General features: G+C 48.6%; 3 protein-coding genes across 4 annotated transcripts; all 3 read left to right on the top strand.

The window, feature by feature from the left end:
* The first annotated feature begins 9,728 nt into the window (after nt 1-9,728).
* On the top strand, nt 9,729-14,308 carry LOC136517049 (uncharacterized protein At4g15970-like). The gene is made up of 3 exons (XM_066510562.1): nt 9,729-10,167; nt 12,462-12,836; nt 13,487-14,308. Exons 1-3 carry the CDS (start codon nt 9,901-9,903, stop codon nt 13,970-13,972), a joined length of 1,128 nt encoding a protein of 375 aa, XP_066366659.1. The 5' UTR covers nt 9,729-9,900; the 3' UTR covers nt 13,973-14,308.
* A 4,653-nt stretch (nt 14,309-18,961) lies between these two features.
* Nucleotides 18,962-21,309, top strand: LOC136517423 (uncharacterized protein At1g28695-like). Of its 2 annotated transcripts, none has more exons than XM_066510979.1 (2): nt 18,962-19,566; nt 20,069-21,309. In XM_066510979.1, the coding sequence occupies exons 1-2, from the start codon at nt 19,171-19,173 to the stop codon at nt 20,948-20,950; spliced, it is 1,278 nt and encodes a 425-aa protein (XP_066367076.1). In that variant the 5' UTR covers nt 18,962-19,170; the 3' UTR covers nt 20,951-21,309. The 2 variants fall into 2 exon arrangements, with proteins under 2 accessions (XP_066367076.1, XP_066367075.1); XM_066510978.1 differs by having other exon boundaries at nt 20,066-21,309.
* Nucleotides 21,310-43,279: 21,970 nt separating this feature from the next.
* On the top strand, nt 43,280-45,419 carry LOC136517865 (protein DETOXIFICATION 40-like). The gene is made up of 3 exons (XM_066511522.1): nt 43,280-44,718; nt 44,893-44,982; nt 45,087-45,419. The coding sequence occupies exons 1-3, from the start codon at nt 43,348-43,350 to the stop codon at nt 45,150-45,152; spliced, it is 1,527 nt and encodes a 508-aa protein (XP_066367619.1). The 5' UTR covers nt 43,280-43,347; the 3' UTR covers nt 45,153-45,419.
* Nucleotides 45,420-60,948: the final 15,529 nt, after the last annotated feature.

Here is a 60,948-nt window from a genome sequence, read left to right as displayed (position 1 = left end):
TTGCCATTATCACCAAATGTGATACTATCATAACCATCATTGCCATTGGTGTTCATTGAGTTGAACATCCTTGCATCACAGGTCATATGTTGAGTGCACCCACTATCAAGAACCCAATGCCTTCCTCCGGCTTTGTAATTTACCTACAAAAGAAAATCAATTCCTTTTAGGTACCCAAACTTGCTTGGGTCCTTGAAGGTTAGTCACTAAGCTCTTTGGTACCCAAATGGCTTTCTTCTTTGAGCCCGTCCATGGTTTACCAATGAACTTAGCCTTCACACCATTTGTACCCTTAGTAAGTATATAGCATGAATCAAACTTTATGAAGGATACATTAGCTTGTGATTTTTTGTTCATGCATTTTTGCTCTACATGACCAACTTGCTTGCAACTAGTGCAAAACCGACCATTGTTCTTCACAAAACTAGTCTTGTAAGGACTGAGGAGCAAAGGCCGCCTTGCCTTTCTTGGGGGTGTAGCCCAATCCCTCTTTGTAGAGAGAAGCTCTTTGGCTACCCAAGCACATAAGCAAGCGGTCCTCACCACCATAAGCCTTAGCTAAGGTGTGAGTGAGCTTGTTGACCTTCTTCTTGAGGTTCTCATTCTCAACCACTAGTGAGGCATCACGAGTGAGACCATCACTACTAGATGAGGTAAAAATGGAAGTGCTACAAGAAGAGTTAGTGGGAGGAACAATGATAGGCATAGATAGTGATTCATCAATTATATCACAAGTTAAACATATATTGCAAGTTTCCACATGCTTGTTTTTATTTTGCTCATCAAGCAAAGAGGAATGAGCCTTTTCAAGCTTTTTGTGAGTTTTGCCAAGCTTCTCATGGGCTTCCTCTAGCCTCTCATGAGTTGCTTTGAGCTCATCAAGGGCTTGCTTAAGGGCTTTTACCTCCTTATTCAAGCTCTTGCATTCTCTTCTCTTAATGTCAAAATGTTCTTTAGCATATTCTAGCATGTTAAATAATTCATCTTTGGTAGGCTCATCATCATCACTATCATTATCATTTTCATTTTCATGTTCATTTTCATCATCATGTTCTTCATCACTTTCATCATCATAAGATTGTACCTTAGTGGCCTTAGCCATGAAGCATGATGAAGATTCGAAGAGAGAAGGCTTCTCATTGATAGCAATGCTAGCAAGAACCTTCTTCTTGGTGGTCTTGACATTATCACTATCATCATCATCATCACTTGATGAAGCATCGCTATCCCAAGTGACTACATATGAACCACCCTTCTTCTTCTTGAAGATCTTGTCCTTCTTTTCTTTCTTTTCCTTCTTGTCCTTCTTCTTGTTCTTCTTGTTGTCATCATCATTGTCGCTATTGTATGGATATTGAGCAACAAGATGATATTTGCTTCCACACTTGAAGCACCTTCTTGACTCTTCTTTGTTCTTGAATGAAGACTTTTTCCTCCTAGCACGGTAGCCCTTCTTCACCATGAACTTGCCAAATCTCTTGACAAAGAGAGCCATCTTCTCATTATCATCATCATCCCATGAATCATCATCTTCACTTGATATTTCTTGCTTGGCTTTGCCTTTGGATGATGTGGCCTTGAATGCCACGCTCTTCTTTTTGTCATCCTTCTTCTCCCTCTTTTCTTCCTTCTCATCTTCATCTCTATATATATCATCGGTCATTATATCCCCCAATACTTGGTTTGGTGTCATGGTGTCCAAACCGCTTCTCACTAGAATGGTGACCAATGTACCAAATCTTGAAGGCAAACATCTCAAGAACTTATGTGAGAAGTCCTTATCCTTCACCTCTTCACCAAGTGCTTTAAGATCATTGACAAGCACTTGAAGCCCGTGGAACATCTCCGGCACACTCTCATCCTCCTTCATCTTGAAGCTTGCAAACTTCTCTTTGAGGATGTATGCCTTTGCACCCTTCACGGCTTGAGTGCCCTCAAATGATTCTTCCAACTTCTTCTAAGCCTCATGAGCCATCTCAATATTCTTTATTTGCTCAAATGTTCTCTCATCAATTGCATCATGAATAGCACTTAGAGCAATGTCATTGTTTTGGAGAAGCACTTCTTCGGCCGCGGTGGGATTCTCCAGATCACCAATCTCAATTTTAGTTTCCACTACCTTCCACACCTTTCTATTGATTGACTTGATGTGTGTGGTCATCTTTGACTTCCAATAAGGATAATTTGTGCCATCAAATTAGGGTGGCTTCTTGGTGTTGTTGATTTGAGCCATTTTTACACCGAAGGTTGTTAAGCCTCAAATCACGGTGACCTCGGCTCTGATACCACTTGAAAGGTCCTAATGGCTAGAGGGGGGTGAATAGCCTAATAAAAATTTCTACAACAACACTTAACAAAATGGTTAGACAATTATGAGGCGAAGCAAGTGTTGCGCTAGCCTACTCAAAATGCAAGCCACCTACCACAATTCTAGTTTAGATAATATCTATTCACACAATAGCTATGACACTACCCTATGTTAGTGTGCTCTCAAAGGCTAACTAAAGAGCCACACCACCCAAGCAAGCAAGCTCTCACAACTAGCTACACTAAAGAGCTTGACAACTAGTTTGCGGTAATATAAAGAGAGTGATCAAGAAGGTTATACCGCCGTGTAGATGAAGAAACCAATCAATCACAAGGATGAATAACAATGAAGACCAATCACCTCGGAATCAATGATGAACACAATGATTTTTACCGAGGTTCACTTGCTTGCCGACAAGCTAGTCCTCGTTGTGGTGATTCACTCACTTGGAGGTTCACGCGCTAATTGGCTTCACACGCCAAACCCTCAATAGGGTGCCGCACAACCAACACAAGATGAGGATCACACAAGCCACGAGCAATCCACTAGAGTACCTTTTTGCTCTCCGTCGGGGAAAGGTCAAGAACCCCTCATAATCACCACGATCAGAGCCGGAGACAATCACCAACCTCCGCTCGACGATCCTCGTTGCTCCAAGCCGTCTAGGTGGCGGCAACCACCAAGAGTAACAAGCGAATCCCGTAGCGAAACACGAACACCAAGTGCCTCTAGATGCAATCACTCAAGCAATACACTTGGATTCTCTCCCAATCTCACAAAGATGATGAATCAATGATGGAGATGAGTGGGAGGGCTTTGGCTAAGCTCACAAGGTTGCTATGTCAATGTCAATGGCCAAGAGAGAGAGCTTGAGCCGGCTATGGGGCTTAAATAGAAGCCCCCACAAAATAGAGCCGTTGTACCCCTTCACTAGGCACAACGCGGGGTGACCGGATGCTCCGGTCATATTGACCAAACGCTGGACCTCAGCGTCTGGTCGCCCGACGACAGCCACGTGTCCCGATCTCAACGGTCACTAGAGTTGACTGGACGTTGCGCTATAACTGATCGGACACTGAGCCACCAGTGTCCGGTCGTTTCTAGTAAGGTTCTAGAAACACATTTTGCCCACCGGACGCGTCCGGTCATGCACGACCGGACCTTGCCAGCGTCTGGTCAAAGACCCTAGCCTCTGTGTGCTAGCATCTCCGCACCCTGCCTCCAGTATCTGGTCGTTTGACCGACGCCAGCGTCTCCGCTGTTACAACTGACCGGACGAGCCGGTTCCTCTGGGACCGGCGTCCGGTCACCTTGTGACCAGCGAGACTAACTCCTTTTCACCTCTAACTTCTTCACCCTTGCTCAAATGTGCCAACCACCAAGTGTATCACCTTGTGCACATGTGTTAGCATATTTTCGCAAACATTCTCAAGGGTGTTAGCATTTCACTAGATCCTAAATACATATGCAATGAGTTAGAGCATCTAGTGGCACTTTGATAACCGCATTTTGATACGAGTTTCACCCCTCTTAATAGTACGGCTATTAAGCCTAAATGTGATCACACTCTCTAAGTGTCTTGATCACCAAGACAAAATAGCTCCTATGGTTTATACCTTTGCCTTGAGCTTTTTATTTTTCTCTTTCTTCTTTCCAAGTCTAAGCATTTGATCATCATCATGGCATCATCATCATCATGCTATGATCTTCATTTGCTTCACCACTTGGAATGTGCTACCTATCTCATGATCACTTGATAAACTAGGTTAGCACTTATGGTTTCATCAATTCCCCAAAACCAAACTAGAGCTTTCAATAGGTACGTGGCTTTTAGGAACTCCTCGGTCCCCTCTGGAAAACCATCTTGTTCTAAAATCTAACGCACTTGGTCCATCTCCATTTCCTCTCGGCTGAGATGTTGATCACCTGATGCCATCTCTTTTCACGGTGTCTGAGATGTCTCTCACGCAGTCCTCCAAGCTGGCACTCTTCTTTTTCTGTGGGCTATCCACCATCTGGTCCCTGGTGCGCCTTTTGGACGATTGACCAACACTGGATCTAGCTACGAAGTCCTGTGACATAGCGGCTGGAGTGGCTTCGGTCATCTGTGGCGGTGTCCTCTCACGGTGCCCACCGGCACTGAGCATTGTGCCCCTATATCTAGTTTGGTGCCTATACAGAGTGGTCAGTTCGTCAAGGAAATCTGGTGGAGCTCCGGGATCCACACCTTCCTTAGTATTGTCCTGCAGGTGAACAAGTTAGTATTCGAACAGTACATGTCAATGCACGAGTAGACCCAAAGAATAGATGAAAGGAGTTACCTCTTCCTCTTCCTGGAACAAGCTGGGATCAGCTGTGACACCTCCAGATAGGGGGTCACGTCCGAGTCCTATATGGGTGGTACGGTCGCGCCAGGCGAAGTAGTGTCGCCGCATGGCCGATAGCTTGTTCTGTAGCTTCTTATTGGCCAACTGAAGGCCAGTTTCTGTGGTGAATCCGCGGTACACATTTCTCCATCCCAGATTAGTTAAGCCCTTTTGGTTGAAGTTCATTTTGTTCTTCTCAGCAATGCAAAGGTCCAGGAAAATTTTCGTCTCCTCGGGGCCCCAATGGGCTCGGTCGCTGGACGTCTGTCCATGATGCCTCGACATCTATACCCAGGTGTAGTAACTATGGTGTTGTACTTATGCTAGATGTATGTGGGGATACAGTAAAGAAATGGTCATGATGCACGGGACATACATGCAAGATAAGTAAGGAATAAACATGAGTACACTTGCCTTCTCAAGCAACTTTGCGTGTTTGGAATGCTGGTAGTAATGCCTGGCTTCAAGTGGCGAGCACGACGAAGAGGACGACTGTGCCAGTGTGGACATCGTTGCCCAGGAGGCGTTGAAAACTTGTTGAAACCGTTGAGAGGGGATCCGTGGAGGCCGAAGGCGATGACGACGAGCTGCAAGGCAGAGCCGTTGGCGCCGACGGAGAACACCCGGATCTGCCCACGAGGCGGTCAGAACCGAATAGGGGAAGGAAGGCGGGCTCGGATCCGGCGACGGAGTGGGGCCGTAGTGCGTAGCTGACAACAGCGGCTGGCGGCGTGGTGACAACAATGGGGAATGAAGTTCAGCGAGGGGAGGATGCCGGCGTTGGATCCGGCGACGGAGTGGGGCGGGGGTGTGCCGCTGACGGTCGCGGCGGATGGCGTCGTGAGGAGAAGACGGGGCGAGAGACCCAAACCCTAGGTGCGGTGCGATGGGGAATGATGGCATCGCGAGGGGAGGATGCCGGCGTTGGATCCGTCGGCGGAGTGGGGCGGGGGTGCGCTGCTGACGGCCACCGTGGCTGGCGTCGCGAGAAGAAGCAGGGGTGAGAGACCCAAACCCTAGGCGCAGCACGATGGGGAAAGGAATGAGGGAGGGCGCGCGGACGACGGCTGCGCTTGTAGGTCAGCCGAATGGCCGATGGTGGGCGTCCGAACGGCTGGGCTGATCAGCCCAGCTGGAATCAGCCAGCCAGCCAAAAGTAGCCCAGCCGAACATGTTGTTGGTTTCTGCCGTCCGAAAACGGCTGGACCAGCAGAGGCACCACGTGGGGGAAAATAATAATTGGGTGAGGGACATAGAGTAAGCGCTAGCAACACAAAAAAAAATCAGCAAGGCCGTAGGACCCACAAATCTCCCTCCGGTCCTCATTCTTGAAGGCTCTAATTCTATTCTCTACTGTCAGCCACTCTCTTCCTCTTATCGTATCCTTGCGCCCTCCCACGGGTGTCGCTCCTCGCTTTCCCGGTGAGTGGATCCTCGTGTCTCCGGACTCTTCTCCGCAAGTCGCCCGACCTCACATCGCTCCCCCGCACAAGTAAATCCTCGCGCCTTCAACATTTTGCCCATGAGTCGCCTGACATCTTCCTCGCACGAGGCGAGTCGCAAGGCACATAGCTCAGTCGATAGAACGAGGATAAGATATAAATAGAGAATGACAATGGATTCCTTGTGTCAGTGTTTGTTAGAATGGATTTGAGGGCTCTATAAAGTCAGGTCTAAAAAATGAGGGAACCCTCAAATCAAAAGTATGGGGACCTGATGATTCGAAGGCTCTTGTTGGAAGAGAGAGTCCTGATCCTTCCAAGTTCATGCAATAGCCACATGTGTGGAAAGAATGCTTGTACAGCCTGTAGACACGTGTCATGAATCTGAGATAGATCCTCATGGTGCCTCCGTCAGGTAGGTCTGCACTTAACTCCTCCACCCCCACCCCCACCCCACCCCAGGCAGGTCCACCGTCCACGGCGGTGGACCACAATGGCACGGCGGCGGCTGCCGGCCGGGCTGCGCCTAATAAGGTTCGGCAGAATTATTAGGAGTCGGCTTAGTTATATCCAGCCAAAAATTATGGACCAAAAAATGCATCCCCGGTCCGCGCGAATGGCATTGGTATGCATTGTTAGGCACAGCGTAGCTGTCGGGAACCGTATCACGATTAGGCTGATGATGTTTCGTCAGCTAGCTCTGGAGTCTGGAGTCTGGAGTCTGGACACTGTGGTTGCCCAACATGTGTAGTGTGTTGTGCAAGGGTTGATTTTCATTTGGGAACGAAGAAGATGATGATAATGACCTGGCTCTGAATTTGTGTGCAACATAGCTATCGGTATTCAGTAGCATCAGGGTAGCAGCAAATGAAACAGGTCTTGGTGTGTTCAGCCGGGATGAAAACGGTACTGATATTTTCCGACCGTATTCGAAACCGAATCCGTTTAGAGGGGTTGAGATCTGTCCGTATCCGAGTCCGGATACCCAACATCCGATACCGTATCCGTATCCGAATACTCAAATCGCATATTTTATGATGTCGATATCCAATCGTATCCTATCCGACATAGTTGACACTATCCGTATTCGAATCCGAATCCGAACAGAAATATGAAAACAAATGTAATATCGGTGATATCCGTCCGTATCCGATCCGTTTTCATCCCTAGTGTTAAGTAGCAGCAGGGGTACCTAGCAGCAAGTTCAACTGCTGCATGCTTTGGGCGCTAGCTAGTACCAGACTACCAGTGGTAGTAAGCGACCGAATTGGTGGGCAGGCTGGCCCGGACTGGATGTGTTTGTTGTTCGTGACATGGGAGGAGATCGATTGTGGTATTCAGCCGCGAAAGTTGCTCCTTCCCTTCGTGATCATGACTTTGCCTTTTGTTTTCAGTCAGATGTCTTTCACGGGGACGGAGGTAGTGCCATCGATCAGAAAACACATGAAGAGAAAGAGAGATGGAAACAAAAGGGGGAGATAGCAAGGGGCGTGTTTGGGACTGCTCCGCTTTACGTTTTTTAGTCAAACGATTTTAGCTCTACGCACTTTGTTTGAGAAAAAATGATAGAGTTACGAGAGCACTAAAGAGATACTTCACAAACTCCGGTTTTCCGTGAAGCTATTTCACGGTGAAATTCGTGGAGCAATCCCAAACACGCAATAGGTATTCAATCAATCTTAAAAGAAAAAAAATGCGGGTGGACACACCGCTAAAGATAGAGGAGGCCCGTGTGTCAGTGTGTGGAGTGAAAGGAGAGAGATGCAAGACTTTGACTGGTTGGAGTTGGACATGCATGTCATGTGCAGTAAAAGTCCGTGCACCGACGAATCGCCATACCACCGTCAGACTGATGCCTAGAAGGAAGAAAGGCTGGTCTGGTCGCGGCGGCCTGTGACGTGATCCCGGAATTGGCGGTAGGACAGTACACGAAGACGCGGCGAAGGGATCACCTTTTTTAAGAAATCTTTTTTTGCAGGTCGTCTCGTTTTCTTTACGCTACTGCTGCTCGGCTAGGTAGAAATCGTTTGGTCTCCATCGACACATATGCAGCATGCCTGCCTCTGCTTGAGCTGGTGCTGGGCTGCTAGGCGGTTGGTTCGGTTACCCGCACTCGCACGCAAGCGGCGACCGGCGAGGCCAGGCGCCCAGGCCCGGGCGGCCCCCCTTTCGTCGCCGCTCGGCAAGCGGCGGAGGAGGCGGACAAGTACAGGCACGGCAGTGCGGCGCCGCCGGGATTTGCGTGGCTGGTTCATGCCCGCGGTCGACACGGCTTGTACTCCGTACAAGGCAAGCCACCGGGAGCGGAGCCAGACAGTGTTCATTCTGTCCCGTGACAACAATTTTGTGTGTTTCTTTGTAAGATAGAGTTCATATAATAGGTGCGTGAAGGGAAAAAAAAAACATACTAGAAAGAAACCGAGTACAACCTATCTCTAGTAAAGTTCAAGGTTCAATAGCATTATACAAGCCAAGTCTACAATATGAGGGCAACAAATGATTATTAGTGCATAGTGCACGGAGCTTCTCCATCAGCTACCCGATACGCCTCTCCTAATAAAGTGATAATATAGGTGTCCTAATACCAATTTTCGAATATTGAGAGAAATGCCTCAGCAGATCAGCGATAACCTCTCCTAATACATAAATGTCACGTCATAGTTTATTTATTTCTCTATTTTCTTCCTCGTCGTTTTCTCTCCATGGCAGCATCAGGATCGTCTCCAATTCTACATCGCGCGCAAGTTCAACGCTCGCCCCTTCTCTTCTTCGCTTCAAATCCGGAGTCGCTGCTATGGCCGCCGCCCGCAAGCTCCTCCTCCTGGCCACATTCGTGGAGTTCGCCTCTGCCGCCAAAGTCGCCGACGGGCGAGGTGGTGGCGTCCTCGTCACTAGCCACGCGCGCACGGCTAGGCCTCCTGGTGGCGATCGTAGAGGGGTCCGCCTCTGCCTTCGGAGGCGCCGACGGCCGAGGTGGAGGCGTCCTCGTCACCCGCCACGATGTGGGGTCCATAGTATTAGAAAAGATTCAACTCTTGGGAGACTGCTAGAGCAAGAAAAAAACTCATCTCCCCCTAAGCTGATGGATTTATAGGAGATAATAAGGGGTGATACTGGAGATGACATTCTCTCGAGTGTCATCAGTGTGTGAAGGAGTTCTCGACATCTTCTCGTCGTCCACATTGTGCTAGCTGCAGCCTGAAGCTCAACCGACGTGGGCGTCCACTGAAAACATCTAATAGCATTGTACGTACTATACGCATCAGCCATCGCCCATCAGAGAAGAGGGTTGGCGGCAGTCGGTAGAGCGAGACTAAGCTAGTGCAGCACGCCTACACAGACAGAGAAGGGCGCGCGACGCGGACGCGGACGCGGACGGTCACCCCCCACCTCGGCCACGAGTCCAATCCAACAAACCAACCCCGGCGGGGCCGTGGTTGGGGCGGGATCATCAAATGATACGGTGATGATGATGGCGTGGCCCCCTCGCCGGCACCGGGACGCGACATTTCTTTCCGTTTCGTTTCGTTTCGTTTGACTACCCGTTCCGCACTTGGCCTGGCCCCACCTCGCACGTTAAAAGGGCCTCGGCATCCCACCCCGTGTCCGGTGTCCCGCTCCCGTCCCTTGCGCGTTCCGTTCCTCGTTCCTCCGCACCCGCACCCGCACCCGCACCGCGCCCCGGCAACGGGCAGCAGCAACAAACCCAGAGGAACCAGAACTGAACCCGCCGCACCACCAAGTAGGCAAGGGATCGATCGGCATCCCCCTCCGTCCGTCCCTGATGAAGGGCGGCGACATGAGCAGCGTCAGCCCGCTGGTGTCCTTCGTGCTGGGCGCCGCCATGGCCACCGTCTGCGTCCTCTTCTTCATGTCCGCCACGCCCGCGCGCCGCCTCGTCGACATCTCCGCCTTCACCTCCTCCGCCGCCCCCGACAACTCCACCGCCGACCTGCAGGGGCTCGCCTCCCCCGACGCCGACGCGGTGGCCGACTCGGCGGCCGCCCTTGCCGCCACCGCCACCCCGGCGCCGGCTCCCGCGCCCGTTCAGGTACTTACGCACCGCAGGCACGCGCGTGCGCCGCCTTCCGTCTTCCCTTCCGTTCGCTTTCCCGAAACTTCGTCCGCTGCTTCAGTTTCGATTCCACGGTGATCAATCCTGGTTGCGTGCGGTTTTGTTTTACTATACTAAAGCAGTTGCGCTTGATCATCGGAGCGAGCGCTTCCTCCAAACACCAATCATTTCTGACGATTTTTTTTTGGGGATTGGGGGAGGAGGGGTTTGGAGCCGTAGTTTAATTTCCTTCAATGTCATCATCAGTAGGTAGTTTCAGCGATCGGCTCACCATTGGTCAGAGAAATGCAGTTCAGTCTGATACGTGTACTTCCCTGCTCCTCTTCTCCCTCATCACTTGGGTCCGTTCGGTTACGACGTTCCCTGTCCTTCCTGACCGGGAATGGTTCCGGCCATGTAGAAAATAACGAAGAAACAGCGAGGCCAGGAATCGATTCCGTATAAACCGAACGAGGCCTTATGATTCCGACACAACACAAACAACAGGAACAGTACGAGCTCGTGAATGGAGTTGGTGCCCTGCTAGTTGTACTGCTAGTTAATTTCTTTTTATTTTAAAAAAAAGAGGCATAACATGGATGAAGCAGAACAAGACCGGAGTCAGTCCAGGGGGGGATGCAAATGCAACGTATCACCAACAACTGACGAACGAAGGATGGAATAGAAAAACCGAACACAAAAAATAGACAGGACGGGAGAATCCCCTTTGAACAAGTTACGTCGGCGGACGGCGACCGGGTAACAAAAGCGTTACTAGTTTATCAATCGCCCAAAGCCTAAACTCCAAAAGCCACAGAACCAGCCGGCCGCCCTACACACCAGCTCACGTCTCGATGCTAATCCCCTCCTGCTTTCCTTGTTTTGTTTTGTTGATGACACAAACACTTTCCCGTCTCCCCGTGAACGGATCCGGTGACTAAAATCGGAGAGGTGTCACGTGAGAGTATGAGGCGTTTGATACTAATAAAAAAAATAAATTACATAATCTGTCACTACTTCACCTGATGAATTTATTTAGTCTAATTAATTCATTGTTAGCATATGTTGACGGTAGCGCTACGTTGTCAAATCAAAGACTAATTAGCCTTAAAAGATTCGTCTCATAAAGTAGTGGTAGCCGTGCAATTAGTTTCGTAATTAGTTTATATTTAATACCCGTGTGTCAAGGACAGCGAACTACTCCCGCTACGGTGAGTACCTTCCCGAATCCGCGATTAAAAACCACCTCATCATTTGTTGCCGCATGTTACCAGGTGACAGGAAAAGGATACTGCTAGCGAATGACTCATCGCATGACTTTGTTGCTAATCCCGAGAGCACTCGCCGCACCTGTCTGGCTGGCTGTGCATCCGCTAGCTGTCTGTCGGCATACTACGCTTACTGCTCGTCGTCGTCAAACCTCCACCAGATCACCCCCGCCACCACCCACTGCTTCCCTCAACTGAATCCCTGCCACGTCCACACGTGTCCGCCGCGGCGGTGCACGCGGCCTCGGGAACCGCCCCGTGATCGACGGCCCATGATTGGCGCTCACCCACGCCACTCCGCCCTGCCCTGCCCATCCTTGACGCCACGAGCCTAGGACACGATCATTCACACGGCGGCTATTCACGCGCACGCGTTCGGGTACCAGCACTAGTGCACCGCGTTTCCGAGCGACGTGCACGACCTATTTTTGTACATGCGATGATCATGGCGCACATGTATATGTACAGCAAGAATAATGCTTCTCTTCACTTCCTTAAGTTGATGATATACTATACGAGTATGCCGGTGGGACCGCTAGCATTCAGAAATGGCACTGATTGATTGGTTGCCGTTGTATGTATAAATAATAATAATGTACGTACCCACCTTCACCGTATATTGTACACAAATGCTACCGGATCGGATGCAGCGGATGCAACTGTTCACCAAATGGCTGCTGGCACCGCGCCGCCCGTCGGCTGTTAACGAACAAGCAGCGCGGCCCCGTGCGCCCAACCACCATTGCTGCAGCCCCGTTTTGGTCACCTGGCTTTATTCACCTGCCACTGCCAGCCAGATCACACGCGTGACGGCGATGCAGCAGCGCACAGCGCAGTCGCACCATCCAATTTTGGAACCGACTCGACTCCATTAGTAGTACATCATGCATAATAGTCACAGAATTAATCAATTAATTAATTAATCATCAAACAAGATTGACTGATTTTGGCGCCTAATAAAGCAACGACCCAGCATTCTATTCCTGACCAGCTGATTGATTAAGCAAAACAATGCATTTGCAGGCACCGTCGCCGTGGGGCGACCTGGAGGAGGTGCTGGCGCGGGCGGCGACCAAGGACCGGACGGTGATCATGACGCAGATCAACGCGGCGTGGACGCGCCCGGGCTCCCTGCTCGACCTCTTCTTCGAGAGCTTCCGCACCGGGGAAGGGGGCGTGGCGCGCCTCCTGGACCACCTCGTCATCGTCACCATGGACCCCGCCGCCTACGAGGGCTGCAAGGCCGTCCACCGCCACTGCTACTTCCTCCGCACCTCCAACGGCGTCGACTACCGATCCGAGAAGATGTTCATGAGCAAGGACTACCTCGAGATGATGTGGGGGCGCAACCGCTTCCAGCAGACGGTGCTCGAGCTCGGCTACAACTTCCTCTTCACGGTCAGTACTACGGTTCACTTCTTCAGAATATTCGTTGTTTGCAAATAATGGATCTTCAATTACGCACGCGTTACACGGGCAAACGACGTGAGTTCGTTACCGGGTTCTACTCATCGGAGGTGGTTGAACAATCCAGTAGTCCTGGGTGCAGTGCCTGGTTGTTAAGCTGCGATGAGCGCTGCGCTGCCCTCCGACGGCCGGCCGGGAAATGTCCACGGCAGCTACCGCTGCTCAACTTGGACTTTGAAAATGTCTTGTACTGTACGCAGCTAGCGTGATCGCTGTCGATGATAGACCGATTTGCCTGGCTGCCCTCGGGCCTCGGCAGGCATCATGGTCATGTGAGTTGGAACTTTCGGTTTGTCACGTTGGGCCGACGGTTACTTGAGTGGCCACAAAGTTCCAGGCTTCGAAGTAGGTATGATGCCGCGCGCCGTGGCAGACGCAAACGGTGCCGTAAAGCCCGTAACTTCCTTCTGGACGGCGACCGGTGGCGCCGCCCGGACCCGCCGTGACCGCGAGCTCAGGCTCGCCCGGACAAGGAGATATCGTTAAAGATAGTAGCTTTATTACGGATGATTCGATGAAGAAGAAAATAGTACAAGTAATCATATATGGCTATAATATGGTTGCGTTGTTGCTGGGTGCAGGACGTGGACGTGATGTGGTTCCGTGACCCGTTCCGGCACATCTCGATGGCGGCGGACATCGCCATCTCCAGCGACATGTACATCGGCGACCCCTACAGCCTGCGCAACTTCCCCAACGGGGGTTTCCTCTTCGTGCGGTCGTCGGCCAAGACCATCGACTTCTACCGGGCGTGGCAGCAGGGCCGGTGGCGCTTCTTCGGGAAGCACGAGCAGGACGTGTTCAACCTCATCAAGCACGAGATGGCGCCCAAGCTGGACCTCGCCATCCAGTTCCTCGACACCGCCTACATCAGCGGCTTCTGCCAGCTCAGCAAGGACCTCAACAAGATCTGCACCCTCCATGCGAACTGCTGCGTCGGCCTCGGCGCCAAGCTCCACGACCTGCGCGGGGTGCTCGACGTCTGGAGGAACTACACTGCCGGCACACCCGACGAGCGCCGCGCAGGCAAGTTCCAGTGGAAGCTCCCGGGCATCTGCATCCACTGAGGATCTTCATCGAGGAGAGCACCCGGCGAACGGCGAGTCCGGCAGCGGCATCATCCATCACCTGCTGCAGGGTGGCGGTGGCTGCCTCCCCGTGCCCCGTGCCCGGCCGGTTTCATCGCTCGATCTTGTCCATCCTTTCTCTGGCTCTTGGTTCTTGGCGTGAAATCTCAGGAGGTTGCGTTGAGGGGTAGGTTCCATTCTTTTGATTCGTCATCATCAAAGGTTATACTAGTAGGTAGCTAGAATTCAGGAAAAATCGTTAAGTTATACTGCTCCGTGTGTATGTATGCCCACAGCACAGCTTATATAATATGTATCTAATATCGTTGATCTGCACCTGTAAATCAAGATGGATGAATGCCACAGGCAGCGCCCATTTATCGCCAACAGACTCATTCTCACGCGTTGCCTCTTCGATTCAGAGCAAATTTTCAGATGTTGAACTAGCCTTGCTGCTACTACACTGCGTGATCAGGATGCAGCTCATATTCAGAGCAAATTTTAACATTCTCTGGGCTGGGCAACATGAGATCAGGATGCAGCCAGGTGCTTGGCTAGTTAACAGTAGCACTGCAACAGAGCTCGAGAGCCGTTGCGAATTCGCATGGGCCACAACTGCACCTGGTACATATGGGCTGGGTCGGCGGCAGCTACTGGCAAAGCTATATATATAGGCTGTGTGTGCTTCCTTTTTTGCCCCGCTTAATAAAGGCCCAGGTTTTGGGTGCTGGGCCCCTTTAGAAAGTTATTAGATGATGACAAAGTGGCCCTGCAAGGAATGTGCCAGAACCAAATACTCGCATCTCATACGTGTGCTGGGTTTGTAAATTGTAATGTTGGGAGTTTTTTTTTTTTTTGGTTTCTTCCAAACAGTAAAGATTAGAGAGAAGTTCTACGCGTTCAGCGACCCTCATCAAATCAAAAGAAATAAAAGAAGATCGGAGTGTTACAAAAATAACGACACATATATAGGAAAAAAATAAAAAGACATTTGTCCATTTATATTAGTAATAAAGAAGAATAAAACTTTTTATAATCTCGAAAGAGGCCAAATAAAAATAAAAACCTGTTAGTACATGGTGTCATGGTGTATGTATATGGTACCAACCAGTCATCCCTAATATATTGGTGTATGTATATGGTACCAACCAGTCATCCCTAATATATTGGTGTATGTATATGGTGTCGCTCTCATAGGAAATGGGATTGAAAAGTAATCAAGGACAGTAGGCTTACCAACGATCACCTAACCCAAATTATTGCGACGTTAGCATCCATCCAGCAATAATCCTAGTGGCATTTTCATGGAACAGTAGTGTAGAGTATACGTGGATTGGATCCGGTGGGAGTGGATCGGAGAAGCCCTAAGGACCATGGCACTATGGCAGGCTTAGCTCAGCTTCACCTCCAATCCAGAGTAGGAGTGGAGTAGGAGTACCGACCCCCACCTTAATTAGCTGCAGTAGTGCTAGCAGCTGCCTCACTGTTACCTGGAGTTCATGATTGGATCCATGTTCCTTGTACTGTATCACATCACTCTGTGTGTACACTCTGGCTCTCACAGGTCCCTAATGTCTGGAACTGGAAGAAATAAAGCAGTACGTACAGCGTCTGAATTCCGGTGATATCAATCAAAATTCCAGTAGTTGCTGTGTTCCGTTCCACACAGACGCACGCAACGCAGCTCCAGGCCCGGGGGACGGGGAGATCGCTAGGACGAGAGCCAAGAGTCTGCAGCCGTCGCTGTTGCAAGCCAGCACCAGGGTGGTTCCCCTGTTTGGCGGTAAGCAACGAGGTGATGACGTGATGTGATTAATTAGTGTGCGATAGAGAGCAGAGCATGCAATGCAAGAGCGACTGGCGACCTAATTAACCAAGCCAGGTCATCCGCCCTTATGTTGTTAGCACCGCATCGCATCATGGCCCCTAGCTATAGATAATGGATTGCTTGCTTGCATTGGTAAGCAGAGCACTGGTGTGCAGTGCTGTCAGTAAACTAAACCTCGGAAAAAACGATTCACTTTGGCCGGCCATGCGTCCTGGTGCGTGAATGGCGGGCAAGACAGTGACAGTGAGTGAGATGGACTAATAAAACTGATCTGATAGAACCAAGACTGGAGAGTAGAGAAGCTTCACCTCCTCCCCGTCCTCAGCTGTGACTTTCGCTTCGCTAGCGGTGCTTCTTCCACGGTGACCTAACATGCTGTTAGGCTACCAATAACGACCCGCGCAGATGACGATGGATCGAATCAGCGCACGAGGCGTGTGAGAGTGCTCAATATGATGGGCCGGAGCAGCTGAAAGTACAGCGAGATTATTCTCAGAACACCAGCTGTGCACCTGTACTTGGCGGATCTGAACATGAATGAGCAATTGGTGGATGGACTGATGGAGCAGCTAATTAAGCTACTGGTACTGTGTTGTGCTGTGCTGCATTGATCACTCGGGATGGAGTATAATTTGCATATGGAGATTATTAAATGTTTCGACAGCTATAGCCCACCAGTTGTTTCTGACCGATTTCAGTCCCGTTCCTTGCTACTCATCACTAGCAGTCTGCCTGTAGATAGCACATATGATTTGTCAGTCACTAGCAGTCCCCCGCCGTGCGAGAGAATTCCTGAAACGAACGAAGGGAGCTCAAATGCATCACTGGTAGTGACGACAGAGTTCGGTCGCCAAATTAGACCGTGCGCGGAGATGGAAGAATTCGAATGCAGATGCGATGGAAGGAATTCCACACGCGCGCTGGCCGGTTTTCCATGTCATCCGTTGGAATATAATGGACCCAGACCAGACGGCGCGCGCCGGTGAACGATCGGGACGACGACGACGACGACTCTCGTAGCACAGGACAGCCAGGTGCACAGGATCGGAGGAATGGCAACACAGTGGTCACCCTGACCCTCACGGCGAATGAAACTGACGAGTCGTCGTTCATGTCTAGCGGGATCGGACGTTGTAGCACTTGGCCCTTGCTCACCGCCACGCGCGCCTTGTCTAGTTCGTTAACCAACCAGTGACGCTGACGCGAGCAGCGTGCAAAGAATAAAGACCTAGAGAAAAATATATATATAAAAGTTATGAACCAAATATACAAATTAACTTGATGTGAGCCAAGTAAGTTGGGCAAAAAAAATCAGCCTAAATTGCTACCAAAATAAAAATAATATCAGACATATGTCCCTCTAGATTTACATGAGCACAAAAAATTAGTGAAAGAAATACATAGGTAAAATTTGAAAAGATTTTTGGGATGGCACAAACTCACCTCTCAAACTCAACTCCTTCAAAAGTTCAGAGGGCAAAACCCTCCTCTCTTTCTCTCTCTCTCTCTTTTTTTTTTTTGCAATTTCTCACCTCCAATGGAACTCAACAATGGCATGAACAGCTATAGTCGCGTGACTAGCTACAGTCATGAGGCCGAAGAAGGGTATTTGCAGGGAGTTATTTTTAGGGGCGGTTGACTAAGAGCACCGCCCCTGTTAACATATTTCAGACGCGACTCTCTTAAGAGAACCCCATCCCTGAAACTCTGTCTCTTCTAGAAACGGTTCGGTAACGGTGTATATCCAAAAACCCTATTTTAGGTGCGGTTGTCTTAAGGAAACCACTCCTAGAAATTGATACCTTTCTAGAGTCAGTTTTTTAAGCGGAACCGTCCATGAAAACTTATTTCCAGCAACAATTCTTTAGTCACAGTGCCTCCTTCCAAGGTTGCAGACGGTTTCCTAAGCCGACCGCTTTTATTAGAAATGGGGCAAAAAAAAAATCATCTCTGTACTGGTGCGGGCAGTGATAGACTACTCACACTCATCACTCAATGCATGATATGCTCACACAAAGCATGACGTGCTCGAGTTCCAATCACTGTATGTGCCTGCCAGGTTTCAAACCGACAACAACCATACATGATGAAATACATACATACGTGAGTATACAAACACATGGCAACCGAATAAACGATTGTGTTATATAATACAAAAGAAAGCAAAAAAGACTAAAAACACTGAATATTATATAGAAAAATGAGACAAAAATAATAATTAGCCTTAGATCTCTAACCTTCACATGATCGATCTAATTCGTAGGCCAGGAAAAATAATCACTATATAATAATAAAAACCAAGGAGAAAGAGAAGATAGCAGAAAAAGACTAATCGTAATAATACAAATTCATTATTAAATATCGATTTAGATTTTAGAGGGAGCAGATAAGCGAAACCCACGCACATTGGTTCTAGACCTTCCGGATGCGTCCAAACTAAATGAGGTCCAGGACGGAAGTGGTTCCCCACTAGTCAGTGACTCAACTCTAGTGGAGTCAACTGCATGAAGAGAAGCCTAATCGGTTTATGACATGTTTTTTTTTTTTGCTCTTGTGTTTTTGCCCCTACTTGGATGTGCAATTATGATTTTGCCCTCATTTTTTTAACTTTGTGATTTTGCCCTTCACTACGAGCAAGTCAATGCGATTTTTCCCCTAGTCAACGGTCAAAACAGGGGCAAATTCACAAAGACCAGGGGTAAAATCGCGTTGACTTGCTAGTAGTGAAGGTAAAATCATAAAGTTAGAAAAACGATAACAAAATCATAATTGCACTTCAAAATAAGGGACAAGAACACCAAAAACCCTTTTTTTTTGGTTCATTCAAAACTTTCCAGAGACCAAACGTATCTTGTGGGCGTGTTTGGATCGTGCCCTGGCACGTAGCTCGGATCGATCCCAGCATGCACCAGGTGACCGAAGGAACGAAATTGGACGCACCAGGTGACCGTATGTATCATGTATTGCATGCATGGTAGTATACGAGTTCTTCACTAGCTAGTGCCTGCTGCCGCCACATACGGCCATACGACGTCTGCAACAACAAAAATACGGCACGCATGCATAGCTGCAACATGGAGTATATCTACGACCTATATCTGTATTTCTTCCCTTGTATTTAAGGGGATCCGGCGCTGTGCGGCCACATCGATCGGCACATCTCTAGCTAGCTTCACTAATCACTAATCACAGCTACTTCTGGTAGCTAGATCAGTGGGCTGCGGAGTGCGGTGCAGCACACCAAAACGGGCTACCCATCCATCCTCCTCTGCCACCACAGCGCGCGTGCACAGACCGGCCGGCTGCACCGCTCGCTCGCTCGCTCGTTATTAAGCGGCGGCGCGGCGAGCGCTCGTGCGTCCGTCCGTCCATGGCGAAGCAGCAGCAGCAGGTCTCCGCCGGCGTGGAGGCCACGGGCCGGCAGGCGGCGTCGTTCCTGCTCGGCTGCGTGGCCGCGCTCACCGTCGTGCTGCTCCTGCAGCGCCGCCCCGAGGAGCTCACCAGGGCGCCGATGGTGCAATTCTTCGGAGGGACAGCGACACGGACATCATCATCATCGTCACCAGCGGCAGCGTCGTCGTCGTCGTCGTCGTCCTCCTCCTCCTCCTCTTCCTCTTCACCACCAGCGGCAGGTGAACATGCAGCCCATCGTCAGACGACGACTAACGCCGCCACGAAGCCGCCGCCTCCTGCTGCTACCACTACCGCCGCCGCCGGTGATCCACGCCTTCCGCCGCCCAATTCCACCACCAATCACGGAAAAGAGGTTGGTCATACATGTATTATACTAGCTACTAATGAATTTAGAATCTTCTGCTGCATGCATGCGGTTCATCATCAGGTTCTGCATGCTGACTGACATGCTGTTCGTCCAATTCTGCCACGCAATTTTTCTCTTCTGTTCGATTTGATCATCGATGGATTTGCCGTGCGGTCATCTACCGTTGGCAGCGGCCGAATAGGCACAGCGTCCGGGCCTCGGGAACAGCGCACGACGACGACGTGGCAGACTGGCAGCTACCTGAATACCTGATCGACCCGATCAATTGCATCTTACTCCAGCGTTGCAACTTTAGGCGCCTTTTTCTTGCTGCTTTTGCTGCGATCTGAATCAAGTCTACTGCTACTCCAAATCACTATTTTTTTTAAAGAAAAAACAAATCCACAACAAAGCACGTTTCACTCTCTTTTTTATTTCTTTTTTGTAGAAAAACGAATCAACACAATTCACTACTCATGAGCTAAGAACTGAATAATAACGTCAGCAGGGCGCGGCCAGCGGCGAGGCGGAGGAAGAGGAAGAGGAGTTCCGCGGGCTTGCCGCGGCGGTGTCGCGGGCGGCGACGGCGGACGACCGGACGGTGATCGTGACGTGCGTGAACCAGGCGTGGGCGGCGCCCGGGTCGCTGCTGGACCTGTTCCTGGAGAGCTTCCGCGTGGGCGACGGCACGGCGCCCCTGCTGCGCCACGTGCTCATCGTGGCCATGGACCCGGCCGCCATGGCGCGGTGCCGCGTCCTCCACCGTCACTGCTACCACTACGCGCCGTTGCCCGGCGTCGACTTCGCCTCCGCCAAGTTCTTCCTCTCCAAGGACTACCTGGAGCTGGTGTGGAGCAAGCTCAGGCTCCAGCGCCGCGTGCTCCAGCTCGGCTACGCCTTCCTCTTCACGGACGTGGACGTGCTGTGGTTCCGGAACCCGCTGAAGCACGTGACGGCGTACGCGGACATGAGCGTCTCCAGCGACGTCTTCTTCGGTGACGCTGACAACCTCAACAACTTCCCCAACACGGGCCTCTTCCACGTCAAGCCCAACAACAGGACGATCGCCATGACGGCGGCGTGGCACGAGGCGAGGCAGAGGTTCCCGGGGAAGAACGAGCAGCCGGTGTTCAACGCCATCAAGAAGGGGCTCGTCGCCGACCTCGGCCTGCGCCTGCAGTACATCGACCCGGCCTTCGTCGCCGGCTTCTGCAGCTACGGTAAGGATCTCGGCAAGGTGTGCACCATGCACGCCAACTGCTGCGTCGGCCTGCGTAACAAGCTCGCGGACCTCAGGACCGTGCTCGACGACTGGAAGAACTACACCGCCATGCCGCACTGGGCCAGGCACCAGGCCAAGTGGACCGTCCCGGGAGCATGCATCCATTGACGACGACGACGACGATATATGGATCCATGTTCGTGCTCGTGCATCGCAGGACAGGCCGATCGACTCGTCCTCAGTATCTCAGTACTCATGAGTTACGCTTACACGTACGACGGGATTTGCTTACTTTGTTGGTGCCGTGGATTGAATCTTTTTTTCTTCTTTCTGTTATCTCGAATTTTTAGGTTACAAATATATATACCAACGACAGAAGAGTAATAATATATATAGTGCCACATAATATATATATGTAGTGTCCTTTATTGTATACTGCTGGTACCAGGCTAGTCTTCCTTTCGTCAACTCCTCCCTGTCTTGTACCACACACATCCAGACAAGATGACAAATTTAGGCTGTCCTCATCAGCTTGCTTGGCCCATGGTATATGCTTGGTTATATTTCGAGTATACTGCATCCTGTTCCGGTTAACTAGCCACCAACTCGTACTTGTACACATGTTATACCTATACATTTATTATATCTTTTATCTACCATACCACTCTTTAAATTTACTAGCAAATGCATCCGTGAGCTGCAACAAGACTCTCTTCTGCCTTGAAATCAGATTCCGTGCCATCGTAGGACAAGAGTCGTTCTAACAAGTATGGATAACGAGTCTATGTGACATACGAGATATGGAGGGTACAAGGATATTTTTGGAATTAGTAAAAAAAGGCGTGCAAGAATCCATTCGCTCTTCAATATTAGATATATATAGTACAAATTATATTTTAGGTGCATTCTTAGTTAAAGTGCCTATGATTTAAATAATTTTAAATTTGACCAAATTTATAAGAAAGAACATTTATCTTTATGACAACGAATAAGTAGAATATGAAAATATATTTTATGATAAATCTAATAATACTTATTTGGTATCATAAACACTAATACTTTTTTTTGTATAAATTTGGTTAAACTTGAAATGGGTTGACTTAGGACAAACCTAAAACATCACTTATTTTGGGATGGAGGGAGTACTAACAAATACTATGTCCATGGGTTGCAAAATGATAAAAAGTTTGAATTATATGTTTCAATACGTATTACAATTGGACTTAGGTCCTGTTTGGATCTCGTGGTCTAAAGTTTAGCCACTAAATTTTAGCTCTTGAAGCTCAAAACATGTGCTCTAAAGTTTAACCAAACTCACAAAAAAGATATTTGTTCACTAGAACAGACAAATGTGCTAAAATAGTCAAAATTTTAGTACCCAACTAAACTTTAGACCATGAGATCCAAACATGGTCTTATTTTTACTATGAATGGACGCACGTTATTCTAACTCATATGAGCATAAGTTGTTTTCGAGTCCAGACATGACAATAAACTAATTATGAATGTTATCTCTAATTCATCACGTACTAGTACCTTTAGTAAAACCGGTTATGACTCTTATACTTGATGGAGTGGAGGAACAGACAAGCCAAAAAACTTTTCCTCTTTTAATATTATACTAGCAAACTGTCGGTGCAGAAAGTGACCAACACGTAAATATTTGTAGTTTTGCTATACGTTGTGATCGGAGGTGGCCTAGCACTCAATGACACAGGATTTATACTGGTTCAGGCAACGTGCCCTACGTCCAGTTTGAGTCGGTTGGTGACTTTATTCCTGAGCCCAGGTGCTCGTAGTTTGCTGTGGGGTTACAAACAGAAGGGAGAAAGATGGGGGGTACAAGAGGTCCGGTCGGACTCTAGTCTAAAGGGCCAAGAGTGACAGGAGCCCCGCTATGTGCTAAGTGTTTGAGCATGTGCTTGTGGTTTGAACCTAATGGTTTTGTTGTTGTGTACTAGTAAACTTGATCGATCTCTTTGTTGGAAGAGAGCGCATCCCCTTTTATAGATGAAGGGGATGGCCTTACAAGTGAGAGGAAGAGAATACATATGCTACTAAGTCTTGTTGCCCACGCCGGCGGGTACAAGATGATGGTAGGTGCACACAATACTGTTTAATGTCAGATGCACGTGGGAGGTTGCGTCGTCTTCTTCTAGTATGACAGACGTCCGTGCCTGTCATACTGTTGATGTCGAGAGGCATGCAGGGGGTTTTACCATGTTCGTTTGGTACGGTAAATGCCAGCACCCACAACACTGTTGATGCTTAGAGGCATGTAGGGGAGCCTTACCGTGTTTGTTTGGTATGGGAGTTGACGACGCCCACAACACTGTAGGGAAAATATCGGCGCCTACAACACTGCTTGGGTTCTGTTATGCCAGGGAAAATATCGGCGCCTACAACACTGCTTGGGTACTGTCCTATAGGTGTACAGGGTACATTCCTCGATATTGCGGTTGACTTGAGTGCCCTGCCTTACTTTCTCTGTCTGTTTCCTGGTCCTTACCGAGCGAGCGTCCCCGGTCGGTTGGATCCAGTCGGCTCTGATTGCGCTAGTTGGAGAAGAGCAGTGAGTAGGGGTTTGGTGCATCCCCGGTTGGAGACCCAGGCCAGAGTCAGAAGCGGTGTTTGGCTAGACCTTCCGGTCGAAGAGGCCGTCCAGAGGTGGGTCGGTGTCGGAAGCGAATGTTGTTCCTTCTTCGTGAGGCCTTCTGGTCAGAGAGGCGGACCAGAGTCGGAAGCGGGCGCCGTTCCTCCTTGGCTAGGCCTTCCGGTCGAAGATTAGATTGTCCTTCTGACCTGTCGCTTAGGTGTTTTGGGCCGACCCATGAGTTGCGCGTCGCCTGCAACGTTGTCCGCTGGACCGAGCCTTTGTTTGGTAAGTCAGCCCATAAGGGACCCCGGGTTTATGAACCTGACAGGAGTCCCCGAGCCCTCGGACGATTCAGGTAGAATCGTTTGGGGGATTTTTGTCTTGACGGTGGGTGTGCGCGAGTGCACCCGCGGGTGTAGCCCTCGAGCTCCCGGGCGATATGGGTAGAATTGTCTGGGGGGGTTTTGTTGCCAGCGGGGGACGTTTTGTTTCGTCGGTGGGTGCGCGTGAGCGCACCCACGGGTGTAGCCCTTAAGCCCTCGGGCGATTCGGGCCGAATTGCTTGGGGTTTTTTTGTCAGCGGGCATGTGTGCGTGTATTTTAGTCAAGACAGAGTCATCAACCAAGGTGTCATGCGTAGCCGAGGCAGTTTTTTAGGGATCGGGTGAGACGGGGCTCGCGGATCCTAGCGTCGGTGCAGCCCGCGTAGCCGAGGCAGTTAGTTTAGGGATCGGACGAGATGGAGCTCGCGGATCCTAGCATCGGTGCAGCCCGTGCAGCCGAGGTAGTTTCGATTAGGGATCGAGCGAGACAGAGCTTGTGGATCCTGGCGTCGGTGCAGCCCACGTAGCTGAGGCAGTTAGTTTTGGGATCAGGCGAGACGGAGCTCACGGATCCTGGCGTCGGTGCTGCCCGCGCAGCCGAGGTAGTTAGTTTAGGGATCGGGCTAGACAGAGCTCATGGATCCTAGTGTCGGTGCAGCCCACATAGCCGAGGTAGTTAGTTTTGGGATCTAGCGAGACGGAGCTTGCGGATCCTGGCGTCAGTGCAGCCCGCGCAGTCGAGATAGTTAGTTTATGTATCTTGAGCCCCTGAGCCCTGTTGGCCTTTGGCAGGGGTCGGTTGAGTTTTGTGCGTTATCCCGTCCGCGGTTTCTCACAACCGGAGGGACTGAGCTAACGTCGCTTGCCTCGATCGCTCGGGCTCGAGTGACGCGCTCGGTGAGCTCGCTAACGGGTATGATCGAGTGAAATTTGGGTCCGTCGTTCATGATAGGGTCGGTAGAGCCCTCTTGTGACATTCCATTGCTCCTTAACCTGTAACCCGGCAGATGCCTAGGTGGTTTTGGAAACCGACCCGGGTGGCCTGCTGGCCTCCCCTCGATGGAGATTCTGTGGGTTTGGCGAGGTTTAGGATCGAACGAGAAAGTTGAGATGACCCTGTCTGCTTTAGGGCAGACTGGGCGAGGGCCGCTCGGGGCTCATCTGCATTTTCTCCCCTGGCTCTGTTTGACGTGAGGCGGCCTTGAGCCCTTAGTGGGCCGACCTTCGAGCCTCAGTTGATCGTTGCTCATGTTGAATGAGGCAACTGCCGCTTCGTGATGCAACACGGAGCGTTGTGATGCATTTAACCGCATATGCGATGCCCCGAGCCCCCAGGCAATTCGGGTCGAATCATTCGGGGTGCACGAGTGTATGGAATGAATGCGTGTATGGATGTATGAATTGTTATATAAAGAAATAGTGGGGGTTGGTAATGTTACCTTGATGACTCGAGTGACGGGGTTTGAAGAGCTCCAATTAGAAATGTCCGACCAGGATCCGTGCTCATTGTTCGTGACGGAGTTGGCATGGCCCACGTGGGGCGTCCCTTTGCTCCTTATCTGTCTCTTGGTGTTTTCCTGAGTCGTTCGATTGACTTAGGAAGCCCGATGGTCTCTCTTAGTGGAGATCCCGTTGTTTGGTTTTTTCCAAGTCCTGCCTAGGAAGGCGGAGAGCTACCTGCGCATGGTGGCGCTTTGTTTCTCGTGCCTGGTCATGCGGTAGTGGTGGGCCAGGGCCATGCCCAGGACACATCCTATCCAACCAGGCACCGTTCCATCGGACAGTGTGTGTCCTACCAGTTAGGGTGCGTCCCGTCATTTCCCATCCGCCTTGAATGGGGGAAGAGAGAAGGTTTCTTGCCCCAATCCTCTCACCTTTCCTCAACTACTCTGCCTCTTCTTTAAATAGGGGAAGGGAGAAGGAAAGGAGAACTCACAGACCCATTCATGATTTAGGGGCGTGATGTCAAGTCGGAGGTCCCCCAACGTAGATGAGATGGTGCTGGCCGCCTTCGCCGAGAAGGGGCTAGTTTCGCTAAAGGAGGTGGCGCACTAGAGGGTGTCGTACATCGCCGGCTTTGTCACCGTCTGCGAGGCTTTCATCGGGATGGAGCTGCATGTGGACTCCTTCTAGCGAGTCTTCCCTAGGCGAGCCTTGTAGGAGAGGAAGACGCTCGGGACTGCGCCGGTGGGAGGTTTTGCCCTTGCAGCTGCTTAGGTTGGCCAGTTCATAAAATTTGATGAGATATCTTTTAGCCACAGCGGCCATACCTTGGCGGGCAGCGTCCCTGCCTAGGAGCTACCTCGACTGCATGAGAAGGTCAGGAGCTCCATGCTCTTCTGTTGAGCATCTATGAGTGTGACGCCCTTGAGGCACCTGTTGCGCTCGTCGAAGTTGAGGGAGCAGAACCAGGCGGGGCTCTTGAGGTACCCATTGTGCTCGCTGAAGTTGAGGGTGCGAAACCGGGCAGGGCCCTTGCTGTGGTGGTTATGTCCGGTGGCGTGTGCCGTGGCCTCTCCTTTGGCGTCAGCCGATGCCGTCGAGCGGCCACAGTAGTATTTGGAGTAGAAGTAGTCAGAAAATGTAATCGTTGAGTTCATGGGTGAGCCCTCGTGTGAATAGTTTTTGTATCAATGAATACATCAGTTCTGTTTTTGTGATAGAATCACTATCCGTTCCTTGTTTTTTATCCTAGCATAGCTTTTCTTTTTATCCTTTCTTTTTCGCACCTGCCCGTTCATTCCATAGGTTGCAGCTTTTAAGAACCTGGGCATAGCCCGTGGGACTCAGCTGCTCATAACCGTAGGTCATGGTGGGGTGCGTTCAGTTGGGAGTAAGAACAAAGTTATGTAGGGTAATTATAGGAATGTAACACACTTTCTTTCGGGGACAAAGTTTTTACCATGTGATAGTAAAAAAGAGAGGTAGTATTTAGTATTGTATCCTCATGGAGCCCTCGAGCGACCTAGGCTAAAAGTGTTTAGGCTGGGGTGCTTTATAGGAGCAACTGTTGAATAAAAGCTGTGAGACCGAATTCAGGGGAAAAACGACGTAGCTGTTCAATGTTCCAAGTGTTGGCGAGATTGTTGCCGTTGTCGTCCTTCAGTCGGTTGGTGCCCGATCGAATCACTTCGGTCACCATATAGGGTCCTTCCCATAGTGGAGAGAGTTTGTGTTTTTCCTTCATTGATTGGGCCCTCCGGAGCATGAGATCACCGACTTCGAGGATCCTCCCCCTGATCTTCCTTTCGTGGTACCTACGAAGAGTTTGCTGGTAGTGAGCGAAGCAGATAATGGTTGTCTCATGGGCCTCCTCGAGTAGGTCGACTGTGTTTTGCTGATCCTCCATGGCTCGGTCGCGGTTGAAAGCCTTCACTCTTGGGATGCCGTGGTCGAGGTCGGAGGGCAGCACTCCTTCAGCTCCGTTGGCTAGGAAGAAGGGTGTGAACCCTGTGGATCAGTTCGGGGTCTTTCTTAGGCTCCAGAGAATCGCTGGGACCTCTGAAACCCATCGCTCGATGTACTTGTTGAGTCAGTCAAATATGCATGGCTTAAGTCCTTGGAGGACCATGCCATTGGCACGCTCGGCCTGACCGTTAGTACATGGGTGTCCGACCGAGGCCCAGTTGATTCTGATGCCGTATCTATCACTAAAGTCCATGAACTTCTTTTCGGTGAAGTTAGTCCCATGTTCAGTGATGATGCAGTTAGGAATGCCGAACCGGTAGTTGATGTCGAGGAAGAATTTGAATGCCTCTTCCGAGCGGATGTTGGTGATGGACTTGGCCTCTATCCACTTTGTGAACTTGTTGACTACTACAAGTAGGTGAGTGAAGCCGCTCGGGCCCTTTTTGAGGGGTCCTACCATGTTGAGGCCCCAGACCATGAATGGCCAGGTGATGGGGATGGTTTGAAGCTCCTGTGCTAGCAAATGAGTTTGTCGAGCATAGAATTGGCATCCCTCACACCTACGGACAACCTCCTCTGCATCTCATAGCGTGGTGGGCTAGTAAAAACCTTGGCGAAAGGCTCTTCCAACCAGCAACCTTGGGGCTATATGATGTCCACAAATCCTGGCATGGACTTTGAGGAGGAGTTGCTTCCCCTGGTTGGTGGGGATGCACTTCATGAGCACTCCTAATGGACTCTGTTTGTAGAGTTCATCACCGAGCGCGACGAAGGTCTTGGTGCGTCGAGCAATCCATCGGGCTTCAGTCCTTTGGGGTAGGAGAACCACCTCAAGGAGGTAGGCGAGTAGCAGCGCTCGCCAGTTGGTTTGATCAAGTGCCAATACGGTGATGTCAGCGGGTGACGTCGTCATAGAGGCACTAGGGTCGGAGCCCTCGAGCATCGGCTTGGTGTCGGGGTCGGAGCCCCTAGGTGTTGGCTTGGCATTGGGGTGTGTCTGGATCGGACCTTCCAGGATGCGAGCGGATGGCTCATGGAGATTGTTGATGAAGATCCCGCTTAGAGATGGATCTTGTCTAGCGGCCAATTTTGCGAGAAAATCAGCGGCATTGTTGTCCTTTCGGGGGACATGATGCAGCTTGATCCCCTAGAATTTGCCCTCGAGCTTGTGCACCTCCTGGCAGTATGCCACCATGAGGGGGCTTTTGTAGGAGAACTCCTTCATGACTTGGTCAACGACCAACTCCGAGTCACCGCGGACGTAGAGTTGCGTAGCACCGAGCTCGATGGCGATGTGCAGCCTATTGATGAGGGCCTCGTATTCTGCGGTGTTTTTTGAGGCTGAGAAATAGAGGTGGATGGCATAGCGGAGCCTACTCCCGTCTGGGAAGATCAGAACCAGTCCAGCTCCTGAGCCAGGTGCCATTACAGACCCATCGAAGTACATTGTCCAGTACTCGTGGGTAACGTCCGGGGTTGGTAGCTGCACCTCCGTCCATTCGGTGACAAAATCTATGAGAGCTTAAGATTTAATAGCGGTATGGGTGATATACCTAATGTCATGGCCCATGAGTTCGAGTGCCCACTTGGAGATCCGTCCTGCGACGTCGCGGTTGCGGATGATGTCCCCGAGCGGGTATGAAGTTTCGACCACGACTTTGTGGTCGATGAAGTAGTGCAGGAGCTTCTGGATCGCCATCCGCACGACGTATAGGAGTTTCTGCACTTGGGGGTACCAGACCTTGGGGTCGGTGAGTACCTTCCCGACAAAATATATGGGCTACTGGACCTTAAGGTGGTGTCCTGGCTCCTCCCTTTCGATGACCAGGGCAGCGCTTACCACATGGTTGCTTGCCATGACGTAGAGGAGGAGGGGTTCTTCCTGTTTAGGAGCGACGAGGATTGGGGACGACGTTAGTGACGCTTTGAGGCTCTCTAGAGCCTGTTGAGCTTTCTCAGTCTAGACGAAGGCGTTTGTCTTTTTGAGGAGCTTGTAGAGTGGCATCCTTCGTTCATCGAGCCAGGAGATGAATCAGCTCAGGGCAGCCAGACAGCCGGTGTGTCTTTGCACACCCTTGACGTTGCGTATAGGGCCCATGTTGGAGATGGCCGTGATCTTTTCACGGTTGGCCTCGATGCCACGCTCGGACACGATGTATCCTAGCATCTTCCCCTTTTGAACCCTGAAAACACATTTCTCGAGATTCAATCTGATGTTGAACCTTCGGAGGTTCATGAACATTGTGGCCAAGTTTGCGATCAAGTCACAAGCTTGAGCCATTTTAACCACTATGTCATCAACATAGATGACGATTGTTGGTTTTGGCTGCTCGGCTTGATCAGGCTGATCGAGTGGGTTGATTTGGTCGGTGAAGCATTTCTGCATGCACCTTTGGTAGGTGGTGCCAGTGTTCTTCAGGCCAAAAGGCATGGTTACATAGCAGTACGAACCATATGGGGTGATGAACGAGGTTGCAAGATGATCGGACTCTTTCATCGCGATCTGGTGATAGCCCGAGCAGGCATCCAGAAAGGAGAGGATCTCATAACTCGAGGTGGAGTCAACTATCTGGTCTATGCGCAGCTAAGGAAAGTGATCCTTTAGACACGCTTTGTTGAGGCCAGTATAATCAACACACATTCTCCATTTCCCGATCTTCTTTTTAACAAGAACGGGATTGGCGAGCCAGTTAGAGTGGAATACCTCTCTAATGAATCCAACCACCAGGAGTTTGGCGATCTCTTTACCTATGGCCCTACGCCTCTCGTCATCGAAGCGGTGCAAGCATTGCTTAGCGGGCGTTGAGCCTAGGATGAGGCGCAGTGCATGCTCGGCTACGTCCTATGGTATGCCCGACATGTTAGATGGCTTCCATGCGAAGACATCGCGCTTAGCGTGCAGGAAGTCGATGAGCTTGCATTCCTATTTGGCCAGGAGCTGGGTCCCAATCCGCACTGTCTTGGTTGGGTCGGTGGGGCCAATTCCCACCGCCTTGGTTTCCTCTAGTGAGCGGAAGGCCATCAAGGTGGTTGGTTTGTTGCAGTCCGAGACTGCTGGGGTCGACGACTCCCCGAGCCATGGGAGATCGGACGAGTTGATGACCGCGGTGGCAATCTTGATATGCTCGCGGTCGCACGTGAAGGCATGCAAGAAGGTGCTGCTCACGGTGATGACGCTGTTTGGTCCTAGCATCTTTAGCTTGAGGTAGGTATAGTTGGGGATTTCCATGAATTTGGCGTAGCATGGCCGCCCCAAAATGGCATGGTAGGACCCTGGGAAGTCCACCACTTCGAAGGTGAGGACCTCCGAGCAGAAGTTGGCTCGGTTGCCAAATGTGACAAGCAGGTCGATCTACCCGAGTGGGTATGCCTGCGCTCCTAGGATCACCCCATGGAAGGGAGAGCCCACTAGGCGGAGTTCTGACTAGGGGATGTGCATGGCGTCGAGGGTGTCGACGTAGAGGATGTTGAGGCCGCTACCTCCGTCCATCAGCACCATGGTGAGGCGCTTCTTATGGGACGATGGGGTCGACGAGGAGCGGGTAGCATCCTGGTCTCGTGATGTGGGAGGGATGGTCCCTCTGATCGAAGGTGATCGGAGATTCTGACTAGCTAAAGAAGGAGGGGACGTCCGTCTTGGCAGCGCATGCCTCCCTATAGCGCACCTTGTGCTGGAGCTTGGACAAGATGGCATTGGATCCACCAAAGATCATGATGCATTCCTCAGGGTCAGGGAAGCCATCTCCGTCCTTACCCGCCGCACCTCCTTTCTTGGCTGCCGCCTCTTTGCCGTCTCCCTCTTTTGGCCTGCCGGCCTGTCGAAGGAAATATTTGAGGAGCTCACAGTCCTTGTAGAGGTGTTTGATGGGGTAGGCATGGTTGGTGCATGGGCTATCCATGAGCATGTTGAAGTGGTTAGGTAGGCCCTGCTGGGGCTGCTTGCTCATGCGATCAGCTACGGTGACCAATGCGGTGTTGTCCCGTCGGCGTCGATCCTTTTTGTTCTTCTTGCCCCTCTATGTGAAGGGGCCCTCATCCTAGTCCACGCTCTAGGCCTTGCCTTTGTCCCGGCCTCTGTTGAAGACCGCTCTGACCGCCTCCTCACCGGAGGCGTGGTTAGTGGCGACGTCGAGCAGGTCATGGATGGTACGGGGCTTCAGATAGCCAAGCTTGTGGATCAAGGACTCGTAGGTCATCCCGGAGAGGAACGCGCTGATGACGTCCGCGTCGATGACAACAGGGAGGGAATTGCATCGTTGGGAGAACCTATGGATGTAATCTCGTAGGGACTTGCTGGGCTCCTGCTGGCAGCTCTTGAGGTCCCAGGAGTTACCAGTGCGAACATACATCCCCTAGAAATTTATGACGAAGACCCTCTTGAGGTCCACCCAGTCATGAATACTGTCGTGCGTGAGGAATTCAAGCCACACCTAAACATGTTCCCCCATGCAGATGGGGAGATATTGAATGATGAAAAGGTCATCATCCACACCTCCGGCTCGGCAGGCGAGCCGGAAATCTTCGAGCCAAATACCAGGGTTCGTCTCCCTGATGTACTTGGTGATGTTGGTGGGCGGTCGGAAGCGCTGTGGGAATGGTGCTCTCCGGATACGCCAACCAAAGGCCCATGGTCCTAGGCCCTCAGGGCTAGGACTCCGGTCGTCTGGCCGGCGACCATGCCTAGAGTGCGTTTCACTGCTCCCCTCGATGGTTCAGCTAGGACCCGGGTCGCCTGCCCTCATCGCCACCCGATAGATGTCATCATCATGCCGGGCCTGATGCCGGCCACGGATGATGTTGCGAGCGTCTTGATGCGGACCGAGCCGTTCGCGTACCGGCGATCGGTGTGGAGCAGGTGCCAGGTCAGACCACGACATAGCTGTGGCCTCCCGAACGGTGCTTGGTAGCTGTAGCAATGAGCGGATGGAGCGATCCGTCTGGTGCATCCCCACTCCTATAGTGGGGAGATAGGGTGCATGTCGAAGTCATGAAGCGGAGCTTTCCGCCTATTGAACAGCGACGACTTATACCATCGCCCAGAGGTTCTGGTAGACTGCCCGCTTCTAGGGTCAACGGGCTTGGGAATGCTGCGCAGAAGCATTGCCGTAGCGGCGATGTTCTGGCTAGCCGGAGCAAACTGTGGGGGTCATTCCCCTCATTCATGATGTCGCGCTAGACCTGGCGGGCGTGACCCCATGCACCACTCGTCGGGTCATGCGCATGGGGCGCAATGTGCTGCACCGAGCGTGGCGGCGTGGCTGCGTAGGCAGTGGCTGGTTCTACCACTGTCATCATAGCTCCTCGGTGTGCTCTTGTGCAAGTGCGAGGGCCGCCGCACGTGGGTCCGTAGGGGTGTGAGTCTGCATAGAGTCCGCAACCACCGATGGCTGTCCCAGAGCGTCCACCATAGCGCACTCCCGAGACGGATGGTGGCTAGGTGCCACATTGCCGATGCTGGAGCCATCGCTCTCAACCTCGTCATCTAGGAGTTCATGGAAAATGGTGGGAGCATAGCTCACAATTCCCACGAATTCGGATGTGAGAGGGGGCAGCGCCAGCGCCCTTCAGAGCCCCCAAGCGCACGCGTCTGCGGGGGATGTGAGGCTGTAGGGGAACCGGTCGTATGGTTTTTGCGGTGCAGATAATATGGTCGCTCCGGATAATCGGCGGGAGATAGCAAATAGAGAGTAAATAACAGTATATACATTACTCATAGCAGGGTTTGAGCAGAGAGTTTGCTTGGAATGAAGCACAGGCGCCTCGTCGTTGAAGTCGTCGTGCATCCCGAAGCCGATGGAGGGCGCCCCTCCGACGGGCGCCGGAACAAGTGCCTCCTCGTGGAGGTGTAGTACGTCAAGCCAGTCGGCGACGAAGTCCAGGCTTCCGAAGAGGAAGGCCTAGGACAGCTTGAAGATGGGTGGAACCCACATCCCAACAGGTTGGAGTAAGGGAAACTCTAGTGAGCCGAAGCGAGTCATATCGCTTGAGCCCGCCATGGCGAAGGTGGTGGAAAAGTGGGCCAGTCGATAACCAAAAGTGTGAACGTACAGCGTCCTCTCCACGGATGGCGCCAACTGTCGGTGCAGAAAGTGACCAACACATAACTATTTGTAGTTTTGCTGTACATTGTGATCGGAGGTGGCCTAGCACTCAATGACACAGGGTTTATACTGGTTCAGGCAACATGCCCTATGTCCAGTTTGAGTCGACCAGTGACTTTTTTCCTGAGCTCAGGTGCTCGAAGTTTGGTGTGGGGTTACAAACGGAAGGGAGAAAGATGGGGGGGGGGGGTACAAGTGGTTCGGCCGGACTCTGGTCTGAAGGGGCGAGAGTGACAGGAGCCCCGCTATGTGCTAATTGTTCGAGCGTGTGCTTGTGGTTTGAACCTGATGGTTCTGTTGTTGTGTACTAGTAAACTTGATCGATCTCTTTATTGGGAGATAGCGCATCCCCTTTTATAGATGAAGGGGATGGCCTTACAAGTGAGAGGGAGAGAATACGTATGCTACTAAGTCTTGTTGCCCACGCTGGTAGGTACAAGATGATGTTAGGCGCCCACAATACTGTTTAATGTCAGATACACGTGGGAGGTTGCGTCGTCTTCTTCTGGTATGGCAGACGTCGGTGCCTGCCATACTGTTGATGCCGAGAGGCATGCAGGGGGTTTTACCATATTCGCCTGGTACGGTAAATGCCAGCGCCCACAAGACTGTTGATGTTCAGAGGCATGTGGGGGAGCCTTACCGTGTTTGTTTGGTATGGGAGTTGATGGCGCCCACAACATTGTAGATAAAATATCGGCGCCTACAACACTGCTTGGGTTCTGTTATGACAGGGAGGTCGCAGGGTACTGTCATGTAGGTGTACAGGGTACGTTCATCGATATTACGGTTGACTTGAGTGCCCTGCCTTACTTTCTCCGTCTATTTTCTGGTCCTTACCGAGTGAGCGTCCCTGGTCGATTAGTCCCAATCGGCTCTGATTGCCCCAGTTGGAGAAGAGCAGTGAGCGGGGGTTTGGCGCATCCCTGGTTGGAGACCCAGGTCGGAGTCAGAAGTGGTGTTTGGCCAGACCTTTCGGTCGGAGAGACCTTTCGGAGGTGGGCCGGTGTCGAAAGCGAATGCTGTTCCTTCTTCGTAAGGCCTTCCGGTCGGAGATTGGATTGTCCTTTTGGCCTGTCGCTTAGGTGTTTTGGGCCGGCCCATGAGTTACGCATCGTCTGCAACGTTGTCCGCTGGACCGAGCCTTTGTTTGTGAAGCCGGCCCGTAAGGAACCCCGGGTTTATTAACCCAACACAAACACACCCATACGTTGTAACGAGACATACGATTTATTACGTAGTGCTCGTGCCATGATAATGAGTTAGCAATTTTTACTAGATTTATTGGGTTTGGTCCAATCTTAAATTAAATAAATTTTAAGATCCATAATAAATGTTTGTACGATACATGGTTAATCCCGTTATGAAAAATTGATAAAATAGTGACTCAACTTAAACATGTAGTTATTGTGTGCAATTGTTGTGGGTTTAAGAATAAAGTGAAAGATGAGCTATATACCTGCACATGCACCACACCATGAGTGGTATTAGCGGAGCCAAGATGAGCACCTCGGGGGGGGGGGGGCTAATCAATAGAGATTTAGAACAAATGTCAAAGATTAACGATGAAATCACGTTTTTTCTACAGTAAATATAAAGGAAAATCACTCTCACAGGGGGGCTGCTGCCCCCCTAGCCCCCCGTGGATCCGCGACTGATGAGTGGGCTCGGGCAACTGGTCCAAGACATGAGTGACCTGTGTCATGTGACAGTAACGGAAGGTTTTGCAGCTTCAAACTCAAAGCAAGAAAGATAGGATTGAGAGATAATAAACCGACAAAGAGAGTGTGAGAGGCAAAAGAAAGAAATTTTCGTTCTTTAATATTAGACATAGATTAAGATTATTTATTTTACAGTTTTATTTTCTACAACGAGCATTGCTAACATCACTCAGCTTCAGATTTCAGAAATAAACCTTAGGTACATGTTCACGAATAATCATAAAGCTATGATATATATGTGATTGACCAGTAAACATATTCGCGCGTTGTTCCGGAACATATAGCTTGTGCTATCTGTTCTAATACGTGTTGAAATAAATCTTTATGTCATAGATGAATGCGCACTATTCTAACCAAATGAGCACGTATCGTGAGTTTGCCTCTTGCTCCTCACAAAAGAGAACGGACACGATTATATTCCTCCAGCATCACATATACATACATGGTTTTGTGGTCCTAGCCACAAGGGAAAACTACGGGCGGCACCGTTGATTGTGATTGTTCTGTGCTTAAACTCTGCTTTCCCAATAACTAGAAAAAACGCGCGGCGTTGCCGCTCGACCGTGTGCGCTTGCCCGCACTGTGAAGCCAATTGCGTAGAAGATAGAAATATTAAATGTTTTCTTACTGCAAAAGACACAATAAAAAGTTAGAAATATTATAAGAATAATTATTTAGATTAGCTACAGAAGCTGAATTGCATAGTACATGATCAACAGGGTGTTCAGTGTTCACACTCTGAGAATTTATATCAACCTACATTAGTAGAGGTTCAAGTGCTAGAAGTTCAGGAATAGAAGTAGCTTTATATTTTCATTAATTTTGCAAGACCACATTTTGCTAAAGTTTATTTTTTTGTTGCAAATTTAGCAGTAAAACTATCTATAGCTCAAGATGATAGTAGTATGACAATTTTCTTAAATAACTACCGTTGCTATTAATATCTGTTATCTTTTAGGCTTCTTTCTTAGTTATTCAATGAGCTATTTAATAATAGCATTTATCTGGAAGACTGAAAATATGCGAAATTGGCCGATTAAAAGGAATACACAATGTTGACATGCTTTACAACACCATTACGAATAACTGATTGATATTTACACAAAGTCCAGCAATACAATACAGACGAGGTACAGAACAGTAGAAATTAAAATTTTGCAATGCTGAACACTAAATCAAACATATATATAAACTACATAGACATTAGTTCATTATCTAATTTAGGTGAGGATTAGGTGAGGATAACAGGAACTTTGGTTATTCTTGGATTGGGTGTAGGAAAAAATTCATAAGGCCATGTCTATTCTTCATCACCCATTTCACAATGGATTATATCCTCCAATATGCAAAATGGAGTACTTTTTTTACGAGGTTAGTCTGCAGAAATATAGTTCAGTATTCAGTAAAAAAATAGGTATAGGATTGTAAGAACAGTTCCATAAAAGAGAAACTGAATTGGTCAATGATAACTCTGAATTGGTCAGAGTTTGCCAAACTGAGTACCTTCTCTCAAAGGCTGGGCCTGCACAAGGCAATCACTAATTAACAAAATAAAAAATAGAAGCTCTCTAATAGGATTATCTAATGTTGTCACATTAAATCACATGTAAACAGCATCTATAAATATATAGTGAAGGTAAATCTACCATAGGAAGGCATGATGATGGATCGATGCAAATAGTGTTTGGATTGGCAGCGATATTGTATATGCCATTTCAGCCATATCCTTCATTGGAAAAAATGATATAGATATGGTCCAACAGCAGTACCATGCATCAATATCCATGCTTGCCCTTTTGCTAATGAAATGAAGAGAAAAAAGATGAAGAACTGAAGAGAGAATCCATTATCCAGAACTGTAGAAGCTATCTCAAAATCACTCCAGCCCATATATATATTATATATATAGCTATCTCAGGTGCATCCATATCCAGCCTCTAAATTCTGAAAAGTTTAGCTGAGAGAGAGAGGGAGGGAGGGAGGGAGGGAGAGAGAGAGAGAGCAGCGAAGCAAGCAAGATGGGACATGCTTAAAAAAAGGAAATATCTTCCTTTTACTAAATAATAAATAGCCTCAGTTAACCGAAGAACAAAACCACCAAAAAATGACAACCTATGTTAAAACATGAAAAGGAATGCATGATTGACAATTACATCATATACAACAGGAAAATGGTACTACCTGAACTGTTGTTCATCGAAGATCACCTAGCCAATAGAGATAAGTGGGAAGGCACAAAATCGAAATTGAAAAAGTTTAGCACCAAATTAATTAGCTGAACAACAGGTGTATAGTACAAAAATATATTTGGCAGAGATAAGGAAACAGGGGAAGTGAGACCATGAAGCAATGGACTGGGCAGGTAACTGGTAGCTAGATCTAGATCGCTAGCGTACCAAAAGGATAGGTTGTACATAAGTAAAAAATAAATGGACACAAAGTAGGAAAACAGAGCACACCATTATCTGCTGTAAATATCAGAAATAACTGTGCGCTATGCAAGTAGGAATTAATGGGGAAAAGAGACGCTAGGTTATGTCAGCCATGTATGTGAATGTCCAAATTTCAACTGACAAATCCTTGTTAAGTGAGCTTTAGATTAAGCATGTAGCGTGGAGACTGCGAATGTCCAAACTTCCGCTGACAAATCCTTAATATGTGGGCTCTGTAGATTAAGCCAGTAGCATGGAGGCACAGGGCATGGAGATTTGAATGAAGCATGCAGATATGAAGCATCATCAAAGTTAAAGTTCAGACACAAGGGAGTTGATTTCTACGAGATGGACAATACAACATCATAAACAGGGTCCCCCAGTTCTCAGCGTGTCCTAAAATATCAAATTCATGGCCTGAATTTCAGCAAACACGTTGAGGGCGTGTGAGGAAGGATAGCAAAACTTTACTGTATCTGCCCACCTGATTTAGCAGTCTGCAGATTTCACATGGAGGTACATGGGTTAAAGTAGCATTCATGTAACTGTAAAGAATACAAAACCACATCAAATGGTAGTTATGCAAAGCCACGCTCACCAGCATCGTCTGAGGTCGCTTCTCTTGGATTGGCTAGCTCTAGTCCTCCCGGTGTTGACTTTGCCTCGCCGCGAGTGTGCCGCGCTGAAGCAGGGGGATGCAACGACGCCGAGGCAGGGTGCCTCCATGGTCGAGGTCGGCAGGCTGCAGAGGACGGCCATGGGGTTAAACCAGAGTGTCTAGCGCCGGCACACAGAAGGCGAGGCGAGGAGCTGAGGAGCCCAGAGGAAGGACGGGTGCGGGTGGAGACGGGTCTTGTGGTGGCAGGCGGCACAGCCCTGGAGCGGAGGACGCGAGGCGAAGGCGGGGCTCCATCAGCACGTGTGGCTACGCCGCTGCCCGGGAGAGGTTGCGGCCTCGCGGGGAAGAAGCTGGACGCGAGAGCCGGAGGTGAGCGGGCGGAACCAGGTGCGGCCCGCGAAGGTTTCCCGATTGCCGGGACGATGAGATGAGTGGCCGGGTTTGCGGGTTGATGGGCGACAGGCCCGATCGAACCCACATCGGACGGTCAGACTTGCAAGCGAGTCGGATCAAACGGCTAGCGGGTTTACGGGTGACATGGCCCGATCCGCTGCCTGTCTTTTGGTGCACGAATCCTTTTTAGAGATAACGTTGACACTGCAGTGTGTGTTCTTATTACTCACGAATCGTGAGGTTTAGACGGGTCGCCATGACCATGATACGGTCGGCCGGCAGAAGTGCTTAGTGCGCCTGAGGCCTGCGCGCATGCGATTAGGAGCCGTATCAGGAGGGCAAAGCTGAAGCAGAGATTATTTGTTTGATTTGCATTGTTCAAGACCTGTAGCTAGTGCTTACAACGGAGAAAACTACTTATTAATGTCACGCATGTATAGAGAAATGGTGAGAACTCGCGGAAGGACTCAGCTCTGATTTGAAGTATGTACTTGCATTGCATCACTGATGAACCCACGGCTGCGCAACTTCAGCATGACAGGTGTAAGACTCTTGGTGATGATGTGCTGAACTGAACCCTTCCCAGCTACTTCATGCTACTAATCCAAAGATTCTTCACCGTTAAGTGGTCATGACTAACGTCAAAGTCATTAATTTATTATTAAAGAAGCTTCTAATTTGGCAAAGCAGTGACAAATTCTATAGAAACAAAACAAGGCCCAGGGGTTTCTGAGTTGCAAAAGCGTGCCCAACAAAAAAAAAGTCACTTACCCTTGAACTACGCAAGATTTTAGCCCAAAGTAATAATACATATATGTGCATAGCTAGTGGCCCAAAGATTGCCATAAGCCCAAGTACAATTCATCCTGATTTTAGCCCAATATGCGTATACACGTACTGAAAATATGTAACAAGGCTATAGCCCTGCTACTGGAAACTGCAGTGTATTTGACAGCCAGTGGTGGCTTTGTGTCAACCGCCAGTGCTAAACATTTTCCAACCCAAAAAGGAAATTTACAGAAATTATATAAACTACATTAAAGGTAACTAGAAAACAGCGCGGCTTTGCCGCGTCTTATATATATAGAATTTGGGCCAGTGTGCGTATTGCGCACTGTTTATTTAGGTTGAACCTTCTGATGTATATGCAGTTCTCAATGCGTGTTAAGAGTTGTCAATGCAAAGCTTGAAACCTGGAACGTATTACGTATATGACTGTCAAATATAGATATATTTGTTAACATATTACATGTAGATATATAAAATAGATCACTTTTTCATAGATATACGGCGTGTTCGTTGGTTGGTTTCTGGGCTGATTTGGGCTGGCTGGTGCTGGTTTATTGTGAGAGAAAAACACTATTAGCTGGTTAAATAAGCCTGACTGAAACCAACAAGCGAACAGGGTGATAGTTTTAATCTGTCATCCCCGATCATCCTGCCATAAATTGCACATTTCAAGTGATGTAGCTTCGTGGTCATCATGAGAATCTTCTGAAGAAATCAATGCAGGCTGCCAGCCTTTCAAAGTTTCATAATACACTTTGTACACTACTATGAAAACCACCGCGTACTGCTTCCAAGTAATGACGGCTTTACGCAAATGGTACATTAACCTATTTAACAAGGACAGATAGCATAAAATATATATCAGGAATGTTATGGAAACCAATCGCCTGAAGAAAACCACTTTTAAGTTGTTTTAACCCATAGGGACGTCTTGTAAGTTGTAACACAACTCAAAAAGCTATCAACGAGTAAAAATGGTTGTTGTAGGATTATTACTTGAGAAAGCATTATTTTTCAGGTAATAATAATCCTTATGTGTTACATGTCTTAGTTTTCAGTTGTTAAAAGAAGCTCTGCGCTCAACGGGAAGCAAAGTATGATCCTAGATATATTATAAAAATTCAATGATTAGTTAAATACTAAATGACTATTTTCTAAGAAAGCTTAGAATTGGAAATCACATATTAGCGAGGCATCTATGTCAGGATAAGATATTTTAAAAAGTGCATTTGACTTATATAATCAATACCTAGGATGGTGAATATCATGCATTCAATTGATCACAACAAAATTCAGCTAACTACATTTCAAATTGTAGCTTTAATTTTGTTTGACATAAATGAATACTGTTAGAACCTATAGGATCACTAGGAGCATAGATCTAGCCGGGTACTTACCGTTGAATAGAATCATGAATCCTAAAACATCTACTAGTGCAATAATAGTAGGTAGAACGAGAGAAATTGAGGGGTGGGAGATAGACGTGTCAAACCTGACACCGCAGTGGGGGAGGATCCGCTCGCGTCCGTCATGGAGTCGATGTCTGCGCTAGGGTAGTGACGGTCGGGGAAGACGGGTGGCGGTGCAGTGCAGTGGTGGCGGTGATGCAGCCCGGTGGCGGCGCGGCTAGTGGCTTCCCGTCACTGGCTGCGCGCCCTCTAGATCAGATTATGGTTTGTCGGTGGGGAGCTCGGTTCAGGCGAACCTCGTGACTTGAGCCGCCGGCCCCACCTCTATTTATTGCGCAGTGTGACAGGGGCCCTCCAGCCATAGTGGGCTGGGCACCTCCGATCAGGGCGTGGATCAAAGGCCTAACTGGGCCGTTGGGCCCAGTCTAGGACTAGAGATCAATCCAACAAATACAAGTATGTATTTCTAATTTCAGTTCTTACACAAATTTATAGATACATTTACAGCATGCTGGAAATCCCTGAATTCATAGGAATTGATCTAATTACGGGTAACCTATTTATTAAGTGTAATCTGAAACATGTTAGCCAGTGTGTGAGCAGGAGTGCTATGTAAAGATGAACTAATGGCCCCGTTCGTTGGTCTGAAACTGGCTGAAAAACACTGTTCTGGCTGAATTGTTGTGGGAGAAAAACATTGTTCTGGCTGGAAAAAGCATCAGAACAAGCCGAATATGGGGTAAGCCGAACATGGCCTATATATCTCAAAACCGTAAGTAAGTGCTAGGAAATAAGCCATAATACCAAATGTGTTAAGCAAATCAATACAATCAGTTTCAGAATTTTGGGATGCATCATTATTTTTTTTCTATGGATTTTATTTGTTGTATGAACAAGTACATACACACTGAATTATCTAGCTTGTACTATTCACCTCTTTGAAGCACGGAGAGGCTTGGATGGCCGCTTCAGCACTGCTTTCTGGGTTCAGCAACGACACTGCCTGATGATCAGAGCAGGGGCGAAAAACTTCACAGGCGACCATGCAACGGCCGACTCTGAGTATGGCCTGTCTCCATGTGGATTTTGTAGGCTAGTAGCCCTTCAACGGAAAATCACGAGCAGCCACAGTTGTGGCCTTGTGGGCTTGTGGCAGAGATGCAGCTTGACGGCGGGGTGGAGGCAGAGGGATGACGCGGAGGCGCGCTGGGAGGCCGGAGGAGGGTCGCCGCGCAGAGGTACGGCCGGTGCGTGTGGAGGGGCACGACGGCGCGGAGGCCATGGATCTGAGATGGGCCCGTCACTATCGGCGGAAGAGGCATGCGGCTCGCGCCGGCCGCGGCGGCGCGCGGTACAACTCGATAGAAGGGCATGATTAGAGCGGTGAAGACCAGGCGCAGTGCGCTTCGACGCCCATGGGGCTGGATCGCCGCTCGCCGTGCCCTTGCTGCCGCCCGCTCTCCGTCTGAGGGAGCACGACGGGCCAATGGCCCGAGAAACTTCGCGAGCGCCGGGCGGGCGTAGAAGCGGGCAGAGGCCCGAGCCGCTCCAGATCGGACGGTTCACGTTGCCTGCCTGCTTCATCCGATGGCTAACGGGTTTGCGGGCGACGTGGCCCTATCCATTAGCTCGCTTCTAGTGCAGGAATCGTACGTAGAGATGAGATACCCCTCTACGTAATTAGCACAAAGTGAATGGACAACACGGCCCAAAATACGGGGTTGGGCTGTGCAGCCCGTCGTGTCGAAATCCTAGAAACGATCTAAAAAGATTTCGGATCATGCTGTGCTTTGGGCCTTGCCACAAGCCATCTCAAATGGCATGGCCCAGGTCATTGCGGCTCTACGTCAAGGCAAAGAAATGAATGTCACGGCCTAAGTTCTCACAATTTTGGTACCACATGCACTCAAGCATTGATGCAGAACATTGTGTCGATCGATCGTTTTTTGGGTATTGGCGTGAGCAGATCGAGACACGGAAACCATTTATGAGAGCCAAAGATGTAAAAAGTGACTCAGGTGCTTCGGCTTCCTCAGATGATGATTTAAGAAGAAGCTGTGCCAAAAGGCTCTTAAGAAAAAAGTAAATTACAAACGTTGCATTAACTAACGGCAACAGACTTAGATGGATCTTGTCCACAGTCCACACCCGCCAGCTAACGCGCCGCCAGTTTGGAAAAAAATCCGGTACGGGACTCCCATACCTGGAACCTTGCGGCTGTCCATCGGTTGCGAGCCTAGCCAATTTTGCCGAACCTGCCACACGTCGTTATCTGAGTAGGCAGCAGCACGGTGCCGCGTACGGGAATCCCGTACCTAATTTTTTTCCGCCAATTTCGACCAGAGCCAGCAGCACTGCCAATTTCAAAATAAACCCTCCGACGACTGTAGCGTCGCGTTCGTGCTCTGCGATGGTTATTACGGAGTACCCAGCACCAGCAGGGCCATACATCGATGCCATGCCATGCAACTGGACCGGAGACCGGGCCTGATACCTGTATGCATCGCAGGGGTTATCCGACCCGGCCGGTGCAACCAGCAGAGCCACACCACAGCACGGGGGCAATTAATTCATTGCCATCGTTCCTTTGCACCGCTGATCGCGATCCACGCACCGCCGCACCTACTACGGCCTTGGCTATATATAAAAAACCCAGCCGGTCGGCGCCTGCTAGATCTCTCACTGTACATATAATTACTATATATAGCAAGTATCGGCCGCGCGCGATCAATCAACGTGCTAGCTATAGCTTGCATTGACCGTCGATCATCGCCATGGACTCGACCTCGACGACGACGGCGACGCCGACAGCGACCACGCCGCTGCTGCAGCCGGCACCGCACGGCGGCGGGGGCAGCCGCGAGCTGGAGGCGATCCTGGCGGACGCGTCCTTGCCGTGGGCGCGGCGGGCCTTGCGGGGCGCCGCCGTGGAGCTGCCGCTGCTGCTCCGGATAGCGCTGCCGGCGGTGGCCGTGTACATGATCAACTATCTCATGTCCATGTCCACGCAGATCTTCTGCGGCCAGCTCGGCAACCTCGAGCTCGCCGCCGTCTCGCTGGGCAACACCGGCATCCAGGTCTTTGCCTACGGCCTCATGCTCGGTATGGGCAGCGCGGTGGAGACGCTGTGCGGGCAGGCGTACGGCGCGCACAAGCCGGGCATGCTGGGCGTGTACCTGCAGCGGTCGATGGTGCTGCTGACGGCCACCGGCGTGCCCCTCGCCGTGGCTTACGCCTTCTCGGAGCGCATCCTGGTCCTCCTTGGCGAGTCGGAGCGCATCGCCCGCGCCGCCGCCGTGTTCGTCTACGGGCTCATCCCGCAGATCTTCGCGTACGCGGCCAACTTCCCGATCCAGAAGTTCCTGCAGGCGCAGAGCATCGTGGCGCCCAGCGCCTACATCTCGGTGGCCACGCTGGCGCTGCACCTGGCGCTCAGCTGGCTCGCCGTGGACCGCCTCGGGATGGGCCTCCTCGGCGGCGCGCTCGTGCTCAGCCTCAGCTGGTGGATCATCGTGCTGGCGCAGTTCGGGTACATCGTCAGCAGCCCCAGGTGCAGGGAGACGTGGAAGGGGTTCACCGCGCAGGCGTTCCGCGGCCTCGGCGGCTTCTTCAAGCTCTCGGCGGCGTCCGCCGTGATGCTGTGCTTGGAGACGTGGTACTTCCAGATCCTCGTGCTCATCGCCGGCCTGCTCAAAAACCCCGAGCTCTCCCTCGACTCCCTCTCCATATGCATGACCGTCAATGGATGGGTGTTCATGATCTCCGTGGGCTTCAACGCCGCCGCCAGCGTGCGGGTCGGCAACGAGCTCGGCGCGGGCAACCCGAGAGCGGCGGCCTTCTCGGTGCTGGTGGTCACGTCGCTGTCGACTGCCGTGGCGGCGGTGTGCGCCGTCGTCGTGCTCTGCGTCCGCGACCAGCTGAGCTACTTCTTCACGGGCGGCGAGGCGGTGGCGCGCGCGGTGTCCGACCTCTGCCCGCTGCTCGCCGTCACGCTCGTCCTCAATGGCGTCCAGCCCGTGCTCTCCGGCGTCGCCGTGGGATGCGGCTGGCAGGCCTTCGTGGCGTACGTCAACGTGGGCTGTTACTACATCATCGGCGTGCCGCTCGGTGTCTTCCTCGGCTTCTACCTCGACCTCGGCGCCAAGGTACGGAGTATTACGCATTTCTGATTTTATGAACGGCAAAGCTTAAGCTCAGGAGAGCGATCGAGACGCTAGTACTAGTAAATTGCTTTGCTACAGACTCCGAGCCCAATGTGATCAGATCAGATCGATTTTTTTTTTCAATTTATATATAAAAAATTGCATGCATGCATGCAGGGCGTTTGGAGCGGCATGGTGATCGGGGGAACCATGATGCAGACCCTCATCTTGCTCTGGGTCACCTGCAGGACCGACTGGAACAAGGAGGTGATCCATCCATGCCCTGCCATATTACTGCCATGCAGCATGCATTATTACTCATGTTGGTCACTCACAGCATGCATGCATGTGTTCTGATGACTGAACTGCAGGTGGAGAAAGCCAGGGTAAGGCTGGACAAGTGGGAGGATAAGAAGCAGCCTCTCCTAGAAGACTGAAGAGATTCATAAGCTTACTCCGTGGATAAAAATCTGCCATCATCATTTAGAGCAAGACTAGACAAAGAGCGCACGCTAGCTCAGTGATTTTTGTTGGAATCGTGAGATCGATCGTGAGACGAGAGGAGTAAGATGTCGCGCGAAGCCAAATAAAAGGAGGTGCTTCGTGTTTATCAGCAGCTGTTTTGCATCATTTTTGGGGTCTTTATTATTGGTATGTCTTCGAGATAAACATCTTTTGTTCAAGGATGAACCAAGAGGCAAGAAGAAATCAATCAAGTACAACGATTATTGCTACCAAGAAAAAAAAACAATCTGTGATACACATTCACTACCCCACAACGTGCAACCACCGACAACACTACCGGAATCCTCAAATTTGCCGAATGTTTTTATGTTTGCCGAGTGTATTTTCTCGGGCACTCGGCGAACATGTTCTTTGCCGAGTGCTGCGCTAAAAACACTCGGCAAAAAAAAAACACTCGGCAAAGAGTTGGTTTACCAAGTGTCAAAAAAAACACTCGGCAAAAAAAAAAATCTTTTTTCTAGAAAAGAAGGAGAAGAAAAAAAATGAAAAAAAACTTTGCCAAGTGCTCAGATCTAGAAGACTCGGTAAAGAAATAAAATCTTTTTTTCTAGAAAAGGAGAAGAAAAAAAATGAAAAAAAACTTTGCCGAGTGCTCAGATCTAGAACACTCGACAAAGAAATCCGCGCGCCCGCCTCCCTCTCTCCAAATCCGCGCGCCCGCCTCCCTCTCTCCAAAGCCGCCGCCCGGCCCCTCCTATCCCTTTCTCCCCCATCTTCCCCGGATCCGGTCGGATTTGGACGCCGCACCGCCCCTCGAACCGGGATCCGGCGAGGACCCCGTCCCTCCTCTCCCTTTCTTCGGCCGCCGCCCCGGCCCCTCGTCTCCCTCTCTCCAAAGCCGCCGCCCGGCCCCTCCTCTCCCCTTTCTCCCCCTCTTCCCCGGATCCGGCCACCACACCGCCCCTCCTCCTCGGATCTAGCGGGACCCCGTCCCTCCTCTCCCTTTCTCCAGCCGCCACCCCGACCCCTCCTCTCTCTCTCTCTCTAGCCGCCGCCCCGCCCCTCCTCTCCCTTTCTCCGCCCTCTTCCTCGGATCCGACCGCCGCACCGCCCTCCTCCCTAGATCCAGAGGGGACTCGCGGGGCGAGGCCTCGCGTCGGGGGCCCCACGAGAGGCGGCGAACTCCGTGGTGGTGAGCGCGGGCTTCGTGGTGGTGGGCGCGATGGCCGGCCGCGAGGTGGTCGTGGTCGAGGCGGGCCCCAGCTTCGGCACCGGCAGCTCGGGCGTGGTGGCGGCGGGAGGCAGCTCGGTGGTGGCGGGAGGCAGCTCGGTGGTGGGCGTTGGCCGGTGGTGGCGGCCAGTGGTGCTTGTTTTTTTTTTATTTTTTTTCGAAAAATATTTGCCGAGTGTTTTTTGGGCACTCGGCAAAGCCCGACAAAAAACACTCGGCAAAGAACGTTTGTTGATAAAATCTTTGCCGGGTGTCGGTTGCCGAGTGCAACACTCGGCAAAGAGTTTGTCGAGTATTTTTAGGGCTTTACCGAGTGCCCCTGGCACTCGGCAAAGCTCCCGTATCCCGTAGTGCAGTTCCAAACCAGTTTTCTCGGCCAAATTTTGAACCACCATTAGGTATCCGGTAGTGTTTGCATTGTCATTTTACTACTGGCTCATCATGTGGCAGTATTGTCCATTTCTACAAAACAAGGAAAAAAAGAAAAAGAAAAAATACCTAGGGACTGGGCTTGCAACCCGTGTAGGAATGCCCGTAACGCTCGGTCGCTCGCCCGCGCACTGTGGAGGAGGAGAGCACTGGGGAGGAGGAGATCTGGTGAGGGAGAAAGGGAGGAGGGAAGGGCGGGGGAGAGGAGATTCTGTGAGAGGAGGGAGATTTGCTGGGCACCATGCTCTCATTAGCTCAAAGTTCCTTTAGGACCCGCTTCTCGCAGGTAGGGAAGTCTAGTGGGGGGAAGAGTCGAGGATGTTGTCATTAGTGCAGCAGAAACAAGGACTGAGGCCACAAAACAAGTTGATGAAGAGTCGTGAGTTGAGAGCGGGGTGACCGACATTGTGTGTAGCGTGTCGTTGACAACCTTCATCTTCTAGAAGTTGAGCAGGGTGACCGACATTGTGTAGTGTGTCGTTGACAACCTTCATCTTTTGGAAGTACTTGTCGCCCCCTTGAGTCAGAATTCATGACTCATAAGAAGACGGGCAAATGGCCTTGTTTGCCTGGAAGAGAGCCTTGGCGGCAACCCAGAGCTTGCGTGCAATCGATTTGATTAGGCTGAGGATGTTGTCTATGCTGGAGTCGAGGAGCAAACTATATGAATCCAAGAGTCAGTGATGGCCCACTATGGATGTTAGGTAGTGCGGCCACTATGCTGTCGGTATGTGAAAGTGTAACACCCCACATAAAAAATTGCTTTTATGGCTCAGTTCTGCACGTGGAACGGGCCTTCATATGCGTAGCACCTCTCTTATACTTTCATAATTGCTTCATGTAAAAGGGTTAACCTAGAGGTGCTATGTTTGGAATGACAAGGATTATAAGCTGGTCCTCACCCTCCTAAACTTCCAAGGTGGTACTAAACTCACCAACTACAATCACACATGTGGCACAAGAGTCACTTGGGCTAACTTCTCAACTACTATAGGCTACTAGTGGGCTAGGGTGTTACATTCACCCCGCCTTAAGGTACAATCACAATTTGATGCTCTGGTACCATCCGCAACACCCCATGTCCAAAATTTTCCTATATGGCCTAGCTAAAAGGTCCTAATGGCTAGAGTGGGGGGAGTGAATAGCCTATAAAAATTTCTACAACAACACTTAATCAAAGTGGTTAGTCAAATAGACGGTGAAGCGAGTGTTGCGCTAGCCTACTAAAAATGCAAGCCACCTACCACAATTCTAGTTGCTATAGTCTCTATCCACACAATGGCTATGTCACTACACTAAGTTAGTGAGCTCTCAAAGACTAACTAAAGAGCCTCACTAACCACTAGTCTCGACGCAAGCTAGCTCTCAAAACTAATTATACTAAAGAGCTTAGCTTACACACTAGGAATGTAATACAAGAGAGAATGGTAATGATTCTACCGACGTGTCGAGGTATGAGCCAATCACAAGATGGAGCTGATCAATCAATCACAAGATAACCAATGAAATCCTCAGGATCAAATGATGACACAATGATTTTTTACCGAGGTTCACTTGCTTGTTGGCAAGCTAGTCCACGTTGTGGCGATTCACTCACTTGGAGGTTCACGCGCTAATTGGCATCACACGTCAAACCCTCAATAGGGTGCCGCACAACCAACCCAAGATGAGGATCACACAAGCCACGAGTAATCCACTAGAATACCTTTTGGCTCTCCACCGGGGAAAGATCAAGAATCCCTCACAATCACCACAATCGGAGCCGGAGACAATCACCAACCTCCGCTCGATGATCCTCGCTGCTCCAAGCCATCTAGGTGGCGGCAACCACCAAGAGTAACAAGGGAATTCCACAGCGAAACACGAACACCAAGTGCCTCTAGATGCAATCACTCAAGCAATGCACTTGGATTCTCTCTCCCAATCTCACAAAGATGATGACTCAATGATGGAGATGAGTGGGAGGGCTTTGGCTAAGCTCACAAGGTTGCTATGTCAATGCAAATGGGCAAGAGGGTGAGCTTGAGTCGGCCATGGGGCTTAAATAGATAGCCCCCACGAATAGAACCATTGTGCCTCTAACTGGGCACTCTGCACATCGACCGAACGCGCCTCTACATAACGACCGAACGTAGCACAACAGCGTCCGGTCACCGCGATGTTGCCATGTGTCATCCTCGTTCAACGTCGTCCGTTTGATTCCAATGACTAGTCTTGCCCGCGTGCTATGTTGAGATCGGACGCACCAGTCACGAGACCGGATGCACCGATCAATGGCAGTGCTCTCGCACGCGTGCCACGATAGAGACACGATCGGATGCGCTGCTTCCTCCGGCAACCCAGTGTCAGGTCACTTCTAGAGAGCTCCCCGAGCGCCAAAACAATGACCGGACGCATCTGATCAGTAGTGACCCGACATGCCCAGCATCAGGTCCTCACTATGCTTCGCTCAGTCGTTGGCGTCAGCGTATGTCATGTACGATCGGACGCACCTTCGTCGCGTCAGGTCACCACTTGCTCCAGCATCTGGTCTGAGACCGACAGCGCACCTTCTCTGCACAACATTGACCGGACGCATGGCCCGAGTCCGGTCGCTGCGTTCGGTCGAGGGAAAATAGCCCCTCGACTTCACCAACTTCACCACCCTTGCTCAAATGTGCCAACCACCAAGTGTATCACCTTGTGCACGTGTTAGCATATTTTCACAAACATTTTCAAGGGTGTTAGCACTCCACTAGATTTTAAATTCATATGCAAAGAGTTAGAGCATCTAGTGGCACTTTGATAACCGCATTTCGATATGAGTTTCACCCCTCTTAATAGTATGGCTATCAGTCCTAAATGTGATCACACTCTCTAAGTATCTCAATTACTAAACCAAAAAGCTCCTATCAAGTTTCACCTTTGCCTTGAGCTTTTTGTTTTTTTCTTTCTTCTTTTCTAAGTCCAAGCACTTGATCACCATGGTCACCACACCATCATCATGATCTTCACCATTGCTCCACCACTTGGAATAGTGCTACCTATCTCATGATCACTTTGATAAACTAGGTTAGCACTTAGGGTTTCATCAATTCACCAAAACCAAACTAGATCCTTCAATCTCCCCCTTTTTGGTAATTGATGACAACCTTTTTACAAAGGTATGAATTGAAATTCAATTGAATTCATGTTGCTTACCCAAGCATATTTACCATGTGTAAAAGGATATGGACAAGTTTCATGAATCTCAAGTGGTAGCATTAGCTCCCCCTACATATGTGCTAAGAGTTTGGATTGAAGCTTGCACATATGCATGGATTGGAAATGTGGGAGGGTAATGCCTACCAAATGATGCTAAGGTATAAGAGATGGACCTTTGAAGCGTGATACCAATCGGAGTGCACCATTATACCATTCTTAGCACCATTAGTAACTAGACATACACAAAAACTAGAATATCCCGTGAGATCAATATTAGAAGCAAGGGTCTAGTTTTCACAATATAAACATAAGTCTAGTTACTCAACCTATGCATGCTAGTTTTTTATTTCATCGTTCAAACCTACAACTAGCATACATCACACAAACATGTAATTTTAATTTTAAAGCTTGTGCCATGCAAGGAAACATATGAAATGCACATCTAAATACATCAATCTAGTTTATGAGCTTGCTCCCCCTACTTGTGTGCTCAAAATTTTAATTGATCCACTTACTTTGTCATATTACTCCCCCTATGTCAAAGTTCTCCCCCTTAGTGATTATTTCTCCCCCTATCACTTATATCTTTGTTTCTCTCCCCTTTTGTCATCAATGACCACAAAGGTTCAAGATTTATATAGGTTAAGATTATCAATGTCAATCAAAGGGGTGAGGATTATTTTCCCAAATTTGGTTCAATCTAGAACACTTGCCAAAGATATTTAACTCGGTTTGATCCAAGGACAAGCTTCTTCACACCTCATTTCGAGGGTTATCTTGTACCATGTTGAGTTAAACACTTATAGCTTATTTTCTAGATCAAACACTAGGTTCACAAGTCCACAAACATGTCATGCTACCACTAGATCATTTCAAACATAGAAGCAATAGTGGTACCGTACAAGCATCAAATTCATTTGATTTTCATGAATGAGCCTAAGACATGTGAGGAATGACTAGATGCACTAAGCAAGTCCTTAGCAAAGGATGTATGCCATGCCAATCAACTTTTACTTTGGTTGCTCGAAGGAGAGGCATATCATATAAGGGGGGGGGGGTGCATCAACATATATTTGAGAAATCCAATACGTTCAACTCATTCCTTAGCTTGCAAAACCTCTGCTCATCCAATGGGTTGGTGAATATATCGGTAAGTTGATCTTCGGTGCCCACACTCTCAATGCAAATGTCCCCTTTTTGTTGATGATCTCTAATAAAATGGTGTGGCAGAACCGCTTAATGTAATGCCCTCTCAAGGGTACTTGTCTTCCATTAGACACTGAGTACCCAAGCGAGGACACTAAATCATGCTGTTCCGTCGAGCAAACCCCAAGGGAGAGCTCGAAAGTCCACATTTTCACTAGGATCATAAATGACAGAATAAAGCTTACAACATTCTTAACCATTTCTTACATCACTTTATTATAACATTAGAGTACTTAAATAGGCGTTGAATACAATAGTGGAATTAAGACAGTTTTAAATGTAAAAGAGTTTATACATTTTAGGTTCACAAGTTTTATCTTGCAGCAGAAAATAACATATGATCAGAGTTACAACAAAAACAAAGATTAATTTACTGACATGGTGAAGCATTAACATAGTGGCCATTTATATACAAGATATGCTAGCAGATTTTACATCTTTTCTTATAAAACCTTTAGTGAGGGTTATAAATAAACACTACGGTTGTAGCGTGAAAGGAATCCTCTCTGAGCCCACTAGGAGGTTTCCACACACAAAAGTCAGCTCTAAGTATCCTCCGATCACCTGCAACAGGGGGAATAAAACCCTGAGTACTCAATTTTACTCACCAAGACTTACCCGACAGGAGGAAAATAAAAGACTCCAAGGATATGCAAGGCTTATTTGGCTTATGGGTTATTGCATCTGCAGAAGCATTACAAAACATGTGTCCTTATATTCAATTTTATTAGCAGTCATCATTAGTTCATTAACTAACCATTCTATGTAAGCACCTATGCTACTTTCAAGCAGGTGGTAAGCAATCAAGACCATTTTATCACCTTTCAAGTTCTAGTTCTTACTACGGTGCTAGACCATAGCCAAGTCATACCGTCTCACATAAACAACGATTCATGAATTAATGTATCCCAGCTGGGTACCCCGAAACACATGTCCTGTTTGTATCCTAGGCACAAACAAGATCAACCCATTCCACTCCTATCGAGGGGTCCAGGTCCTCATCCAAACTTGGACTCCAAGCCCCCACACTTGACACCTGGTCTCAATATGGTGCTTAGACCTCCATATTTCCCCGCCTCCAATCAATCGGTCCGGAAAGAGCCAGAACCCATGACAGGATCCAAAGTACCATTCCGCCCAGTCTCCAATTATCCTCCATATATATTCCATGTGATAGTAATATAATAACAACAATAATATCTTTCCTATCTCTCGCGAGTGACAGGTAATCACTCGACTTCTACCGGATCCTATAGCATAGCAATCTATACGATCCTGACATACCAGTAGGACTCATAGGATATATATATATATATATATATACATATATATATATATATATATATATATATATATATATGTATGCAAGTGGTTTCATTCAACTCCTTAAAACTTAATGCACAAGCATAAAGTAAAGTGTAGGATAATAGGGGTTATGCACCAGGGCTTGCCTAGGAAAGATATAATCAAAGATTAACATTCCATTGGTGACACGATCATCAAGGCACCATCTTTTCCGCTACTTCGGTCGACTCCATGATCCATCGTTATTTCTATTATGATATACGTGGATGCAACGTAGAGACGTAAATAATCAACGGCAACTACAACTCTAAAATATGATTACGCTCCACAAGCTAACGAGCTAGCTTTAATGACTAACGTACTAGTCTACGTATCCACGTCATCAAGTAAGGCTTTGTCTCCAAAAAAATGTTTTAGTCCTACAATCCCAAAGGTGTTTCGTCATTTTATGGATTAAATATATATTTTCGAACTAGGGCTCATTTAGCTACCTTAGCAAACTAATTATTATTGAGCTACAAAAATTACAATGAGCACCAAATAATATGAGGAATTTACTATGAAAGTTTCAGAGCCAACTCTATTACCAATTTATCACAAAAATTCCTATAAGTTTATATCTTACAATATTAAGAATCTCAATTTAATTAGGTAACTCCTAAAAATATTATAAAACTATGTGAACAAAATATACTAGCAGATAGATCATGATTTTAGAAACTAAACAAAATTAGTTTCACAATTTTTGGTTAACTACACAATTTTATACTGAATTTACAAGTTTACCTTAGAAACTAAATTAAAAATGCATTATAAAAAGAAAAGGGCCGACAGCAACCCATTCTGGTCTGACAGCCTAGCAGCCCAGCGTGGGCGCGGCCTTGCGCGGGTCGTGATGGCCCAACACGGCCCAAGGCTGGGAGGCCCGCGCACGACAGCGGCTTTGTAGAAAAGCCTCCGTGCTTTTAGATAATAGCATGACTACTATGTGCACTATTCCTACCATCAGTAATCTTGTAACCAAACCCTCGGATGTTTTCACCTTTACCACGGGGAGGTCCCTGGGAATCCCCGCGCGCACCGGCACGGTGGTCGACGGCATAAGGTGGTTACGTCAGGCAACCTAAGCGTGATACGACGAAAGAAAGGGGCCGACCACCTTCTACAGCTAAACATGCAACGGGTGGCGGTTAGGGACTTGGAGGCGCACTATTGTGGGCTACAGGTGCGTGCAGCTATCCATGGCGGTGACATGACTGTTCCGGTGGCCTAAGGTTCTATCAAGGTGGTAGAGATAGCAGGTAAGCACCAGTAGCTCACCGGAATTCGTGCTACGGTGACGGTTGAGGCAGAGGAGTGCTGAGGTGGCCTGGCCACGTGCGAGCCGTCGGGGAGGCGGTGCTCCGGGATGGACACCCATGCATCACCATGTCTCCGGCAAGCACCTTGGCAAAATGGCGTGAGCACCAGATAGAGGAGGTCAAAGCGAGCTCGTGGATACAAACAATTGAACGCATTCAGACCTTGCTCCAATTTCACTGGCACGATGGCACACCTGGCTGGCAACGAGAAAAACACCAAATTGGTGGCCAGTAGTGCTTGGCCGGGCATGGGGAAGATAGGGCACCTAGTTGACTTCTTATGCCACCTACTGGTGTGAGGAATCGAACGGTGAAGCCTCGAGTTAGGCGAATTGGAGGGCAAAAAGGCAGAGCTCAAGCCATGGTCATGCTGTGGAGAGGCACACGAGTGAGCACGAGCAGATTAAGATGGGTGGCTCCGATCGATAGCTGCAATATGAGCACATGCACATAGGTGATGAGACAGTGGAGGGCTTGGCACGATGCGCTTGAATTGGAGTGGCCAAACCCGAGCAGGGCTCACCGGTGTTGGCTAGCGGGGCAGGATGAGGCAGGGAGGTGTCCCATCGCCATTGTGACCAGGGTCATCGGCCCAGGCACGACGAGTAGTGGAACACGCTCGGGGCTTCAACGTGGTAGGTGGATCGAAAGGTGAGGCAGGCGCCACATTGGTAGAGCAACAACCACCATAGCCAAGGCTTACCCTATGCGCGACATCATGGCTGGCCACCCGAGCATGATGCACATGTAGCAGTGGGAGCAAGGCCACAGCCAGCCGAGACCGGCCAACGCCAGGCCATAGGCGCTGCGCGGCATCACCCGGGCACGCGAGCTGGCTAGCACCAGCAGCTCGACCATGGCCTAAGCCCGGCGCCAGCAGCGCCCACACGTGCAGTGACTGTGAACTCAGGCTAAGAGGTAGTAACTAGTGACATGCATGCATTTTAAAGCGAAGCAAAAGCTGCTAACGATCACGATCGAGGTTCAACTAATTCCCCTAACCTAAAGCCGATACTAACACCCAACTGACGAAGAAAACCTCACGTCTAGAGAGCGACCAGAGAGGAAGAAAGGGAAGTGCCAACATGAGTTCATCACGCCGAATGCCGGTTCGCGAACCGAGCACCAAATCATGATTCACAGCGCATTCTAAGGAGATTTAAGTAATTTTTACGAGAGCAACATGACATCCAACACAACTTTGACCTACACCATGCTCAAGCGCTTACTTAGAAGCAACCAACAGTACAAGAATATGAAACTAGTGTTTAAACATTTTAGTTAGAATTTAAATGTCAAGATAGCATTGTCTTACTACTTTTCTCATACTTAGAAAAATTAAGGTTCAGTTCGAACTAATAGCCATTAACACTTTTGTTACAAATTTTAAAACGCCTAAGCCCTATTAACTCCAACTCACAAGTATTTCATGCAATAATCCATACCTTATACTAACCCATAGGAACAAAATATTTAAGCATCATTTAACTATTTTGCTCAATATAATTCACCAAAAATAGTATTTTAAACAATAGTTCAAGTGTTTGCCGACTTAACGAAAAGAGCTTATTTTATAGTCAAATTTTATTTTTGAGCTCCCAAGAGCACTAGTTAACACTTATTATTTTGATTTTTCCAACCAAAAAAGTGAGTCACATAGAAGTTGTTTATCATTTCACGTGCGTTATGAATTTTTAAAACCCCAAAACTTGTTTAGCTAATCCCTCTCGGACCTAAATCTCGGTGCTAAGCAAGCTCATAACACCAGGGGTGTTACAAATGGTGGTGAACATCAATGTGCTTTGTTCTTGCTTATTGAACCAAATTGTTGGTTAGCTTGATTGCACTCTCATTGTCACATAGCAATGGTACTTTCTTGAACTTGATTCCGAAGTCATTCAAGGTGGCCTTCATCCATAGAATTTGTACACAACAACTACCGGTGGATATGTATTTGGCTTCGGCGGTTGATAATGCAAAACTATTTTGTTTCTTTGATGACCATGAAACAAGTGATCTTCCTAACAATTGACATGTGCTCGAGGTGCTCTTCCTTTCAACCTTGCATCCCGTATAATCTGAGTCGGAGTAACTAACTAACTTAAACTTTGCTCCTTTGGGATACCACAAACCAACATTTTGTGTATGCTTCAAGTACCTCAATATTCTCTTTGTAGCCTTCAAATGACTTTCTCTAGGTGAGGCTTGAAATCTTGCACACATGCACACACTAAACATGACATTCAGCCTTGACGCGGTCACATAGAGTAGGCTTCCAATCATAGATCGATACAACTTTTGATCCACCATGTTGCCACTTGCATCACTATCCAAGTTGCCATTTATTTCCATTGGTGTACTTATGGCCTTTGCTTTATTCATGCCAAACTTCTTGAGCATGTCTTTGATGTACTTGCCTTGACTCACAAATGTACAATTCTTCAATTGCTTGATTTGAAGACCAAGGAAGTAACTCAACTCTCCAATCATGGACATCTCAAACTCATTAGCCATCATCTTTCCAAACTCTTCACAAAAGTCTTGATTGGTTGATCCAAAGATAATGTCATCAACATAGATTTGCAACACAAACAAGTCCTTTCCAATCTTCTTGGTGAAAAGAGTGGTGTCAACCTTGCCCATCATGCATCCTTTAGAGAGTAGAAAATCCCTCAACCTCTCATACCATGTTCTAGGTGCTTGCTTCAAGCCATACAATGCTCTTCTTCAACTTGTACACATGGTCAGGCTTCTTGTCATCTTCAAAACCAGGAGGTTGCTCAACATATACTTCTTCATTGATGTAGCCATTGAGAAATGCACTCTTGACATCCATTTGATAGAGCTTGATGTTGTGGGCACAAGCATAGGCTAGCAAGATTCTAATTGCTTCTAATCTAGCAACCGGGGCATATGTTTCTCCAAAGTCAAGACCTTCCACTTGAGTGTAACCTTGTGCTACCAATCTTGCTTTGTTCCTTACTACTATCCCATCTTAATCTTGCTTGTTTCTATAGACCCATTTGGTTCCAATCACATTGTGTCCCTTAGGTCTCTCAACTAATTCCCATACTTAATTTCTAGTGTAGTTGTTCAATTCTTCATGCATAGCATTCACCCAATCAACATCCTTCAATGCTTCATCTATCTTCTTTGGTTTAATGGATGACACAAATGAGAAATGCTCACAAAATAAAGCCAATCTTGATCTAGTTTGCACACCTCTAGAAATATCTCCAATTATAGTGTCCAATGGATGATCTCTTGCAATATTGGTTGGTTGGAGTATTGGAACATTATTGCTTGCACTTGCTTGCTCATTAGATTGAGATGATGTACTAGCCACTTGATTTTGTTTATTGTCATGAGAGCCACTTGAACTTGCTTCATTTGTATCAACTTGCACATTTGAGTTAGAGAGCACTTGCACTTGATCATCTTCCTCATCATTCACTTGCCTAAGCCTCAATTCACCAACATCCATGTTTTTCATGGCATTTGAAAGTTGAATGCCTCTAACATCTTCCAAGTTCTCATTCTCATCTTAGGAACCCTTGATTTCATCAAATTCAACATCATGCACCTCTTCAAGAGTACCACTTGCCAAATTCCAAACTCTATATGCTTTGCTAGTGGTTGAGTATCCAAGCAAGAATCCTTCATCACACTTCTTCTCAAACTTGCCCAATCTTGTGCCTTTCTTCAAGATATAGCATTTGCAACCAAAGACCAAAAAATATGCAATGTTGGGCTTTTTAATGCCATTCAAGAGCTCATATGATGTCTTCTCTTTCAATGGGTGACAATATAGGTGGTTGCTACACTAGCAAGCCGTGTTGATAGCTTTGGCCCAAAAAAGATTAACTCACATTGTACTCACTAAGCATAGACCTTGCCATATCAATGAGTGTTCTATTCTTTCTCTCAATAAGGCCATTTGATTGTGGAGTGTATTTGGCCAAGAATTGATGTCTAATTCCAAATTCATCACACAACTCATCAATTCTTGTGTTCTTGAACTCACTACCATTGTCACTTCTAACTCTCTTGATGGTTGTTTCAAACTCATTGTGAATGCCCTTGACAAATGATTTGAATGTTGCAAACACATCACTCTTGTCCACTAGAAAGAATACCCAAGTGTATCTTGTATAGTCATCTACTATCACAAAGCCATATTTGTTTCCACTGATGCTAGAGTATTGTGTTGGCCCAAACAAGTCCATGTGCAATAACTCAAATGCCTTGCTAGTGCTCATTATGCTCTTCTTAGGATGGGTGTTTCCAACTTGTTTGCCGACTTAACAAGAGCTACAAAGCTTATCCTTCTCAAACACAATGTCTTTCAAGCCTCTAACCAAGTCATGCTTAACCAATCTATTCAATTGTTTTATTCCAACATGACCAAGCCTTCTATGCTATAACCAACCCATACTAGACTTAGTGAACAAGCATGTTGACAATTGAGCTTCACTAGCATTGAAATCAACCAAGTATAGATTCTCATATCTAAAGCCTTTGAAGATCAAGTTAGAGCTATCTACACTTATGATCTCTACATCACCTATCCCAAATATGCATTTGAATCCAAGATCACACAATTGAGCCACGAATAGCAAATTGAAGTTCAAGCTCTCTACTAGCAACATATTAGAAATGCTCATGTCATTGGATATTGCAATCTTACCAAGCCCTTTGACCTTGCCTTTGCCATTGTCACCAAATGTGATACTATCATAGTCATCATTGCCATTGGTATTGATTGAGTTGAACATTCTTGCATCACTGGTCATGTGTTGATTGCACCCACTATCAAGAACCCAATGCCTTTCTCCGATTTTATAATTGACCTACAAAAGAAGATAAATTCTTTTTAGGTACCCAAACTTCCTTGGGTCCTTGAAGGTTAGTTACTAAGCTCTTTGGCACCCAAATGGCTTTCTTCTTTGAGCCCATCCATGGTGCACCAATGAACTTAGCCTTCACACCATTAGTACCCTTAGTAAGCACATAGAAAGAATCAAGCTTAATTGGGGATACATTGGCTTGAGACTTCTTTTTCATGCATTTTTGCTCTACATGACCAACTTGCTTGCAACTAGTGCAAAACTGACCATTGTTCTTCACAAAATTAGTATTGTGAGGAGCAAAGGCCGCCTTGCCTTTCTTGGGGGTATAGCCCAATCCCTCTTTGTAGAGAGAAGCTCCTTGGCTACCCAAGCACATAAGCAAGCGGTCCTCACCACCATAGGCCTTAGCCAAGGTGTGAGTGAGCTCATTGACCTCCTTCTTGAGTATCTCATTCTCAACCATTAGTGATGCATCACAAATGAAATCATCACTACTAGATGAGGTAGAAGTAGATGTGCTATAAGAAGGGTTAGTGGGAGCAACAATGATAGGCTTATAGAATGATTCATCAATTATATCACAAGTTAAGCCTACATCACATGTTACAACATGGTCTTTCACACTTTGCTCATTAAGTAGAGAGGAATGAGCTTTCTCAAGCTTCTTGTGAGCCTTGCCAAGCTTCTCATGGGCTTCCTCTAGCCTCTCATGAGATGCATTGAGCTCATCGTCTTACTTAAGGGCTTTTAGTTCCTTTTGCAAGTCTTTGCATTCCCTTCTCTTAATGTCAAACTGTTCCTTAGCATCATCTAACATGTCAAGCAGTTCATCTTTAGTTGGTTCATCATCATTGTCACTATTAGTTTCTCTTTTATTATCATGTTCCTCATCAAATCCATCGTCACAAGTTTGTACCTTAGTGGCCTTAGCCATGAAGCATGATGGAGTGTCGAAGAGAGATGGCTTCTCATTGATGGCAATGCTTGCAAGAGCCTTCTTCTTGGTGGTCTTGTCATCATCACTATCATCATCATCACTCGAGGAAGCATCACTATCCCAAGTGACCACATATGAACCACCCTTCTTCTTCTTGAAGGTCATCTTGTCCTTCTTCTCTTTCTTTTCCTTCTTGTCTTTCTTCTTGCTCTTGTTGTTGTCTTCATCATTGTCGCTATTGTATGAGCATTGAGCAACAAGATGATCCTTGCTTCCACAATTAAAGCATCTTCTTGACTCTTCCTTGTTCTTGGATGAAGACTTCTTCCTTCTAGCATGGTAGCCCTTCTTCACCATGAACTTGCCAAATCTCTTGACAGAGAGTCATCTTCTCATCATCCATCTCATCAAAGCTCAAATCTTCATCTTCACTTAATGATTCTTGCTCTGTCTTGCCCTTGGATGATGTGGCCTTGAATGCCACACCCTTCTTCTTCTCATCTTTCTTCTCCTTCTTTTCTTCCTTATCATCATTTCTATAGGTGTCATCGGTCATCACATCTCCCAACACTTGGTTTGGTGTCATGGTGTCCAAACCATTCCTCACTAGAATAGTGACCAATGTGCCAAATCTTGAAGGTAAGTATCTCAAGAACTTGTGAGAGAAGTCCTTGTCCTTCACTTCTTCTCCAAGTGCTTTGAGATCATTGACAAGCACTTGAAGCCTATGGAACATCTCCGGCACACTCTCATCCTCCTTCATCTTGAAGCTTGCAAACTTCTCCTTAAGAATGTATGCCTTTGCACCCTTCATGGCTTGAGTGCCCTCAAATGACTCCTCTAACTTCTTCCATGCCTCATGAGCCATCTCAATGTTCTTGATTTGCTCAAATATCCTCTCATCTAATGCATCATGAATGGCACTAAGAGCAATGTCATTGTTTTGGAGCAATACTTCTTCGGTAGCGGTGTGAGCCTCCTCATTGGCAATCTCAATCTTGGCCTCCACCACCTTCCAAACCTTCCTATTGATTAACTTGATATATGTTGTCATCTTAGCCTTCCAATAGGGATAGTTGGAGTCATCAAATTAGGGTGGCTTCTTGATGTTGTTGATTTGAGCCATATTGACGCCGAAGGTTGTTAAGCCTCAAATCACGGTAACCACGGCTCCAATACCACTTGAAAGGTCCTAATGGCTAGAGGGGGGTGAATAGCCTATAAAAAATTTTACAACAACACTTAATCAAAGTGGTTAGTCAAATA

The sequence above is a fragment of the Miscanthus floridulus genome, chromosome 17 (genome assembly GCF_019320115.1).
Source record: "Miscanthus floridulus cultivar M001 chromosome 17, ASM1932011v1, whole genome shotgun sequence".
In the NCBI taxonomy this organism is placed as follows: Eukaryota; Viridiplantae; Streptophyta; class Magnoliopsida; order Poales; family Poaceae; genus Miscanthus; species Miscanthus floridulus.
The sequence above is the reverse complement of the archived record's forward strand: the minus strand, read 5'-3'. Positions and strand labels throughout refer to the sequence as shown.

Coding starts and splice junctions, on each gene's coding strand:
- LOC136517049 (XM_066510562.1), top strand. CDS start 9,901: ATGAAGGGCGGCGACATGAGCAGCGTCAGCCCGCTGGTGTCCTTCGTG. Junction 10,168..12,461: donor CGGCTCCCGCGCCCGTTCAG/GTACTTACGCAC, acceptor ATGCATTTGCAG/GCACCGTCGCCGTGGGGCGA. Junction 12,837..13,486: donor GCTACAACTTCCTCTTCACG/GTCAGTACTACG, acceptor TGCTGGGTGCAG/GACGTGGACGTGATGTGGTT.
- LOC136517423 (XM_066510978.1), top strand. CDS start 19,171: ATGGCGAAGCAGCAGCAGCAGGTCTCCGCCGGCGTGGAGGCCACGGGC. Junction 19,567..20,065: donor CCACCAATCACGGAAAAGAG/GTTGGTCATACA, acceptor TAATAACGTCAG/CAGGGCGCGGCCAGCGGCGA.
- LOC136517865 (XM_066511522.1), top strand. CDS start 43,348: ATGGACTCGACCTCGACGACGACGGCGACGCCGACAGCGACCACGCCG. Junction 44,719..44,892: donor ACCTCGACCTCGGCGCCAAG/GTACGGAGTATT, acceptor GCATGCATGCAG/GGCGTTTGGAGCGGCATGGT. Junction 44,983..45,086: donor GGACCGACTGGAACAAGGAG/GTGATCCATCCA, acceptor ACTGAACTGCAG/GTGGAGAAAGCCAGGGTAAG.